At 40.3% G+C, this 72089-nt stretch overlaps 1 long non-coding RNA gene across 1 annotated transcript; it reads left to right on the top strand.

Annotated features, from left to right (window-relative positions):
- The first annotated feature begins 54231 nt into the window (after window positions 1–54231).
- On the top strand, window positions 54232–55836 carry LOC127911930 (uncharacterized). The gene is made up of 2 exons (XR_008079824.1): window positions 54232–55258; window positions 55607–55836. It is a non-coding gene; the product is annotated as an uncharacterized LOC127911930 (long non-coding RNA).
- The last annotated feature ends 16253 nt before the right edge of the window (window positions 55837–72089 follow it).

The following is a 72089-nucleotide window of genomic DNA, read 5'->3' as shown; positions in this document are numbered from 1 at the left end:
AAAATTGCCCACGCTAGAAGCATGTGTTTCAGACATAAGGAAGTGGATGGCTGCAAACTTTCTACTTTTAAACTCCGACAAAACAGAGATGCTTGTTCTAGGTCCCAAGAAACAAAGAGGTCTTCTGTTGAATCTGACAATTAGTCTTCATGGTTGTACAGTCGTCTCAAATAAAACTGTGAAGGACCTCGGCGTTACTCTGGACCCTGATCTCTCTTTTGAAGAACATATCAAGACTTTCAAGGACAGCTTTTTTCCATCTACGTAACATTGCAAAAATCAGAAACTTTCTGTCCAAAAATGATGCAGAAAAATGAATCCATGCTTTTGTCACTTCTAGATAAGGCAACTGCAATGCTCTACTTTCCGGCTACCCGGATAAAGCACTAAATAAACTTCAGTTAGTGCTAAATACGGCTGCTAGAATCCTGACTAGAACCAAAACATTTGATCATATTACTCCAGTGCTCGCCTCCCTACACTGGCTTCCTGTCAAGGCAAGGGCTGATTTCAAGATTTTACTGCTAACCTACAAAGCATTACATGGGCTTGCTCCTACCTATCTCTCTGATTTGGTCCTGCCATACATACCTACACGTACGCTACGGTCACAAGACGCAGGCCTCCTAATTGTCCCTAGAATTTCTAAGCAAACAGCTGGAGGCAGGGCTTTCTCCAATAGAGCTCCATTTTTCTGGAATGGTCTGCCTACCCATGTGAGAGACGCAAACTCGGTCTCAATCTTTAAGTCTTTACTGAAGACTCATCTTTTCAGTGGGTCATATGATTGAGTGTAGTCTGGCCCAGGAGTGTGAAGGTGAACGGAAAGGCTCTGGAGCACCGAACCGCCCTTGCTGTCTCTGCCTGGCCGGTTCCCCTCTTTCCACTGGGATTCTCTGCCTCTAACCCTATTACAGGGGCTGAGTCACTGGCTTACTAGGGCTCTTTTATACTGTCCCTAGGAGGGGTGCGTCACTTGAGTGGGTTGAGTCACTGATGTGATCTTCCTGTCTGGGTTGGCGCACCCCTTGGGTGGTGCCGTGGCGGAGATCTTTGTAGGCTATACTCGGCCTTGTCTCAGGATGGTAAGTTGGTGGTTGAAGATATCCCTCTAGTGGTGTGGGGGCTGTGCTTTGGCAAAGTGGGTGGGGTTATATCCTTCCTGTTTGGCCCTGTCCGGGGGTGTCATCGGATGGGGCCACAGTGTCTCCTGACCCCTCCTGTCTCAGCCTCCAGTATTTATGCTGCAGTAGTTTGTGTCGGGGGTCTAGGGTCAGTTTGTTATCTGGAGTACTTCTCCTGTCCTATCCGGTGTCCTGTGTGAATTTAAGTATGCTCTCTCTAATTCTCTCTTTCTCTCTCTCGGAGGACCTGAGCCCTAGGACCATGCCTCAAGACTACCTGGCATGATGATTCCTTGCTGTCCCCAGTCCACCTGGCCGAGCTGCTGCTCCAGTTTCAACTGTTCTGCCTGTGATTATTATTATTTGACCATGCTGGTCATTTGTGAACATTTGAACATCTTGGCCATGTTCTGTTATAATCTCCACCCAGCACAGCCAGAAGAGGACTGGCCACCCCACATAGCCTGGTTCCTAGGTTTTGGCCTTTCTAGGGATTTTTTTCAGAGCCACTGTGCTTCTACACCTGCATTGCTTGCTGTTTGGGGTTTTACGCTGGGTTTCTGTACAGCACTTTGAGATATCAGCTGTATGAAGGGCTATATAAATACATTTCATTTGATTTGATTATTCACTTGGTGATCGTATGGGCCATAGGATCACTCCAGTGAATAATGGGAATTATCTCTCCTGTAGCTATGACGAGCAGGTGCTCCTATGGGTTGAGAGAAACATGTGCCAGCCTCTAAGTCCAGATGCCCTGAGTGGAGGAGTGTGGAGACTGAAATGCTATCCTACCCATGAGCACCTGCTGTTGGCTGCTTGCATGCACATCGACTTCCAGATCCTTAACTGCCAGCAAGTCCTGGGTGAGTCTGACTGTCTGGGACATGATGAGCAGATGAAAACTAAGCTCACCCCTTTACCATAACTATCATGTTTGACACATTTTTAAACGGGCATTCCATCAAAAAGGCTTGTTTAGTATGTTTAGTATTGTAGAAATTGTAAGATAATAATGTTTTGTCATTGTGTTCACTTCACTTTTTCCTCTAGAGGGCAGTGGAGGAGCGTGTTCTGTCCGAGCCGACATCCTTCACAACTCTCTGGCCTACGGGGTCGACTTGGCCAACCTTTCCCTGGAGGAGCCTGCTCCCCCCCTGGAGAGTTTTTTGACTTGTTGGTCAAGCCCATGAAATCAGAAGTCAGAGGAATTGATGTGATATCTCACCATAGAGGATTGTTTAAGTAAACTACTACTAGAGGTCGACCGATTAATCGGCATGGGCGATTAATTAGGGCCGATTTCAAGTTTTCGTAACAATTGGTAATCTGCCTTTTTGGACGCCGATTATGGACGATTGCATTGCACTCCACGAGGAGACTGCATGGCAGGCTGACCACCTGTTACGCAAGTGCAGCATCAAAAGGACCTTGTGGCTGCAAGGAGCCAAGGTAAGTTGCTAGCTAGCATTAAACTTATCTTATAAAAACAGTCTTCACATAATCAAAATTAACTAAACGTGGTTGATGTTATTACTAGTTTAATTATCTTGTCCTGCGTTGCATATAGTCAAAGTGGTGCCTGTTAATTTATCATCGAATCACAGCCTACTTCGACTTCACCAAATGGGTGATGATTTAACAAAATGTCACAGCTTTCTTCCTGGGAAGGAGAGGCGGACCAAATGCAGCATGGTTATAGTTCATGGTTCTTTAATACGAAAACATGAACAAACTACAAAACAATAAACGTGAAAACCGTAACAGTCCTAACTGGTGCATAAAACGCAAAGACAGGAAACAATCACCCACAAAATACCCAAAGAATATGGCTGCCTAAATATGGCTCCCAATCAGAGACAACGATTAACATCTGCCTCTGATTGAGAACCAATCCAGGCAACCATAGACTTACCTAGACACATAAACCAACACAACCCCATAAATCTACAAAAACGCCTAGACAAGACAAAACGTATAAATCACCCATTTCACACCCTGGCCTAACCAAAATAATAAAGAAAACAAAGATAGCTAAGACCAGGGCGTGACATAAAAGCACATTTGCGAAAAAGCACAATCGTTGCACAAATGTACCTAACCATAATCATCAATGCCTTCCTTAAAATCAATACACAGAATTCTATATTTTTAAACCTGCATATTTAGTTAAAAGAAACGCATGTTAGCAGGCAATATTAACTAGGAAACTATGTCACTTCTCTTGAGTTCAGTGCAAGCGGTACTGTATTTCACTGAAAGGATAAACGTTTTGTTTTCTAAATTATAGTTTCCGGATTTGACCATATTGATGACAAAAGGCTCGTATTTCGGTATGTTTATTATAATTAAGTCTATGATTTGATATTTGATAGAGCAGTCTGACTGAGTGGTGGTAGGCAGCAGCAGGCTCGTAAGCATTCATTCAAACAGCACTTTACTGCATTTGCGAGCAGCTCTTCGCAATGCTTTTAGGACGGCGCTGTTTATGACTTCAAGCCTATGAACTCCTGAGATTAGGCTGGCAATACTATAGTGCCTATAAGAACATCCAATAGTCAACGGTATATGAAATACAAATGGTATAGAGAGAAATAGTCGACGCGTCATAATTCCTATAATAACTACAACCTAAAACTTCTAAACTGGGAATATTGAAGACTCATTCATGTTAAAAGTAATCACCAGCTTTCATATGTTCTCATGTTCTGAGCAAGGAACTTAAATGTTAGCTTTTTTACATGGCACATATTGCACTTTCACTTCTCCAACACTTTGTTTTTGCATTATTTAAACCAAATTGAACATGTTTCATTATTTATTTGAGACGAAATATATTTTATTGATGTATTATATTAAGTAAAAAAATAAGTGTTCATTGTTCATTCAGTATTGTTGTAATTGTCATTTATTACAAATATATATATATATATATATATATATATATATATATATATATATATATATATATATATATCATCCGATTAATTGGTATTAGCTTTTTTTGGTCCTCTAATAATTGGTATCGGCGTTGAAAAATGATAATTGGTCGAACTCTAACTACTACTAGATGTTCCTGACTCACTCATTTGACTGTACACCTTCAAACAAACAAACACACAAAGAACCAGCACCAATTCATAATATATATATATTTTTTGTATGTTGTTGCAAAGTGCTCGTTCCAATGCTGCATACATGATGCGAATACACCTGGCATTTATTCAATATTTCTTGGTTAAAATAGGCCTACAATGAATAACATGCATATATCTGAACTATGTATGATTGTGTAGGACAAGTCAATATCATTCTACCCTGATTCATATTTTATTTAATGGCAAACCAACACCTTTTAGGTCTGTAAACATAACCGATCTTAATGTATGCTTCCCTGATAAGTGGGTCGCGGATTTGTTGCAACTCTTTGAAAGTATGTTCCAGGGAAATAATTTGTTAAATCCACTTTGTACTTTCATATATATAATATATTTTTTAGCAATACTACGATTCCTCACATTGCAGCTTGTCATTGTTGCTTGCTATCTGGCCATCCAGAATCACCACAGAAAGCCTTCTGCCCCACTGAAGTGTGCACATCGTTTTTGTGATGTTGTCAGCTAACCTGTCTATACCTAGGCAACAGTACATCCTAATAACTTGTAGCCATCGTGTACTGATCTCTGGTAAAGAAGACAAAAGTAGTAAAACAATATGTAGCCTAATATGAATGTTTTATTTAGAATATAACATAATATGGGGGCTCCCGAGTGGCACAGAGGTCTAAGGCACTGCATCTCACTACAGATATTGTGGTTCGAATCCAGGCTGTATCACAACTGGCCATGATTGGGAGTCCCATAGGGCGGAGAACAATTGGCCCAGCGTCGTCCTTGTTTGGCCAGTGTAGGCCGTCATTGTAAATAAGAATTTGTTCTTAACTAACTTGCCTAGTTAAATATAGGTTAAATAAATAATAAAATACTAGTACCTTCAGCAAGCACATTGACCTTCGACCAGACCCCAGTAACTCATTATCAGGGCCTATATACGCAAAAGTTGCTCACCGCCCCAATAGGTCCACAGACGACGCAATCATACTGCACACTGCCCTAACCCATCTGGACAAGAGGAATACCTATGTAATGCTGTTCATCAACTACAGCTCAGCATTTAACACCATAGTACCCTCCGAACTCGTCATTAAGCTCAAAACCATGGGTCTCGACCCCATCCCGTGCAACTGGGTCCTGGACTTCCTGACGGGCAAGAAGTGCTCTTCACTGACTAGTCGCGGTTTTGTCTCACCAGGGGTGATGGTCGGATTCACGTTTATCGTCGAAGGAATGAGCATTACACCGAGGCTTGTACTCTGGAGTGGGATCGATTTGGAGGTGGAGGGTCCGTCATCGGACTGAGCTTGTTGTCATTGCAGGTAATCTCAACGCTGTGCGTTACAGGGAAGACATCCTCTCTCATGTGGTACCCTTCCTGCAGGCTCATCCTCACATGACCCTCCAGCATGACAATGCCACCAGCCATACTGCTCATTCTGAGTGATGTCCTGCAAGACAGGAATGTCAGTGTTCTGCCATGGCCAGCGAAGAGCCAGATCTCAATCCCATTGAGCATGTCTGGGACCTGTTGGATAGGAGGGTGAGGGCTAGGGCCATTCCCCCAAGAAATGTCCAGGAACTTGCAGGTGCCTTGGTGGAAGAGTGGGTTAACATCTCACAGCAAGTACTGGTAAATCTGGTGCAGTCCATAAGGAGGAGATGCACTGTAGTACTTAATGCAGCTGGTTGCCACACCAGATACTGACTGTTACTTTTGATTTTGACCCCCCCTTTGTTCAGGGACACTATTCAATTTCTGTTTGTCACATGTCTGTGGAACTTGTTCAGTTTGTCTCAGTTGTTGAATATTATGTTCATACAAATATTTACACACGTTAAGTTTCCTGAAAATAAACGCAGTTGACAGTGAGAGGACGCTTCTTCCTTTGTTGAGTTTATATAGAAATATAGGCCTAAGTAAGTGACTGTATGAAGACTTAACAGGACGCGTTCTTAGGCCTACAGCTCCATGGCGGTTATACAAGGCTGGTATACAAAGCCTACTAATGATAACGACATTACTTATTAATAATCATAATGATCATAATAATAAGAAAGAGAACAAGAAAAAGGAAGGTATAGGAGCTCGAGCTGTGTACATGTGTGACAACCAGACTATTTCCCAGATACATGCAATTTAACCATTGAATAGGTGGAAAATGTTTTGACTTCCCTACCAAACAAAAAGGCAAATGGATCAGATGGTGTCACTTACGAGAGTTCAAAGGCCACAAGGCCACAAGGCCCCAGTCCTCCCATGCCCTCATGTACATCTTCAATGCCTGTCTGATGATTGGAAAGGTACCTGGTCTCATGGAAGGGTGGCCTTATCCACAGAATACCCACAGAATATCATGTTCCAGATGATCCATCTTCATGGAGAGACATCTCCCTCTTGCCCTCTGTCAATAACATGTTCATGAAATGCTTGTTCGCCCGCATACTACCATGGCTTGTAGATACAGACATTCTCTCTCCCAAACAAAAGGCATATATAGTCAGACAGGGCATGAAATGCTTGTTCGCCCACATACTACCATGGCTTGTAGATACAGACATTCTCTCTCCCAAACAAAAGGCATATATAGTCAGACAGGGCATGAAATGCTTGTTCGCCCACATACTACCATGGCTTGTAGATACAGACATTCTCTCTCCCAAACAAAAGGCATATATAGTCAGACAGGGCATGAATGAGCATGTTTTCTACCTAAAAACTGGAATTGATGTATTCAAGCATGAGTACACAACGTTTTACACTGTTTCTGGACATTAGAGATGTCTTTGGTACTTTATCACATGCCTTGAGGAAATACAACAGCTAAGCCTTATGTGGACATTATATCTAATGCGTACAAAGGCTCTTTCCTCCAAGATATTTGTGGACAGCAGCTGACTGAGCCGATCCCACTCAGGGTTGGCATAAAAACCGTCTGCCCATGGAGTGCTGTTAACTTCATCTTCATCTGGCTGAAATGGCTATCTATGCCAGTGTGTCCCAGCCCATGTGCGGTCACTGAACCCAGTACAGGGGTGTGCTGATGATTTTCCTCCAGAGAGCAGAATGTTATCAAAGACATGCTCTCTTGCACAGATTACTTTTTGTAAATGGTCTGGAAGTGAAAGACACAAAATATGCAGTGTTCTATGAAGACATAAGCTCCCAACATTTACACTAATGAATAAACCAATCTGTGTTCACTCTCATCACAAAACATATACTTACAGTGGAGCAAAAAAGTATTTAGTCAGCCACCAATTGTGCAAGTTCAACCACTTAAAAAGATGAGAAGCCTGTCATTTTCATCATAGGTACACTTCAACTATGACAGACAAAATGAGGATTATGGAAAATCACATTGTAGGATTTTTTATGAATTTATTTGCAAATTATGGTGGAAAATAAGTATTTGGTCAATAACAAAAGTTGTCGTGTTTCTATAAAAGTGTATGCTTTGGTGTTTGTTGTTGGTTAATGTGTAGGTTGTCTGGTCCAGTACTTGCCTCTGCTGTTGCTTAAGGCTCTCTGGTCCAGTACTTGCCTCTGCTGTTGTGCCCAAAACTTTTAATTCATAACAGTGAGGATGGAAGCTGCTGGTGGCAAGGAAATATGTTATGGATTCAAAACACATCATGTTTGCTGTGGATCGCACCTTTCTGAGCAACAGCGTGTGTGTTTGTAGCTAAGAACAGCTGACACAGACTTAGTCAAGTTTCATTTTTACTGTCAAGGTATCATTTTATTTATTTTTTTAGGGGGAGTGATCAACGTTAATATTGCAGATTTTGTGTTCTATCAATGTTATTGTTTACATCATTTCCAATCCCCCATATAATTATTTAAAAATATATATTTTCCTTCTTTATTATTTTGCCCTAACCCTACCACCCCTCCCTAATTGGAGTAAACTAACAAACAACAATACTTCTACTTCTACTACTTACACTTTATACATACTGTATGCATTTTACAGACAGTATATTTCTACATTAGTTCTCTTTTTCAAAACAAATTTAATCCCACCCTTCAGTTACACTCAACCCCACCCATCTAATGCTTATCGTAAAAGCCATTCCACTACCACTGCATTGGTAGTGACTGACCAGTGGCTCAATGCTATGGATAATGGCAAGTTTGTGGGTGTACTATTTTTAGATTTCAGTGCAGCTTTTGATTTAGTGGATCATTAAATAATTTTGATAAAATTAATGCATTATGGTTTTAAGGATGTAGCATTGAATTGGGTACAGTCATATCTGTCAGGAAACAGTCCACCTATATCAATGGTTCATTTTCTTCCCCTCATGTGTTAAACTGTGGAATACCGCAGGGCAGCTGCCTTGGGCCACTTCTTTATTTAATATATACCAACGATCTTCCCTATGCCTTAGCTGAAACTCAAGCTACTATATTTGCAGATGATACTACAATTTATGCAGCAAGACATTCGGTTAAACAGGTACAGCAAGCTTTACAAGGAGATTTGGAGAATATCAGGGAGTGGGTTTGCCAAAACAAACTTGTTTTAAACATCAAGAAAACCAAAGTTATGTTGGTCTGTTCAACTAGGAAAAGGCCAAAACAGCATGGGATACAATTAAGTATGGGAGGAGTACAAATTGAAGAAGTGGCAGAAACCAAACTATTGGGAGTGCAGCTAGACATCTGCTTATCATGGTCGTCTCAAATAGCTAAACTATGTGAAAAATAACACAGCATGCATAATCAGAAGGATAGCTAAATATTTACCAGGAACAATTATTCAGCAAATAACACAAGCATTAATTGAAAGTCAGGTGAACTACTGTTCTGTGGTCTGGGGAAATGCATCATTAAGTGAAGTTAGGAGGCTGCAGAATGCACAGAACAAAGCAGCAAGGATTGTTTTAAGGTGGAGTTATGGTTCTTCTGTTGCAGTCAGGCGCAATGTTCTTGGTTGGTCATCAATCGACAGGATAATTGAAAAAACATGCTTATTTTATTTCATAATATATATTATTTAAAACGGCCAAGTTCTATTCACAACGATATTCAGTTGGTAAGAGACAGACATTCCGTAAATACTAGGAATAGATTGTCCACCATCTATGCGTTATCCAGACAGAAAAGAGAAATAGGCAAAAAGAACATTTCCATTTAGAGCAATAAAGAAATTGAATAAATTAACTGAGCAAACTAGAAACCTTTAAATATATAAATGTGAATATTATTTTAAAACAATTTAAATATAATACATAGAAATGTTTATTGGGTCATTATGTTAGTATATTATGTATGTTTGTAATAGTGTGTTATATGTGAAAATGTGTTCGTATCATAAATTGTATTTTAAGGTTTAAGGACTCTTGGAAGATTAGTCCAAATGGGGACTAAAAGAGATCCAAATCAAATCTAGGTATAATTTCTTAGGTCTTCATTTGAGATTGCATTCTGAAAAAGTGTAATTCGCAGGTGAATGCCTTTCCTTAGATTGTGTTAGGGGTCTTTGGAAGGCCACTGCTAACATACAGTGCATTCGGAAAGTTTTCAGACCCCTTGACTTTTTCCACATTTTATTTACAGCCTTATTCAAACTGTATTAAAAAAATAAATCCCTCATCAATCTACACACAATACCCATAATGACAAAGTGAAAACAGTTTAAGAAATGTTTTCAAATGTATAAAAAAATACCTTATTATAAGTGTAAGTATTCAGACCCTTTGCTATGAGTCTCGAAATAGAGCTCAGGTGCATCCTGTTTCCATTGATCATGCTTGAGATGTTTCTACTCGATGGGAGTCTACCTGAGGTAAATTCAATTGATTGGACATGATTTGGAAAGGCACACACCTGTTTATATAAGGTCCCATAGTTGACAATGCATGTCCGAGCAAAAATCAAGCCATGAGGTTCAAGGAATTGTCTGTAGAGCTCCGAGACAGGGTTGTGTCGAGGCACAGATCTGGGAATGCCTGCAGCATTGAATGTTCCCAAGAACACAGTGGCCTCCAACATTCTTAAATGGAAGAAGACTCTTCCTTGAGCTGGTCGCCCGGCAAAACTGAGCAATTGGTAAAGACGGGCCTTGGTAAGGGAGATGACCAAGTTTCCGATGGTCACTCTGACAGAGGTCCAGAGTTCCTCTGTGGAGATGGGAGAACCTTCCAGAAGGACAACAATATTTGCAGCACTCCACCAATCATGCCTTTATGGTAGAGTGGCCGGACGGAAGCCACTCAAAAGTAAAAGGTGCATGAGATAAGATTCTCTGGTCTGATGAAACCAAGATTGATCTCTTTGGCTTGAATGTCAAGAGTCACATCTGGAGGAATCATGGCACCATCCCTACAGTGAAGCATGGTGGTGGCAGCATCATGCTGTGGGAATGTCTTTCAGCTGCAGGGACTGGGAGACTAGTCAGGATCAAGGGAAAGACGAACGGAGCAAATTACAGAAAACCTGCTCAGAACGTCAGACTGGGGCGAATGTTCACCTTCCAACAGGACAGCGACCAGAGCCCGGGACTTGAACCTGACCAAACTTCTCTGGAGAGATCTGAAAATAGCTATGCAGCGATGATGCCAGATCTTGAGACGATCTGCAGAAAAGAATGGGAGAAACTCCCCAAACACAGGTGTGCCAAGCTTGTAGCGTCATACTCAATAGGACGTGAGGCTGTAATCGCTGCCAAAAGTACTGAGTAAAGGGTCTGAATACTTATTTAAATGTGATATTTCAGTTTATTTTTTTTTTAATTGTCCAAAATTCTAAAAAACATTTTTTTGCTTTGTCATTATGGGATATTGTGTGTAGATTGTTTTTTTCCTCATCAATCTAATCCATTTTAGAATAAGGCTGTAACGTAACAAAATATGAGAAAAGTTAGGTGGTCAGAATACTTTTCCGAATGCACTGTAGCTAGCTTGCTATGTGGTTGTGCCATTTTCATGTCCATGTTGTCAACTCACCTAGCTACCTGTAGGAAATGTAGCTAGCTGGCTACATGCCTAGCAAGATACGAGTTTGCGGGCAAGTTCGCCAACGTAAGTTAGCAAGGTATCTCTAACTAGGTAGGTAGCTAGGTAGCTACACTGAACAAAAATATTCACGCGTCATGTAAATTGTTGGACCTGAAATGTTGTAGCTGAAATAAAAGATTCCAGTTTTCCATACGCACAAGTTTATTTCTTTCAAATTTTGTGCACACTTTTATTTACATCCCTGTTAGTGAGCATTTCTCCTTTGCCAAGATAATCAAAAAGCTGATTAAACAGCATGATCAACAGGTGCACCTTGTGCTGGGCACACTAAAAGGACACTCAAAAATGTGAAGTTTTGTCACACAACACAATGCAACAGATGTCTCAAGTTTTGAGGGAGCATGCAATTGGCATGCTGACTGCAGGAATGTCCACCAGAGCTGTTGCCAGAATGAATGCTAATTTATCTACCATAAGCCGCCTCTACTTCGTTTTTAAGAATTTGTCAGTACGTCCAATCGGCCACACAGTGGGCAAATGCTCACCTTCAATGGCCACTGGCACAATGAAGAAGTGTGCTCTTCACAGATTAAACCCAGTTACAACTACCAGGCAGATGGCAGACCGTGTATGGTGTAGTGTTGGCGAGCGGTTTGCAGATATCAACGTTGTGAACAGAGTGCCCCATGGTGGTGGTGGGGTTATGATATGGGCAGGCATAAGCTTCGGGCAGTGAACACAGTTGCATTTTATCGATGGCAATTTGAATGCACAGAGATACTGTACCGTGACGAGATCCTGAGGCCCATTGTTGTGCCATTCATCCACCGCCATCACCTCATGCACAGGCCCATGTTCTGGAAGCTGAATATGTCCTAGTTCTTCCATGGCCTGCATACTCACCAGAAATGTCATAGGTTGAGCATGTTTGGGATGCTCTGGATCGACGTGTACGACAACGTGTTCCAGTTCCCACCAATATCAAGCAACTTCGCACAGCCATTGAAGAGGAGTGGGACAATATTCAACACGCTACAATCAACAGCTTGATCAACTCTATATGAAGGAGATGTGTCATGCTACATGAGGCAAATGGTCACACCAGGTACTGACTGGTTTTCTGATCCACACCCCTATCTCCTTTTTTTTTTTTTTTTTTTTTTTTTAAGGTATCTGTGACCAACAGATGCATACAGTGCCTTGCAAAAGTATTCGTCCCCCTTGTTGTTTTTCCTATTTTGTTGCATTACAACCTGTAATTTAAATAGATTTGGATTTGGATTTCATGTAATGGACATACACAATATATTCCATATTGTTGAAGTGAAATGAAAAACCAACTTGTTTAAATAAAATACAACTGAAAAGTGGTGCGTGCGTATGTATGTATTCACCCCCTTTGCTATGAAGCCCCTAAATAAGATCTGGAGCAACCAATTCCCTTCAGAAGTCATATAATTAGTTAGACTGCACACATGTGGACTTTATTTAAGTGTCACATAATCTGTCACATGATCTGTGTATATATACCTGTTCTGAAAGGCCCCAAAGTCTGCAACACCACGAAGCAAGGGGCGCCACCAAGCAAGCAGCACCATGAAGACCAAGCTGCTGTCCAAACAGGCCAGGGACAAAGTTGTGGAGAAGTACAGATCAGGGTTGATATCAGAAACTTTGAACATCCCATTGAGAACCATTAAATCCATAATAAAAAAAATAGAAAGAATATGGCACCACATTTAAAGGGACCGCCCACCAAAACTCACAGACCAGGCAAGGAGGGCATTAATCAGGGAACAAAGAGACCTCTGATAACTCTGAAGGAGCTGCACAGCTCCTAAGCGGAGATTGGAGTATCTGTCCATAGGACCACTTTAAGCCATACACTCCACAGAGATGGGCTTTACGGAGAGTGGCCAGAAAAAAAGCCATTGTTTAAAGAAAAAAATAAGCAAACACGTTTGGTGTTCACCAAAAGGCATGTGGGAGACTCCGCAAACATATGGAAGAAGATACTCTGGTCAGATGAGACAAAAATTGAGCTTTTTGGCCATCAAGGAAAATGCTATGTCTGGCGCAAACCAAACACCTCTCATCACCCCGCGAATACCATCCCCGCAGTGAAGCATGGTGGTGGCGGCATCATGCTGTGGGGATGTTTTTCATCGGCAGGGACTGGGAAACTGGTCAGAATTGAAGGAATGTCTTCCAGAGATTTGAGACTGGGGACAATGACCCTAAGAAGGACAATGACAATAAACATACTCCTGAGGCAACACTCGAGTGGTTTAAGGGGAAACATTTAAATGTCTTGGAATGGCCTAGTCAAAGCCTACACCTCAATCCAATTGAGAATCTGTGGTATGACTTAAAGATTGCTGTACACCAGTGGAACCCATCCAACTTGAAGGAGCTGGAGCAGTTTTGCCTTGAAGAATGGGCAAATATCCCAGTGGCTACAAATATCCCAGTGGCCCATCTGCCAAGCTTATAGAGACATGGTGGCTCTACAAAGTTATGCACGCTCAAGTTTTCTGTTTTGTTTTGTCTTATTTCTTGTTTGTTTCACAATAAAATATATTTTGCATCTTTAAAGTAGTAGGCATGTTGTGTAAATAAAATGATACGAATCCCCCAAAAAAAAAAAATGTTTTAATTCCAGGTTGCAAGGCAACAAAATGGGAAAAAAGCCTAGGGGGTGAATACTTTTGCAAGCCACTGTATCTATATCCCAGTCATGTGAAATCCATAGATTGGGGCCTAATTCATGTATTTCAATTGACTGATTTCCTGTAATGTGCTGTAACTCAGGAAAATCTTTGAAATTGTTGCATGTTGCATTTATACTTTTGTTCAGTGCAGCTAGATGTCTTTGACAGTTTTGCAGAATAGCACAAAATATCCCACGTTGTAGCTTACGTTAGCACTATTTTGATTCTAGTAAGAACTCACAGTTATGGAACTATTTAGTTTTCAATTATAATTTCCCTTGTGACTCGATGCAGCCAAATCATTGTTTTGATTTTAAACGACAACTATCCATCTTATGTATTAGTGTAGCCTGCTAACTGTGACAGGAATCTCGCTAATTGTGATGATACTCCAAGCAATGTGATTTTAATCAATAATTTTTGCTTTTCTGATGTTGCACACAGACCACTTTTTGTTGATATTCTAATCAATATTGTCTCCAGAGCACTTTCTAACCACGCTCTTCCCATAGAAACAAATAAATATCACCCACTGATGAAAGGATTACCAGAAGTACAGTTGCGGCCAAGTATGTTGGCACCCTTGCATGTTTCTTAAATTATTCTACATTTCTTTGGTCATCAACATTGCAGAACCAATTTTATTTTTGTAAACTTGGGTTTAAAATTTTTATTGAGAAAATAAAGACAAATGGCATGGACAAAATGATTGGCACCTTGGAGCTAGTACTTGGTTGCTTCTTGTAACCATCAATGAGTTTGCTGAACCTTTCTACTTTTTACTTTACCTGTTGCCCTCAGGGAGAAAATCAATGTCAGGGGTAATCTGAGACTAAATAAACACAGGGAAGCATTATGAGAATCTTATTTGTCATGATCTAAGAGTCCTTTAGGTGCTCTTTGGCAAACTCAAAGCGGGCTGTCATGCGCCTTTTACTGAGGAGTGGCTTCAGTATGCTGGTCGCACGTGACAAAAACTTGCAGAATCGAGAGAAATAATAATGTTGTCTTTTTGTTGGCACTAACTCTGCCATACGTTCGTTGGACAAAGCCTATGGGGGAAATAAATGGCATTTTTGGATAAGCACCGAAAATAAGGTCTGTGGTAAACACAGGCTTAGGAGATCTTATATGTTTTGTTCTATGAGATAATCTTCAGCAGCTAACATCACTTATTCTGAATTTTGAAGTATTTATGTAAAGATCATATTAATAGACTGATATTATCTCATAGAACAAAATGTATAAGCTCTGCTAAGCCTACTGTCAAAAGGACCAACCGCATGGACAAGCGTAAAAGTGTAAATCTCTAATTGTACTCAACGTTCTTGTTTTGTATGGACTATTTCTTTCAGACTAAAAAGCCATGGGTAACCATGGTAACAGTCTGTTCAGGCAAACTTCAGCAGCAAGCTGCTCTAATTCTTCAATATTTGACGGGTGCCCTACACCAACTGCTGTTTTCAGATGCCTTTTATACCATGGCTATAATTTAACACATTTACCGCTATCAATGTGTTCAACATCCACTGAAGTAGCTAGCAAGTATACTAGATAGCAACATTAATTGCCTTGGTAACCAGACAAACAGAAATGCTAGTTTATCTAGCCAAACCAGCAGGCCATAGCATTCTATTATGAAAATCTAATTCAATGCCAATAATGTTTTATATTTGACTTTTGCTTTCAAAAGCAGCTCAAACATAGAACATGTAAGAATGAACTATATTCATTGAATTCTACCGTGCAAATATACAGTGCATTATAGGGAAATAATGCACACTCTAGAATGCCCTTCAAGCCAATCAGAAATGAGTAATTAACAAAGTCATGGTATAAATATGGTAAATGCCATTCGATTTGCTTCGTTCCAGCCATTATTATAAGCCGTCCCCCCTCAGCAGCCTCCTGCGCTTTGGGGTTGTCTTCCTGCTGGAAGACCCACAACCTTCAATGGAGACCCAGGTTTTGGACACTGGGTTGACCATTGGACTACAAAACACCTGCTAATCTTCTGATTTTATTATGCCTTGCGCACGTTTAAGGCCCCCAGCTTCAAAGGCAGCCAAGCAACCTCACAGAATTATCAAATCTTCCCCATCTTTGATTGTAGTGAGGGTGTTCTTCTACTTGAATGCTTCATTTGGTCCTCTGTAAACCCAGCACTGATCTGTATCTTGGTCCACAGAACATTTCCCCCAGGATTAAGGCTTGTTAAGGTGGGTTTCTGAGAAGTTCAATCAGGCTTTCTAGTCTCCTTCAGCAGTGTGGTCTTCCTATGTTTACCAATGGCTAAATTAAGTGTTCATAGAAAACACCACCCTCTCTACAATCAATTATGGGTGTAGTTCGATAATACTGTGAGGTTGCTTTGCTGCCTCTACCACTGTGGGCCTTGAATGTGTGCAAGCCATCATAAAATCAGCAGATTATCAAGGTGTTTTGGAGTGCAACGTTCAACCCTGTGTCCAAAAACTGTGTATCGTTTGAAGGTTGTGGGTCTTCCAGTAGAATAACAATCCCAAACACACGTAAAAAGCACCCTGGAATGGTACAGAAATAAACTCTGGACTGTTCTGGAGTGGCCAGTGAAGAGTCCAGATCTGAATCTCATCCATAACATATGGCGAGAGCTGAAAACAGCAGTTGGTGGAGGGCACCCCGCAAACATTGAAGAGTTGCCAGTAGAAAGGTGCAATGTGCTCATTGGTGGCTACAAGAAGCATTTGTCGGCAGTTATGTTGGCCAAAGGCTGTGCAACCATGTACCAAATCCGGGGTGCCAGTCCATGCCATTTGTCTATTTTCTAAATTGAAATTGTTAACTTAAATTTACGAAAATAAATTGGTTCTACAATTTTGAAAATTCAATAAGGTGTGGAGACCAGATGTTGTTTTCAATTTCAACTTATTTCAGAAGAAATAGGGAATTATTTAAGGAAAGTGCAATGGTGCCAATATATGTATGGAAAAACTATACCTAACATAAGGAATGGGAATGGACCAGCACACAGAAATTGTTGTGGCATTTTGCTTAACATTTCAAGGGGGGTTGAGAAATGGCCATAGTCTGATCGATGTCCTGGCTCAAAGACCAGTCTCCCAGTTGTGACATTTCACTGTGAAATACAAAGAAACAGATGAATAGACAGGTCTGTGAAAAGCTGTAGTACTCTGTGCTATTCCCAATCTTATAGAGCATGCATGACACTATCTTGATATCAAAATAAAAACATTTAATCAAATAAAAACATTTCTGAAATGACTCATTTGTTACAAGCACATTTCCTCTGATCCTTGTTTCCATGTTTCCTCTCCTTAACTCCTCTTATCACTTCCCTCTGACTTTGGGTAGGAAATGAGTGAAGGCTTGGAAAAGAGGACACAAGGAGTCGAGGAAAGGCTATTGAGATTCAGCCCTGGTTAGGTTGAAACGTGTTGCACTATGCTGCTGTATGAATTGCCAAAAGGGCTGATCTTTCATTACTTTGTATTGAGTGAGTTTAGAAAACATTTTTGCATCTAAAACCAAAGGCTACTCTGTTAGGTATACACATAACGTAGGCGACATGCATTCTCCCTTTTGGCATTTTGGATTGTAGTTTCTTCATGCCTCTAGATGGCAGTCTGTCACAGTAATTTCCTTACTGAACCGACCTACACACTAAGCTCTGTCTCTCTGTTCTTGTTGCTTTAGGGCCTTTTGCCTACAAACCAAATCCCGGATTGCCCCTTTACTCTATCTTGTATTTAACTGTATTTTAATATTTCATCATTAGGCCTACTTGATGTGAAAAAACAATTAGTTTCTCTTGTTTTGGTCTTTTAACCAAGTCTTCTGGGATGCATACATTATAAAGTGGATAATAAAATGACACTTTTCACAAACCAGTCAGCTATTTCAATAACGTTTGAGAAAGAATTTAATGTCACACAGTTACAGACAGAGAGCTGTATAGCCTATTTCATCAGGGAGTAGGCTAAATCAAAAATGTTTATTTTGTTGCGTACACGGTTTAGAAGCTGTTATAGTGGGTGCAGCGAAATACTTGTTAATAGAACCGAACAGTGCAGTAAAATGTCAAACAAGTACACAAATAATCGGAAACAAGAAATCAACAATGGAAGAACGAATCCAGGTAATAACCCAAATACTTCTGAGTATCAGTGTTAGTTCTTCTGAGTATCAGTGTTAGTTCTTCTGAGCATCATTGTTAGTTCTTCTGAGCATCAGTGTTAGTTCTTCTGAGTATCATTGTTAGTTCTTCTGAGCATCATTGTTAGTTCTTCTGAGCATCAGTGTTAGTTCTTCTGAGTAGCATTGTTAGTTCTTCTGAGCATCATTGTTAGTTCTTCTGAGTATCAGTGTTAGTTCTTCTGAGTATCATTGTTAGTTCTTCTGAGCATCATTGTTAGTTCTTCTGAGCATCAGTGTTAGTTCTTCTGAGTAGCATTGTTAGTTCTTCTGAGCATCATTGTTAGTTCTTCTGAGTATCAGTGTTAGTTCTTCTGAGTATCATTGTTAGTTCTTCTGAGCATCAGTGTTAGTTCTTCTGAGTATCAGTGTTAGTTCTTCTGAGTATTATTGTTAGTTCTTCTGAGTATCAGTGTTAGTTCTTCTGAGTATCAGTGTTAGTTCTTCTGAGTATCATTGTTAGTTCTTCTGAGCATCATTGTTAGTTCTTCTGAGCATCATTGTTAGTTCTTCTGAGTATCAGTGTTAGTTCTTCTGAGCATCATTGTTAGTTCTTCTGAGTATCAGTGTTAGTTCTTCTGAGTATCATTGTTAGTTCTTCTGAGTATCATTGTTAGTTCTTCTGAGTATCATTGTTAGTTCTTCTGAGTATCAGTGTTAGTTCTTCTGAGTATCAGTGTTAGTTCTTCTGAGTATCAGTGTTAGTTCTTCTGAGTATCATTGTTAGTTCTTCTGAGTATCAGTGTTAGTTCTTCTGAGCATCATTGTTAGTTCTTCTGAGTATCATTGTTAGTTCTTCTGAGTATCATTATTAGTTCTTCTGAGTATCAGTGTTAGTTCTTCTGAGTATCAGTGTTAGTTCTTCTGAGCATCATTGTTAGTTCTTCTGAGTATCATTGTTAGTTCTTCTGAGTATCATTGTTAGTTCTTCTGAGTATCAGTGTTAGTTCTTCTGAGTATCAGTGTTAGTTCTTCTGAGCATCATTGTTAGTTCTTCTGAGTATCATTGTTAGTTCTTCTGAGTATCATTGTTAGTTCTTCTGAGCATCATTGTTAGTTCTTCTGAGTATCAGTGTTAGTTCTTCTGAGTATCATTGTTAGTTCTTCTGAGCATCATTGTTAGTTCTTCTGAGTATCAGTGTTAGTTCTTCTGAGCATCATTGTTAGTTCTTCTGAGTATCATTGGTAGTTCTTCTGAGTATCAGTGTTAGTTCTTCTGAGCATCATTGTTAGTTCTTCTGAGTATCATTGTTAGTTCTTTTGAGTATCATTGTTAGTTCTTCTGAGTATCAGTGTTAGTTCTTCTGAGTATCAGTGTTAGTTCTTCTGAGTATCAGTGTTAGTTCTTCTGAGTATCATTGTTAGTTCTTCTGAGTATCATTGTTAGTTCTTCTGAGTATCATTGTTAGTTCTTCTGAGCATCATTGTTAGTTCTTCTGAGTATCATTGTTAGTTCTTCTGAGCATCATTGTTAGTTCTTCTGAGCATCATTGTTAGTTCTTCTGAGCATCATTGTTAGTTCTTCTGAGTATCATTGTTAGTTCTTCTGAGTATCAGTGTTAGTTCTTCTGAGTATCAGTGTTAGTTCTTCTGAGCATCAGTGTTAGTTCTTCTGAGCATCATTGTTAGTTCTTCTGAGTATCAGTGTTAGTTCTTCTGAGTATCATTGTTAGTTCTTCTGAGTATCATTGTTAGTTCTTCTGAGCATCATTGTTATTTCTTCTGAGTATCAGTGTTAGTTCTTCTGAGTATCATTGTTAGTTCTTCTGAGTATCATTGTTAGTTCTTCTGAGTATCAGTGTTAGTTCTTCTGAGCATCATTGTTAGTTCTTCTGAGTATCAGTGTTAGTTCTTCTGAGCATCATTGTTAGTTCTTCTGAGTATCAGTGTTAGTTCTTCTGAGCATCATTGTTAGTTCTTCTGAGTATCAGTGTTAGTTCTTCTGAGTATCAGTGTTAGTTCTTCTGAGTATCATTGTTAGTTCTTCTGAGTATCATTGTTAGTTCTTCTGAGTATCATTGTTAGTTCTTCTGAGTATCATTGTTAGTTCTTCTGAGTATCATTGTTAGTTCTTCTGAGTATCAGTGTTAGTTCTTCTGAGTATCATTGTTAGTTCTTCTGAGTATCATTGTTAGTTCTTCTGAGTATCAGTGTTAGTTATTCTGAGCATCATTGTTAGTTCTTCTGAGTATCAGTATTAGTTCTTCTGAGTATCATTGTTAGTTCTTCTGAGTATCAGTGTTAGTTCTTCTGAGTATCATTGTTAGTTCTTCTGAGTATCATTGTTAGTTCTTCTGAGTATCATTGTTAGTTCTTCTGAGTATCAGTGTTAGTTCTTCTGAGTATCAGTGTTAGTTCTTCTGAGTATCAGTGTTAGTTCTTCTGAGTATCATTGTTAGTTCTTCTGAGTATCAGTGTTAGTTCTTCTGAGCATCATTGTTAGTTCTTCTGAGTATCATTGTTAGTTCTTCTGAGTATCATTATTAGTTCTTCTGAGTATCAGTGTTAGTTCTTCTGAGTATCAGTGTTAGTTCTTCTGAGCATCATTGTTAGTTCTTCTGAGTATCATTGTTAGTTCTTCTGAGTATCATTGTTAGTTCTTCTGAGTATCAGTGTTAGTTCTTCTGAGTATCAGTGTTAGTTCTTCTGAGCATCATTGTTAGTTCTTCTGAGTATCATTGTTAGTTCTTCTGAGTATCATTGTTAGTTCTTCTGAGTATCATTGTTAGTTCTTCTGAGTATCAGTGTTAGTTCTTCTGAGTATCATTGTTAGTTCTTCTGAGCATCATTGTTAGTTCTTCTGAGTATCAGTGTTAGTTCTTCTGAGCATCATTGTTAGTTCTTCTGAGTATCATTGTTAGTTCTTCTGAGTATCATTGTTAGTTCTTCTGAGTATCATTGTTAGTTCTTCTGAGTATCAGTGTTAGTTCTTCTGAGTATCATTGTTAGTTCTTCTGAGCATCATTGTTAGTTCTTCTGAGTATCAGTGTTAGTTCTTCTGAGCATCATTGTTAGTTCTTCTGAGTATCATTGGTAGTTCTTCTGAGTATCAGTGTTAGTTCTTCTGAGCATCATTGTTAGTTCTTCTGAGTATCATTGTTAGTTCTTCTGAGTATCATTATTAGTTCTTCTGAGTATCATTGTTAGTTCTTCTGAGTATCAGTGTTAGTTCTTCTGAGCATCATTGTTAGTTCTTCTGAGTATCATTGTTAGTTCTTCTGAGTATCATTGTTAGTTCTTCTGAGTATCAGTGTTAGTTCTTCTGAGTATCAGTGTTAGTTCTTCTGAGCATCATTGTTAGTTCTTCTGAGTATCATTGTTAGTTCTTCTGAGTATCATTGTTAGTTCTTCTGAGCATCATTGTTAGTTCTTCTGAGTATCAGTGTTAGTTCTTCTGAGTATCATTGTTAGTTCTTCTGAGCATCATTGTTAGTTCTTCTGAGTATCAGTGTTAGTTCTTCTGAGCATCATTGTTAGTTCTTCTGAGTATCATTGGTAGTTCTTCTGAGTATCAGTGTTAGTTCTTCTGAGCATCATTGTTAGTTCTTCTGAGTATCATTGTTAGTTCTTTTGAGTATCATTGTTAGTTCTTCTGAGTATCAGTGTTAGTTCTTCTGAGTATCAGTGTTAGTTCTTCTGAGTATCAGTGTTAGTTCTTCTGAGTATCATTGTTAGTTCTTCTGAGTATCATTGTTAGTTCTTCTGAGTATCATTGTTAGTTCTTCTGAGCATCATTGTTAGTTCTTCTGAGTATCATTGTTAGTTCTTCTGAGCATCATTGTTAGTTCTTCTGAGCATCATTGTTAGTTCTTCTGAGCATCATTGTTAGTTCTTCTGAGTATCATTGTTAGTTCTTCTGAGTATCAGTGTTAGTTCTTCTGAGTATCAGTGTTAGTTCTTCTGAGCATCATTGTTAGTTCTTCTGAGTATCATTGTTAGTTCTTCTGAGTATCAGTGTTAGTTCTTCTGAGTATCATTGTTAGTTCTTCTGAGTATCATTGTTAGTTCTTCTGAGCATCATTGTTAGTTCTTCTGAGTATCAGTGTTAGTTCTTCTGAGTATCATTGTTAGTTCTTCTGAGTATCATTGTTAGTTCTTCTGAGTATCAGTGTTAGTTCTTCTGAGCATCATTGTTAGTTCTTCTGAGTATCAGTGTTAGTTCTTCTGAGCATCATTGTTAGTTCTTCTGAGTATCAGTGTTAGTTCTTCTGAGCATCATTGTTAGTTCTTCTGAGTATCAGTGTTAGTTCTTCTGAGTATCAGTGTTAGTTCTTCTGAGTATCATTGTTAGTTCTTCTGAGTATCATTGTTAGTTCTTCTGAGTATCATTGTTAGTTCTTCTGAGTATCATTGTTAGTTCTTCTGAGTATCATTGTTAGTTCTTCTGAGTATCAGTGTTAGTTCTTCTGAGTATCATTGTTAGTTCTTCTGAGTATCATTGTTAGTTCTTCTGAGTATCAGTGTTAGTTATTCTGAGCATCATTGTTAGTTCTTCTGAGTATCAGTATTAGTTCTTCTGAGTATCATTGTTAGTTCTTCTGAGTATCAGTGTTAGTTCTTCTGAGTATCATTGTTAGTTCTTCTGAGTATCATTGTTAGTTCTTCTGAGTATCATTGTTAGTTCTTCTGAGTATCAGTGTTAGTTCTTCTGAGTATCAGTGTTAGTTCTTCTGAGTATCAGTGTTAGTTCTTCTGAGTATCATTGTTAGTTCTTCTGAGTATCAGTGTTAGTTCTTCTGAGCATCATTGTTAGTTCTTCTGAGTATCATTGTTAGTTCTTCTGAGTATCATTATTAGTTCTTCTGAGTATCAGTGTTAGTTCTTCTGAGTATCAGTGTTAGTTCTTCTGAGCATCATTGTTAGTTCTTCTGAGTATCATTGTTAGTTCTTCTGAGTATCATTGTTAGTTCTTCTGAGTATCAGTGTTAGTTCTTCTGAGTATCAGTGTTAGTTCTTCTGAGCATCATTGTTAGTTCTTCTGAGTATCATTGTTAGTTCTTCTGAGTATCATTGTTAGTTCTTCTGAGCATCATTGTTAGTTCTTCTGAGTATCAGTGTTAGTTCTTCTGAGTATCATTGTTAGTTCTTCTGAGCATCATTGTTAGTTCTTCTGAGTATCAGTGTTAGTTCTTCTGAGCATCATTGTTAGTTCTTCTGAGTATCATTGGTAGTTCTTCTGAGTATCAGTGTTAGTTCTTCTGAGCATCATTGTTAGTTCTTCTGAGTATCATTGTTAGTTCTTTTGAGTATCATTGTTAGTTCTTCTGAGTATCAGTGTTAGTTCTTCTGAGTATCAGTGTAAGTTCTTCTGAGTATCAGTGTTAGTTCTTCTGAGTATCATTGTTAGTTCTTCTGAGTATCATTGTTAGTTCTTCTGAGTATCATTGTTAGTTCTTCTGAGCATCATTGTTAGTTCTTCTGAGTATCATTGTTAGTTCTTCTGAGCATCATTGTTAGTTCTTCTGAGCATCATTGTTAGTTCTTCTGAGTATCAGTGTTAGTTCTTCTGAGTATCAGTGTTAGTTCTTCTGAGCATCAGTGTTAGTTCTTCTGAGCATCATTGTTAGTTCTTCTGAGTATCATTGTTAGTTCTTCTGAGTATCAGTGTTAGTTCTTCTGAGTATCATTGTTAGTTCTTCTGAGTATCATTGTTAGTTCTTCTGAGTATCAGTGTTAGTTATTCTGAGCATCATTGTTAGTTCTTCTGAGTATCAGTATTAGTTCTTCTGAGTATCATTGTTAGTTCTTCTGAGTATCAGTGTTAGTTCTTCTGAGTATCATTGTTAGTTCTTCTGAGTATCATTGTTAGTTCTTCTGAGTATCATTGTTAGTTCTTCTGAGTATCAGTGTTAGTTCTTCTGAGTATCAGTGTTAGTTCTTCTGAGTATCAGTGTTAGTTCTTCTGAGTATCATTGTTAGTTCTTCTGAGTATCAGTGTTAGTTCTTCTGAGCATCATTGTTAGTTCTTCTGAGTATCATTGTTAGTTCTTCTGAGTATCATTATTAGTTCTTCTGAGTATCAGTGTTAGTTCTTCTGAGTATCAGTGTTAGTTCTTCTGAGCATCATTGTTAGTTCTTCTGAGTATCATTGTTAGTTCTTCTGAGTATCATTGTTAGTTCTTCTGAGTATCAGTGTTAGTTCTTCTGAGTATCAGTGTTAGTTCTTCTGAGCATCATTGTTAGTTCTTCTGAGTATCATTGTTAGTTCTTCTGAGTATCATTGTTAGTTCTTCTGAGCATCATTGTTAGTTCTTCTGAGTATCAGTGTTAGTTCTTCTGAGTATCATTGTTAGTTCTTCTGAGCATCATTGTTAGTTCTTCTGAGTATCAGTGTTAGTTCTTCTGAGCATCATTGTTAGTTCTTCTGAGTATCATTGGTAGTTCTTCTGAGTATCATTATTAGTTCTTCTGAGTATCATTGTTAGTTCTTCTGAGTATCAGTGTTAGTTCTTCTGAGCATCATTGTTAGTTCTTCTGAGTATCATTGTTAGTTCTTCTGAGTATCATTGTTAGTTCTTCTGAGTATCAGTGTTAGTTCTTCTGAGTATCAGTGTTAGTTCTTCTGAGCATCATTGTTAGTTCTTCTGAGTATCATTGTTAGTTCTTCTGAGTATCATTGTTAGTTCTTCTGAGCATCATTGTTAGTTCTTCTGAGTATCAGTGTTAGTTCTTCTGAGTATCATTGTTAGTTCTTCTGAGCATCATTGTTAGTTCTTCTGAGTATCAGTGTTAGTTCTTCTGAGCATCATTGTTAGTTCTTCTGAGTATCATTGTTAGTTCTTCTGAGTATCAGTGTTAGTTCTTCTGAGCATCATTGTTAGTTCTTCTGAGTATCATTGTTAGTTCTTTTGAGTATCATTGTTAGTTCTTCTGAGTATCAGTGTTAGTTCTTCTGAGTCATGTTAGTTCTTCTGAGTCATTGTTAGTTCTTCTGAGTATCAGTGTTAGTTCTTCTGAGTATCATTGTTAGTTCTTCTGAGTATCTTGTTAGTTCTTCTGAGTATCATTGTTAGTTCTTCTGAGTATCATTGTTAGTTCTTCTGAGTATCATTGTTAGTTCTTCTGAGTATCATTGTTAGTTCTTCTGAGTATCAGTGTTAGTTCTTCTGAGCATCATTGTTAGTTCTTCTGAGTATCATTGTTAGTTCTTCTGAGTATCAGTATCATTTTAGTTCTTCTGAGCATCATTGTTAGTTCTTCTGAGTATCAGTGTTAGTTCTTCTGAGTATCATTGTTAGTTCTTCTGAGTATCATCTTCTGAGCATCATTGTTAGTTCTTCTGAGTATCAGTGTTAGTTCTTCTGAGCATCATTGTTAGTTCTTCTGAGTATCATTGGTAGTTCTTCTGAGTATCAGTGTTAGTTCTTCTGAGCATCATTGTTAGTTCTTCTGAGTATCATTGTTAGTTCTTTTGAGTATCATTGTTAGTTCTTCTGAGTATCAGTGTTAGTTCTTCTGAGTATCAGTGTTAGTTCTTCTGAGTATCAGTGTTAGTTCTTCTGAGTATCATTGTTAGTTCTTCTGAGTATCATTGTTAGTTCTTCTGAGTATCATTGTTAGTTCTTCTGAGCATCATTGTTAGTTCTTCTGAGTATCATTGTTAGTTCTTCTGAGCATCATTGTTAGTTCTTCTGAGCATCATTGTTAGTTCTTCTGAGCATCATTGTTAGTTCTTCTGAGTATCATTGTTAGTTCTTCTGAGTATCAGTGTTAGTTCTTCTGAGTATCAGTGTTAGTTCTTCTGAGCATCAGTGTTAGTTCTTCTGAGCATCATTGTTAGTTCTTCTGAGTATCAGTGTTAGTTCTTCTGAGTATCATTGTTAGTTCTTCTGAGTATCATTGTTAGTTCTTCTGAGCATCATTGTTATTTCTTCTGAGTATCAGTGTTAGTTCTTCTGAGTATCATTGTTAGTTCTTCTGAGTATCATTGTTAGTTCTTCTGAGTATCAGTGTTAGTTCTTCTGAGCATCATTGTTAGTTCTTCTGAGTATCATTGTGTTAGTTCTTCTGAGCATCATTGTTAGTTCTTCTGAGTATCATTGTTAGTTCTTCTGAGCATCATTCAGTTAGTTCTTCTGAGTATCATTGTTAGTTCTTCTGAGTATCAGTGTTAGTTCTTCTGAGTATCATTGTTAGTTCTTCTGAGTATCATTGTTAGTTCTTCTGAGTATCATTGTTAGTTCTTCTGAGTATCATTGTTAGTTCTTCTGAGTATCATTGTTAGTTCTTCTCATTGTTAGTATCAGTGTTAGTTCTTCTGAGTATCATTGTTAGTTCTTCTGAGTATCATTGTTAGTTCTTCTGAGTATCATTGTTAGTTCTTCTGAGTATTCTTCTGAGTATCATTGTTAGTTCTTCTGAGTATCATTGTTAGTTCTTCTGAGTATCAGTATTAGTTCTTCTGAGTATCATTGTTAGTTCTTCTGAGTATCAGTGTTAGTTCTTCTGAGTATCATTGTTAGTTCTTCTGAGTATCATTGTTAGTTCTTCTGAGTATCATTGTTAGTTCTTCTGAGTATCAGTGTTAGTTCTTCTGAGTATCAGTGTTAGTTCTTCTGAGTATCAGTGTTAGTTCTTCTGAGTATCATTGTTAGTTCTTCTGAGTATCAGTGTTAGTTCTTCTGAGCATCATTGTTAGTTCTTCTGAGTATCATTGTTAGTTCTTCTGAGTATCATTGTTAGTTCTTCTGAGTATCAGTGTTAGTTCTTCTGAGTATCAGTGTTAGTTCTTCTGAGCATCATTGTTAGTTCTTCTGAGTATCATTGTTAGTTCTTCTGAGTATCATTGTTAGTTCTTCTGAGTATCAGTGTTAGTTCTTCTGAGTATCAGTGTTAGTTCTTCTGAGCATCATTGTTAGTTCTTCTGAGTATCATTGTTAGTTCTTCTGAGTATCATTGTTAGTTCTTCTGAGCATCATTGTTAGTTCTTCTGAGTATCAGTGTTAGTTCTTCTGAGTATCATTGTTAGTTCTTCTGAGCATCATTGTTAGTTCTTCTGAGTATCAGTGTTAGTTCTTCTGAGCATCATTGTTAGTTCTTCTGAGTATCATTGTTAGTTCTTCTGAGTATCAGTGTTAGTTCTTCTGAGCATCATTGTTAGTTCTTCTGAGTATCATTGTTAGTTCTTTTGAGTATCATTGTTAGTTCTTCTGAGTATCAGTGTTAGTTCTTCTGAGTATCAGTGTTAGTTCTTCTGAGTATCAGTGTTAGTTCTTCTGAGTATCATTGTTAGTTCTTCTGAGTATCATTGTTAGTTCTTCTGAGTATCATTGTTAGTTCTTCTGAGCATCATTGTTAGTTCTTCTGAGTATCATTGTTAGTTCTTCTGAGCATCATTGTTAGTTCTTCTGAGCATCATTGTTAGTTCTTCTGAGCATCATTGTTAGTTCTTCTGAGTATCATTGTTAGTTCTTCTGAGTATCAGTGTTAGTTCTTCTGAGTATCAGTGTTAGTTCTTCTGAGCATCAGTGTTAGTTCTTCTGAGCATCATTGTTAGTTCTTCTGAGTATCATTGTTAGTTCTTCTGAGTATCAGTGTTAGTTCTTCTGAGTATCATTGTTAGTTCTTCTGAGTATCATTGTTAGTTCTTCTGAGTATCAGTGTTAGTTATTCTGAGCATCATTGTTAGTTCTTCTGAGTATCAGTGTTAGTTCTTCTGAGTATCATTGTTTCTTCTGAGTTCTTCTGAGTATCAGTGTTAGTTCTTCTGAGTATCATTGTTAGTTCTTCTGAGTATCATTGTTAGTTCTTCTGAGTATCATTGTTAGTTCTTCTGAGTATCAGTGTTAGTTCTTCTGAGTATCAGTGTTAGTTCTTCTGAGTATCATTGTGTTAGTTCTTCTTCTGAGTATCATTGTTAGTTCTTCTGAGTATCATTGTTAGTTCTTCTGAGCATCATTGTTAGTTCTTCTGAGTATCATTGTTAGTTCTTCTGAGTATCATTATTAGTTCTTCTGAGTATCAGTTAGTTCTTCTGAGTTCTTCTGAGTATCAGTGTTAGTTCTTCTGAGCATCATTGTTAGTTCTTCTGAGTATCATTGTTAGTTCTTCTGAGTATCATTGTTAGTTCTTCTGAGTATCAGTGTTAGTTCTTCTGAGTATCAGTGTTAGTTCTTCTGAGTTCTTCTGATATCATTGTTAGTTCTTCTGAGTATCATTGTTAGTTCTTCTGAGTATCATTGTTAGTTCTTCTGAGCATCATTGTTAGTTCTTCTGAGTATCATTGTTAGTTCTTCTGAGTATCATTGTTAGTTCTTCTGAGCATCATTGTTAGTTCTTCTGAGTATCAGTGTTAGTTCTTCTGAGTATCATCATTGTTAGTTCTTCTGAGTATCATTGTTAGTTCTTCTGAGTATCAGTGTTAGTTCTTCTGAGCATCATTGTTAGTTCTTCTGAGTATCATTGTTAGTTCTTTTGAGTATCATTGTTAGTTCTTCTGAGTATCAGTGTTAGTTCTTCTGAGTATCAGTGTTAGTTCTTCTGAGTATCAGTGTTAGTTCTTCTGAGTATCATTGTTAGTTCTTCTGAGTATCATTGTTAGTTCTTCTGAGTATCATTGTTAGTTCTTCTGAGCATCATTGTTAGTTCTTCTGAGTATCATTGTTAGTTCTTCTGAGCATCATTGTTAGTTCTTCTGAGCATCATTGTTAGTTCTTCTGAGCATCATTGTTAGTTCTTCTGAGTATCATTGTTAGTTCTTCTGAGTATCAGTGTTAGTTCTTCTGAGTATCAGTGTTAGTTCTTCTGAGCATCAGTGTTAGTTCTTCTGAGCATCATTGTTAGTTCTTCTGAGTATCAGTGTTAGTTCTTCTGAGTATCATTGTTAGTTCTTCTGAGTATCATTGTTAGTTCTTCTGAGCATCATTGTTATTTCTTCTGAGTATCAGTGTTCAGTTCTTCTGAGTATCATTGTTTAGTTCTTCTGAGTATCATTGTTAGTTCTTCTGAGTATCAGTGTTAGTTCTTCTGAGCATCATTGTTAGTTCTTCTGAGTATCAGTGTTAGTTCTTCTGAGCATCATTGTTAGTTCTTCTGAGTATCAGTGTTCTTCTGAGTTCTTCTTCTGAGTATCATTGTTAGTTCTTCTGAGCATCATTGTTAGTTCTTCTGAGTATCAGTGTTAGTTCTTCTGAGCATCATTGTTAGTTCTTCTGAGTATCAGTGTTAGTTCTTCTGAGTATCAGTGTTAGTTCTTCTGAGTATCATTGTTAGTTCTTCTGAGTATCATTGTTAGTTCTTCTGAGTATCATTGTTAGTTCTTCTGAGTATCATTGTTAGTTCTTCTGAGTATCATTGTTAGTTCTTCTGAGTATCAGTGTTAGTTCTTCTGAGTATCATTGTTAGTTCTTCTGAGTATCATTGTTAGTTCTTCTGAGTATCATTGTTAGTTCTTCTGAGCATCATTGTTAGTTCTTCTGAGTATCAGTATTAGTTCTTCTGAGTATCATTGTTAGTTCTTCTGAGTATCAGTGTTAGTTCTTCTGAGTATCATTGTTAGTTCTTCTGAGTATCATTGTTAGTTCTTCTGAGTATCATTGTTAGTTCTTCTGAGTATCAGTGTTAGTTCTTATGAGTATCAGTGTTAGTTCTTCTGAGTATCAGTGTTAGTTCTTCTGAGTATCATTGTTAGTTCTTCTGAGTATCATTGTTAGTTCTTCTGAGTATCATTGTTAGTTCTTCTGAGTATCAGTGTTAGTTCTTCTGAGTATCAGTGTTAGTTCTTCTGAGCATCATTGTTAGTTCTTCTGAGTATCATTGTTAGTTCTTCTGAGTATCATTGTTAGTTCTTCTGAGTATCAGTGTTAGTTCTTCTGAGCATCATTGTTAGTTCTTCTGAGTATCATTGTTAGTTCTTCTGAGTATCATTGTTAGTTCTTCTGAGCATCATTGTTAGTTCTTCTGAGTATCAGTGTTAGTTCTTCTGAGTATCATTGTTAGTTCTTCTGAGCATCATTGTTAGTTCTTCTGAGTATCATTGTTAGTTCTTCTGAGCATCATTGTTAGTTCTTCTGAGTATCATTGTTAGTTCTTCTGAGCATCATTGTTAGTTCTTCTGAGCATCATTGTTAGTTCTTCTGAGCATCATTGTTAGTTCTTCTGAGTATCATTGTTAGTTCTTCTGAGTATCATTGTTAGTTCTTCTGAGTATCAGTGTTAGTTCTTCTGAGTCATCAGTGTTAGTTCTTCTGAGTATCATTGTTAGTTCTTCTGAGTATCAGTGTTAGTTCTTCTGAGTATCATTGTTAGTTCTTCTGAGTATCATTGTTAGTTCTTCTGAGCATCATTGTTAGTTCTTCTGAGTATCAGTGTTAGTTCTTCTGAGTATCATTGTTAGTTCTTCTGAGTATCATTGTTAGTTCTTCTGAGTATCAGTGTTAGTTCTTCTGAGCATCATTGTTAGTTCTTCTGAGTATCAGTGTTAGTTCTTCTGAGCATCATTGTTAGTTCTTCTGAGTATCAGTGTTAGTTCTTCTGAGCATCATTGTTAGTTCTTCTGAGCATCATTGTTAGTTCTTCTGAGTATCATTGTTAGTTCTTCTGAGTATCATTGTTAGTTCTTCTGAGTATCATTGTTAGTTCTTCTGAGTATCATTGTTAGTTCTTCTGAGTATCAGTGTTAGTTCTTCTGAGTATCAGTGTTAGTTCTTCTGAGTATCATTGTTTAGTTCTTCTGAGTTCTTCTGAGTATCATTGTTAGTTCTTCTGAGTATCATTGTTAGTTCTTCTGAGTATCATTGTTAGTTCTTCTGAGTATCAGTGTTAGTTCTTCTGAGCATCATTGTTACTTCTTCTGAGTATCATTGTTAGTTCTTCTGAGTATCATTGTTAGTTCTTCTGAGCATCATTGTTAGTTATTCTGAGTATCATTGTTAGTTCTTCTGAGCATCATTGTTAGTTCTTCTGAGTATCATTGTTAGTTCTTCTGAGCATCATTGTTAGTTCTTCTGAGCATCATTGTTAGTTCTTCTGAGCATCATTGTTAGTTCTTCTGAGTATCATTGTTAGTTCTTCTGAGTATCAGTGTTAGTTCTTCTGAGTATCAGTGTTAGTTCTTCTGAGCATCAGTGTTAGTTCTTCTGAGCATCATTGTTAGTTCTTCTGAGTATCAGTGTTAGTTCTTCTGAGTATCATTGTTAGTTCTTCTGAGCATCATTGTTATTTCTTCTGAGTATCAGTGTTAGTTCTTCTGAGTATCATTGTTAGTTCTTCTGAGTATCATTGTTAGTTCTTCTGAGTATCATTGTTAGTTCTTCTGAGTATCAGTGTTAGTTCTTCTGAGCATCATTGTTAGTTCTTCTGAGTATCAGTGTTAGTTCTTCTGAGTATCAGTGTTAGTTCTTCTGAGTATCAGTGTTAGTTCTTCTGAGCATCATTGTTAGTTCTTCTGAGTATCAGTGTTAGTTCTTCTGAGTATCATTGTTAGTTCTTCTGAGTATCATTGTTAGTTCTTCTGAGCATCATTGTTAGTTCTTCTGAGTATCAGTGTTAGTTCTTCTGAGTATCATTGTTAGTTCTTCTGAGTATCATTGTTAGTTCTTCTGAGTATCAGTGTTAGTTCTTCTGAGCATCATTGTTAGTTCTTCTGAGTATCATTGTTAGTTCTTCTGAGCATCATTGTTAGTTCTTCTGAGTATCATTGTTAGTTCTTCTGAGTATCATTGTTAGTTCTTCTGAGCATCATTGTTAGTTCTTCTGAGTATCATTGTTAGTTCTTCTGAGCATCATTGTTTAGTTCTTCTGAGTATCATTGTTAGTTCTTCTGAGCATCATTGTTAGTTCTTCTGAGCATCATTGTTAGTTCTTCTGAGTATCATCTTCTGAGCATCATGTTAGTTCTTCTGAGTATCATTGTTATCATTGTTAGTTCTTCTGAGTATCAGTGTTAGTTCTTCTGTGTTAGTATCATTGTTAGTTCTTCTGAGTATCATTGTTAGTTCTTCTGAGCATCATTTAGTTCTTCTGAGTTCTTCTGAGTATCAGTGTTAGTTCTTCTGAGTATCATTGTTAGTTCTTCTGAGTATCATTGTTAGTTCTTCTGATCAGTATCAGTGTTAGTTCTTCTGAGCATCATTGTTAGTTCTTCTGAGTATCAGTGTTAGTTCTTCTGAGCATCATTGTTAGTTCTTCTGAGTATCAGTGTTAGTTCTTCATGTTAGTTCATCATTGTTAGTTCTTCTGAGTATCAGTGTTAGTTCTTCTGAGTATCATTGTTAGTTCTTCTGAGTATCAGTGTTAGTTCTTCTGAGTATCATCTTCTGATTGTTAGTTCTTCTGAGTATCATTGTTAGTTCTTCTGAGTATCATTGTTAGTTCTTCTGAGTATCAGTGTTAGTTCTTCTGAGCATCATTGTTAGTTCTTCTGAGTATCATTGTTAGTTCTTCTGAGTATCATTGTTAGTTCTTCTGAGTATCATTGTTAGTTCTTCTGAGTATCAGTGTTAGTTCTTCTGAGCATCATTGTTAGTTCTTCTGAGCATCATTGTTTGTTCTTCTGAGCATTATTGTTAGTTCTTCTGAGTATCATTGTTAGTTCTTCTGAGTATCAGTGTTAGTTCTTCTGAGTATCAGTGTTAGTTCTTCTGAGCATCAGTGTTAGTTCTTCTGAGCATCATTGTTAGTTCTTCTGAGTATCAGTCTTATTTCTTCTGAGTATCATTGTTAGTTCTTCTGAGTATCATTGTTAGTTCTTCTGAGCATCATTGTTAGTTCTTCTGAGTATCAGTGTTAGTTCTTCTGAGTATCATTGTTAGTTCTTCTGAGTATCATTGTTAGTTCTTCTGAGTATCAGTGTTAGTTCTTCTGAGCATCATTGTTAGTTCTTCTGAGTATCAGTGTTAGTTCTTCTGAGCATCATTGTTAGTTCTTCTGAGTATCAGTGTTAGTTCTTCTGAGCATCATTGTTAGTTCTTCTGAGTATCAGTGTTAGTTCTTCTGAGTATCATTGTTAGTTCTTCTGAGTATCAGTGTTAGTTCTTCTGAGTATTCTTCTGATTCATTTAGTTCTTCTGAGTATCATCAGTTTCTTCTGAGTATTCTTCTGAGTATCATGTTAGTTCTTCTGAGTATCAGTGTTAGTTCTTCTGAGTATCAGTGTTAGTTCTTCTGAGCATCATTGTTAGTTCTTCTGAGTATCATTGTTAGTTCTTCTGAGTATCATTGTTAGTTCTTCTGAGTATCATTTGTTAGTTCTTCTGAGTATCAGTGTTAGTTCTTCTGAGCATCATTGTTAGTTCTTCTGAGTATCATTGTTAGTTCTTCTGATCATTGTATCATTGTTAGTTCTTCTGAGCATCATTGTTAGTTCTTCTGAGTATCAGTGTTAGTTCTTCTCATTGTTAGTTCTCATTGTTAGTTCTTCTGAGCATCATTGTTAGTTCTTCTGAGTATCATTGTTAGTTCTTCTGAGCATCATTGTTAGTTCTTCTGAGTATCATTGTTAGTTCTTCTGAGCATCATTGTTAGTTCTTCTGAGCATCATTGTTAGTTCTTCTGAGCATCATTGTTAGTTCTTCTGAGTATCATTGTTAGTTCTTCTGAGTATCAGTGTTAGTTCTTCTGAGTATCAGTTAGTTCTTCTGAGTATCAGTTGTTAGTTCTTCTGAGCATCAGTGTTAGTTCTTCTGAGCATCATTGTTAGTTCTTCTGAGTATCAGTGTTAGTTCTTCTGAGTATCATTGTTAGTTCTTCTGAGTATCATTGTTAGTTCTTCTGAGCATCATTGTTAGTTCTTCTGAGTATCAGTGTTAGTTCTTCTGAGTATCATGGTTAGTTCTTCTGAGTATCATTGTTAGTTCTTCTGAGTATCAGTGTTAGTTCTTCTGAGCATCATTGTTAGTTCTTCTGAGTATCAGTGTTAGTTCTTCTGAGCATCATTGTTAGTTCTTCTGAGTATCAGTGTTAGTTCTTCTGAGTATCATTGTTAGTTCTTCTGAGCATCATTGTTAGTTCTTCTGAGTATCATTGTTAGTTCTTCTGAGCATCATTGTTAGTTCTTCTGAGTATCATTGTTAGTTCTTCTGAGCATCATTGTTAGTTCTTCTGAGCATCATTGTTAGTTCTTCTGAGCATCATTGTTAGTTCTTCTGAGTATCATTGTTAGTTCTTCTGAGTATCAGTGTTAGTTCTTCTGAGTATCAGTGTTAGTTCTTCTGAGCATCAGTGTTAGTTCTTCTGAGCATCATTGTTAGTTCTTCTGAGAATCAGTGTTAGTTCTTCTGAGTATCATTGTTAGTTCTTCTGAGTATCATTGTTAGTTCTTCTGAGCATCATTGTTAGTTCTTCTGAGTATCAGTGTTAGTTCTTCTGAGTATCAGTGTTAGTTCTTCTGAGTATCAGTGTTAGTTCTTCTGAGCATCAGTGTTAGTTCTTCTGAGCATCATTGTTAGTTCTTCTGAGTATCAGTGTTAGTTCTTCTGAGTATCATTGTTAGTTCTTCTGAGTATCATTGTTAGTTCTTCTGAGCATCATTGTTAGTTCTTCTGAGTATCAGTGTTAGTTCTTCTGAGTATCATGGTTAGTTCTTCTGAGTATCATTGTTAGTTCTTCTGAGTATCAGTGTTAGTTCTTCTGAGCATCATTGTTAGTTCTTCTGAGTATCAGTGTTAGTTCTTCTGAGCATCATTGTTAGTTCTTCTGAGTATCAGTGTTAGTTCTTCTGAGTATCATTGTTAGTTCTTCTGAGCATCATTGTTAGTTCTTCTGAGTATCATTGTTAGTTCTTCTGAGCATCATTGTTAGTTCTTCTGAGTATCATTGTTAGTTCTTCTGAGCATCATTGTTAGTTCTTCTGAGCATCATTGTTAGTTCTTCTGAGCATCATTGTTAGTTCTTCTGAGTATCATTGTTAGTTCTTCTGAGTATCAGTGTTAGTTCTTCTGAGCATCAGTGTTAGTTCTTCTGAGTATCATTGTTAGTTCTTCTGAGTATCAGTGTTAGTTCTTCTGAGTATCAGTGTTAGTTCTTCTGAGCATCATTGTTAGTTCTTCTGAGTATCATTGTTAGTTCTTCTGAGTATCATTGTTAGTTCTTCTGAGTATCATTGTTAGTTCTTCTGAGTATCAGTGTTAGTTCTTCTGAGCATCATTGTTAGTTCTTCTGAGTATCATTGTTAGTTCTTCTGAGTATCATTGTTAGTTCTTCTGAGCATCATTGTTAGTTCTTCTGAGTATCAGTGTTAGTTCTTCTGAGTATCATTGTTAGTTCTTCTGAGCATCATTGTTAGTTCTTCTGAGTATCATTGTTAGTTCTTCTGAGCATCATTGTTAGTTCTTCTGAGTATCATTGTTAGTTCTTCTGAGCATCATTGTTAGTTCTTCTGAGCATCATTGTTAGTTCTTCTGAGCATCATTGTTAGTTCTTCTGAGTATCATTGTTAGTTCTTCTGAGTATCAGTGTTAGTTCTTCTGAGTATCAGTGTTAGTTCTTCTGAGCATCAGTGTTAGTTCTTCTGAGCATCATTGTTAGTTCTTCTGAGTATCAGTGTTAGTTCTTCTGAGTATCATTGTTAGTTCTTCTGAGTATCATTGTTAGTTCTTCTGAGCATCATTGTTAGTTCTTCTGAGTATCAGTGTTAGTTCTTCTGAGTATCATGGTTAGTTCTTCTGAGTATCATTGTTAGTTCTTCTGAGTATCAGTGTTAGTTCTTCTGAGCATCATTGTTAGTTCTTCTGAGTATCAGTGTTAGTTCTTCTGAGCATCATTGTTAGTTCTTCTGAGTATCAGTGTTAGTTCTTCTGAGTATCATTGTTAGTTCTTCTGAGCATCATTGTTAGTTCTTCTGAGTATCATTGTTAGTTCTTCTGAGCATCATTGTTAGTTCTTCTGAGTATCATTGTTAGTTCTTCTGAGCATCATTGTTAGTTCTTCTGAGCATCATTGTTAGTTCTTCTGAGCATCATTGTTAGTTCTTCTGAGTATCATTGTTAGTTCTTCTGAGTATCAGTGTTAGTTCTTCTGAGTATCAGTGTTAGTTCTTCTGAGCATCAGTGTTAGTTCTTCTGAGCATCATTGTTAGTTCTTCTGAGAATCAGTGTTAGTTCTTCTGAGTATCATTGTTAGTTCTTCTGAGTATCATTGTTAGTTCTTCTGAGCATCATTGTTAGTTCTTCTGAGTATCAGTGTTAGTTCTTCTGAGTATCAGTGTTAGTTCTTCTGAGTATCAGTGTTAGTTCTTCTGAGTATCAGTGTTCTTCTGAGTTCTTCTGAGCATCATTGTTAGTTCTTCTGAGTATCAGTGTTAGTTCTTCTGAGTATCATTGTTAGTTCTTCTGAGTATCATTGTTAGTTCTTCTGAGCATCATTGTTAGTTCTTCTGAGTATCAGTGTTAGTTCTTCTGAGTATCATGGTTAGTTCTTCTGAGTATCAGTGTTAGTTCTTCTGAGTATCATTGTTAGTTCTTCTGAGCATCATTGTTAGTTCTTCTGAGTATCATTGTTAGTTCTTCTGAGCATCATTGTTAGTTCTTCTGAGTATCATTGTTAGTTCTTCTGAGCATCATTGTTAGTTCTTCTGAGCATCATTGTTAGTTCTTCTGAGCATCATTGTTAGTTCTTCTGAGTATCAGTGTTAGTTCTTCTGAGTATCATTGTTAGTTCTTCTGAGCATCATTGTTAGTTCTTCTGAGTATCATTGTTAGTTCTTCTGAGCATCATTGTTAGTTCTTCTGAGTATCATTGTTAGTTCTTCTGAGCATCATTGTTAGTTCTTCTGAGCATCATTGTTAGTTCTTCTGAGCATCATTGTTAGTTCTTCTGAGTATCATTGTTAGTTCTTCTGAGTATCAGTGTTAGTTCTTCTGAGTATCAGTGTTAGTTCTTCTGAGCATCAGTGTTAGTTCTTCTGAGCATCATTGTTAGTTCTTCTGAGTATCAGTGTTAGTTCTTCTGAGTATCATTGTTAGTTCTTCTGAGTATCATTGTTAGTTCTTCTGAGCATCATTGTTAGTTCTTCTGAGTATCAGTGTTAGTTCTTCTGAGTATCATGGTTAGTTCTTCTGAGTATCATTGTTAGTTCTTCTGAGTATCAGTGTTAGTTCTTCTGAGCATCATTGTTAGTTCTTCTGAGTATCAGTGTTAGTTCTTCTGAGCATCATTGTTAGTTCTTCTGAGTATCAGTGTTAGTTCTTCTGAGTATCATTGTTAGTTCTTCTGAGCATCATTGTTAGTTCTTCTGAGTATCATTGTTAGTTCTTCTGAGCATCATTGTTAGTTCTTCTGAGTATCATTGTTAGTTCTTCTGAGCATCATTGTTAGTTCTTCTGAGCATCATTGTTAGTTCTTCTGAGCATCATTGTTAGTTCTTCTGAGTATCATTGTTAGTTCTTCTGAGTATCAGTGTTAGTTCTTCTGAGTATCAGTGTTAGTTCTTCTGAGTATCAGTGTTAGTTCTTCTGAGCATCAGTGTTAGTTCTTCTGAGCATCATTGTTAGTTCTTCTGAGTATCAGTGTTAGTTCTTCTGAGTATCATTGTTAGTTCTTCTGAGTATCAGTGTTAGTTCTTCTGAGCATCAGTGTTAGTTCTTCTGAGCATCATTGTTAGTTCTTCTGAGTATCAGTGTTAGTTCTTCTGAGTATCATTGTTAGTTCTTCTGAGTATCATTGTTAGTTCTTCTGAGCATCATTGTTAGTTCTTCTGAGTATCAGTGTTAGTTCTTCTGAGTATCATGGTTAGTTCTTCTGAGTATCATTGTTAGTTCTTCTGAGTATCAGTGTTAGTTCTTCTGAGCATCATTGTTAGTTCTTCTGAGTATCAGTGTTAGTTCTTCTGAGCATCATTGTTAGTTCTTCTGAGTATCAGTGTTAGTTCTTCTGAGTATCATTGTTAGTTCTTCTGAGCATCATTGTTAGTTCTTCTGAGTATCATTGTTAGTTCTTCTGAGCATCATTGTTAGTTCTTCTGAGTATCATTGTTAGTTCTTCTGAGCATCATTGTTAGTTCTTCTGAGCATCATTGTTAGTTCTTCTGAGCATCATTGTTAGTTCTTCTGAGTATCATTTAGTTCTTCTGAGTTCAGTTTAGTTCTTCTGAGTATCAGTGTTAGTTCTTCTGAGCATCAGTGTTAGTTCTTCTGAGCATCATTGTTAGTTCTTCTGAGTATCAGTGTTAGTTCTTCTGAGTATCATTGTTAGTTCTTCTGAGTATCATTGTTAGTTCTTCTGAGCATCATTGTTAGTTCTTCTGAGTATCAGTGTTAGTTCTTCTGAGTATCATTGTTAGTTCTTCTGAGTATCATTGTTAGTTCTTCTGAGTATCAGTGTTAGTTCTTCTGAGCATCATTGTTAGTTCTTCTGAGTATCAGTGTTAGTTCTTCTGAGCATCATTGTTAGTTCTTCTGAGTATCAGTGTTAGTTCTTCTGAGCATCATTGTTAGTTCTTCTGAGTATCAGTGTTAGTTCTTCTGAGTATCATTGTTAGTTCTTCTGAGTATCATTGTTAGTTCTTCTGAGTATCATTGTTAGTTCTTCTGAGTATCATTGTTAGTTCTTCTGAGTATCATTGTTATCTTCTGAGTGTTAGTTCTTCTGAGTATCAGTGTTAGTTCTTCTGAGCATCATTGTTAGTTCTTCTGAGTATCATTGTTAGTTCTTCTGAGTATCATTGTTAGTTCTTCTGAGTATCATTGTTAGTTCTTCTGAGTATCAGTGTTAGTTCTTCTGAGCATCATTGTTAGTTCTTCTGAGTATCATTGTTAGTTCTTCTTCTGAGCATCATTGTTAGTTCTTCTGAGCATCATTGTTAGTTCTTCTGAGTATCATCATATCATGTTAGTTCTTCTGAGTATCATTGTTAGTTCTTCTGAGTATCATTGTTAGTTCTTCTGAGCATCATTGTTAGTTCTTCTGAGCATCATTGTTAGTTCTTCTGAGCATCATTGTTAGTTCTTCTGAGCATCATTGTTTAGTTCTTCTGAGCATCATTGTTAGTTCTTCTGAGTATCATTGTTAGTTCTTCTGAGTATCATTGTGTTCTTCTGAGTTCTTCTGAGTATCAGTGTTAGTTCTTCTGAGCATCAGTGTTAGTTCTTCTGAGCATCATTGTTAGTTCTTCTGAGTATCAGTGTTAGTTCTTCTGAGTATCATTGTTAGTTCTTCTGAGTATCATTGTTAGTTCTTCTGAGCATCATTGTTAGTTCTTCTGAGTATCAGTGTTAGTTCTTCTGAGTATCATTGTTAGTTCTTCTGAGTATCATTGTTAGTTCTTCTGAGTATCAGTGTTAGTTCTTCTGAGCATCATTGTTAGTTCTTCTGAGTATCAGTGTTAGTTCTTCTGAGCATCATTGTTAGTTCTTCTGAGTATCAGTGTTAGTTCTTCTGAGCATCATTGTTAGTTCTTCTGAGTATCAGTGTTAGTTCTTCTGAGTATCAGTGTTAGTTCTTCTGAGCATCAGTGTTAGTTCTTCTGAGCATCATTGTTAGTTCTTCTGAGTATCAGTGTTAGTTCTTCTGAGTATCATTGTTAGTTCTTCTGAGTATCATTGTTAGTTCTTCTGAGCATCATTGTTAGTTCTTCTGAGTATCAGTGTTAGTTCTTCTGAGTATCATTGTTAGTTCTTCTGAGTATCATTGTTAGTTCTTCTGAGTATCAGTGTTAGTTCTTCTGAGCATCATTGTTAGTTCTTCTGAGTATCAGTGTTAGTTCTTCTGAGCATCATTGTTAGTTCTTCTGAGTATCAGTGTTAGTTCTTCTGAGCATCATTGTTAGTTCTTCTGAGTATCAGTGTTAGTTCTTCTGAGTATCATTGTTAGTTCTTCTGAGTATCAGTGTTAGTTCTTCTGAGTATCATTGTTAGTTCTTCTGAGTATCATTGTTAGTTCTTCTGAGTATCAGTGTTAGTTCTTCTGAGTATCAGTGTTAGTTCTTCTGAGCATCATTGTTAGTTCTTCTGAGTATCATTGTTAGTTCTTCTGAGTATCATTGTTAGTTCTTCTGAGTATCATTGTTAGTTCTTCTGAGTATCAGTGTTAGTTCTTCTGAGCATCATTGTTAGTTCTTCTGAGTATCATTGTTAGTTCTTCTGAGTATCATTGTTAGTTCTTCTGAGCATCATTGTTAGTTCTTCTGAGTATCATTGTTAGTTCTTCTGAGTATCATTGTTAGTTCTTCTGAGTATCATTGTTAGTTCTTCTGAGTATCATTGTTAGTTCTTCTGAGCATCATTGTTAGTTCTTCTGAGTATCATTGTTAGTTCTTCTGAGCATCATTGTTAGTTCTTCTGAGCATCATTGTTAGTTCTTCTGAGCATCATTGTTAGTTCTTCTGAGTATCATTGTTAGTTCTTCTGAGTATCAGTGTTAGTTCTTCTGAGTATCAGTGTTAGTTCTTCTGAGCATCAGTGTTAGTTCTTCTGAGCATCATTGTTAGTTCTTCTGAGTATCAGTGTTAGTTCTTCTGAGTATCATTGTTAGTTCTTCTGAGTATCATTGTTAGTTCTTCTGAGCATCATTGTTAGTTCTTCTGAGTATCAGTGTTAGTTCTTCTGAGTATCATTGTTAGTTCTTCTGAGTATCATTGTTAGTTCTTCTGAGTATCAGTGTTAGTTCTTCTGAGCATCATTGTTAGTTCTTCTGAGTATCAGTGTTAGTTCTTCTGAGCATCATTGTTAGTTCTTCTGAGTATCAGTGTTAGTTCTTCTGAGCATCATTGTTAGTTCTTCTGAGTATCAGTGTTAGTTCTTCTGAGTATCAGTGTTAGTTCTTCTGAGCATCATTGTTAGTTCTTCTGAGTATCAGTGTTAGTTCTTCTGAGTATCATTGTTAGTTCTTCTGAGTATCATTGTTAGTTCTTCTGAGCATCATTGTTAGTTCTTCTGAGTATCATTGTTAGTTCTTCTGAGCATCATTGTTAGTTCTTCTGAGCATCATTGTTAGTTCTTCTGAGCATCAGTGTTAGTTCTTCTGAGTATCATTGTTAGTTCTTCTGAGTATCATTGTTAGTTCTTCTGAGCATCATTGTTAGTTCTTCTGAGCATCATTGTTAGTTCTTCTGAGCATCAGTGTTAGTTCTTCTGAGTATCATTGTTAGTTCTTCTGAGTATCATTGTTAGTTCTTCTGAGCATCAGTGTTAGTTCTTCTGAGTATCATTGTTAGTTCTTCTGAGCATCATTGTTAGTTCTTCTGAGCATCATTGTTAGTTCTTCTGAGCATCATTGTTAGTTCTTCTGAGCATCATTGTTAGTTCTTCTGAGTATCATTGAACACAGCTTAGGTCTTCTGACTCCATCTCCCTTTGAAATGTAGAAGACAGGCATCTTTAGAACTGTGAGGTGGGAGTTGTGACAGTAGGATAGAATCGTTTCCCCTCTCAGAGTTGCAGAGAGAAGCAGCTGCTTTTGTTGTCAGGATGACTGCCTGCATGGGGACCAGGTGTGCTGCTCTGTGCTCTGCTTTGTGAGGCTGTGCCTGCCTGCGTCATTGGGACAGACATGCCAGAGATTTTACTGACTGTGATCTGTTATGAAACGAGTGAGAGAGAGGGGGATCAGGCTGAAGGACAGATATGATGAAGGGAAGGAGGGAGATGTGAGAAAGGATGGAGAGAGGGAGGGAGGGGGGTGTAAGCACCGTGGTTCAAATCCTCGAGATGGAAATGTGGAAAAATCTGCAGTGGTAGAAAAAGTTCCCAACTGTCATACTTGAGTAAAAGTAAAGATACCTTAATAGAAAATGACTCAAGTAAAAGGGAAAGTCATCCAGTAAAATACTACTTGAGTTAAAGTGTAAAAGTATTTGGTTTTAAATATACTTAAGTATCAAAAGTAAATGTAATTGCTAAAATATATGTAAGTATCAAAAGTATAAGTATACATTATTTCACTTTCCTTATATTAAGTAAACCAGACAGCACCAGTTTCTTGTTTTCTTTCAAATGTAGGGATAGCCAGGGGCACACATCAAATCTCAGACAAACAAAGCATTTATGTTTACTAATTCCACCAGATCAGAGGTAGTAGGGATGAGCAGGGATGTTCTGTTGATAAATGTGTGAATTTGACCATTTTCCTTCCTGCTAAGCATTCAAAATATAACAAGTACATTTGAGTGCCAAAGAAAATATATGAAAAAAAAGACTTATATGAAAAAAAATTACATTATTTTCTTTAGCAATGTAGTGAAGTAAAAGTTGTCATTGAGCATGGTAGTTAACCCCCAACAACAACTGCTCCCCGATTCCCGATGGCGTGGACATCGATCAAGGCAGGCCCCCGCACCTATCAGCTTCAGAGGGGCTGGGTTAAATGCGGAAGACATTTGGGTTGAATGCATTCAGTTTTGCAGCTGACTAGGTATCTCCTTTCCTCTTTGTCTTCTTGTGTAATGTCTACCTTCTACTGATGAACCGTTTCCATATTCCTCCCTTAATTAAAAATGTGATGTTAAGGAGAGGTGCTCCCATTATCATAGCTGTTCCTCCGCAGGCTACAGTAGACCAGTATCCTGACTGGTGTATCCTGACTGGTAGCCTGGGTTAGGGCCTGTAAAACCACTGAGCTGGCAATCTCTATACTTGGAGACACCTGGCCAGGTATGGATATGGAGAGCCACCGGTCAAGATACTGGTCTACTGAAACCTGCGGAGGAGCAGCTATGATAGTGGGAGGCCCTACCTGCCCCCCCACACACACACACACACACACACACACACACACACACACACACACACACACACACACACACACACACACACACACACACATAGGCAAACAAAGACAACACCTAGAAGAGTTCCTCAAGTTAAGATTGATCTCCAAATGAATGCATGGTTGAGATTAGAATGCAGGCTAGAGACATTTTTAGGAAAACAATGTTTGGCTCGCTCTGAAAAGTTTTGGGTAAAGTTATGCAGACAATTATTTGTAAAGTAATTTCTTCTGTGGGCCCAACATGCTTCTCTTATGCTTTTGGATCATCTCAATTTATGCAAATCTGTGGCGATGTGATATCATATGCAGCTGGTTTCTCAAATGTCAGAGAAGGCTGCATATCCATAACAACAGGAGCAGACGCAGCAGTGAGGATCTGCTGATGTGGTTTCCATCAAAATATCTGCAGGCAGTTTTAAAGAGGGAGGGAGAGACAGAGAGGGAGGGAGGTTGGTTGAGAGGGAGTGGGTGGGGGGAAAGGGGATGGAGAAAGGGAGGTAGAGAGTGAGGTAGAGGTCTTCTCTTTTTGAAATGGACACGGGGCTTTGTCCAGGACCTTACCCAAATGCAGCTGCCCCCACGGGTCAGAGGAAAACTAGACCCAGTCAGGTCCAGACCCGGTCTGATCCGAGTGAGGGAAGCAGCAGAAACTATGTCATTAACTGAGCTGTTAATGTTCGAGCCAAGGAGCCAAGGGAGAGCGGAATGGAGGAGCTCTAGCAGCAGCAGGTGGGTTTGTGGCGCTTGTGCATGTACAGTCGCTCACTCTTACGAGATGCAGGGAGGGAGAAAAGGCAACAATCGCACTAGTTACTAACTTCCAGCTGCCAAAACTAGGTTATTTTTCTCCCAATCTGACTACACACTACCTGTTTTGCCTGCATCAAACCAAGTCCAAAAGCTAGCTAGCCTGGTAGGCTAATTGAGGCTATATAGGTTGCGCTTTCGCCCTCCTACAAAATTAGCAGCCTACCTGTTGACTCTTGGTGATTGTAGCCTATCCTTTTCATTTCAGATATACTATCCTCACTGATGCTCAGCTGGAAACTACTAGACTGTAATTATCATGTTATCACATTGGATTAGACCCTGTCATAAATGACAGACCATTAGATGACACACAATGCCCCAGTCTAGCCCTGCTTGCTGTGTCACTGTCGGAGCCATCGAGTGTGTGTGTGTGTAATACTCCAGGGGCTGTAAAGTGATCTAATCTGTCCCATCTGTACTCATTCAGTAAGTGTACTGTAGATAGTCTTTATTGATCTCTATCCATCAGCTATCCAACATTTTGTTACTGTAGATCAGTGGTCACCAACCGGTCGATCTTGATCGACTTGTCGATCTCCAAGGTATTTCTAGTCTATCGCCAAACATTTCTGTAAAAAAAACAAAATGATAAAGCCTTGTGTTCCTATTTGTTTGTATTTGTCTCGGGCTGTTGGTGGTAGGTGCAGCCAATTCAGCTGCCCTGCGCGCCAGGTAGGCAAACTGTTGCCATTTCATGTGTACAAACTCTGCTTCCCGGTGGGCCTGTAGAGGAAATCAAGTGTACTACAGGCCTACCCCTGGCCAATCAGATTGCTCGGATGACCGAGTCTGCAGTAATTTAGCAGGCCTAAAAGAAAGCTATGGCAAAATTGATACTGTGAGATTTCAAAACATTTAAAACCACAACTAGAGAGAGACTGTCAATGAATACTGGAAAGAGCTGATGTTTTTATGAGTGAGTTCATGTTTAAATTCTTACTCAGCACTGTCAACTTTGTATTCAACACTTTTATAAACCATTAAATGCGCGTTCTTCCTATTTCCACTCAGCGCTACAACAAGCACTGCAGCAGCAATGAATGTGGAACGTGTACCTATAGGCTGGCATTGTTATTATTATTAGTGGCTTGGGTCCTTTTTAATATCAAGAAATATTTAACTTTATCTGTTCATAAGAGTAACAACATGAATTTGTGCATGAGACAGAAATAATGCGGTGCGACTCGAGTTTCACCATCAGCTGGAAAACTGTGTCCCTTTTTGGTCAGTGTCAGTGGAGGAAAGGGAGAGCGGAGGGATGTTGAGACATGGACCCTCAGTCTGCTGCTCTCTCCTTCCACTGAAACTGACCATCAGATGCAGGCTTCATCAGCCTAGTAAAATAAAAAACGAATTATTTAAATGTGACTCACAAGTAATACCACAATGGATCTATTACCAGTGTTATCATATAGCCTACCTCAAATTTTGAAATATAATTTTAAAAATATCCCGAACAACAATGCATTTGCAGGTAAATTCAAGCAAAACCAGTATGCATTGATAATGTATTGGGCCTATAGTTTACTACACAAACCTCATTACTACAGAACTGTTTTTAATTGGTACATAGGCTTACATTTAAGTCATTTTAATAAAAAATCAGAGCAGTAGATCTCGGCATTTTTACTCAGAAAGTGATCTTGACTCAGAAAAGATTGGTGACCACTGCTGTAGATAGTCTTTGTTGATCTCTATCCATCAGCTATCCAACACCTTGTTACTGTAGGTGGTTGTTAGGACTCCAGCCAACCCACTGAGGCTGTGAGATGCACTGCCAGACTTAGCTTATTTTACCCATACAAGCACACAATTTGAGTCTGCTCCAAGCCTGGAACTCCAGTCACCAACCTGAGTCTCTGCTGTATTGAGACTTCAGGACTGAGTTGAGAACTGATAACTTTGTTGAATTCTGCCCACCTTCTCACCCATGTGGTTCAAACTTCTCAAAGCAGCTTTACCCATCATTCCTCCTGCTGAGAGGAATGCGTGTGTGTAGGTGTGTGTGTGGGTTGTTGATCTGTGTACAGTGGAGCTTGGCAGCACTGCTGTGATTATCTCGGTCTGGCGAAATGCCCACTCCAGACTACCAGCTCTCAGCATGCCCCTCTCATGCACCCCCACCTCGGCCCTGCTGGCAGGTGCTATTACATGTTTATCAATGAGCACAATGTTGTGTCTCTCTCCTCTTTATCTTTCTCTCTCTCTTTCTCCTTTTCTCTCACTCTATCTTTGGCTCCCTTTTTTCTCTCGCTCTCTCCCTCTGTTGTAATCTGTTATAATCCTTCTAGGACAGCTAGAGTGAGACAGCTAGACAGCTAGCCAGTGTGCCATTATCCTGGGAGTGGCTTTATTAATATACACTGCATAGTAAGGATGGGAATTGCCAGGGACTGATACAATATTATGACCATACTGAAGGACCTCACCATACCATATTATTACCATACTGAGGGACCTCACCATACCATATTATCACCATACTGAGGGACCTCACCATACCATATTATCACCATACTGAGGGACCTCACCATACCATATTATCACCATACTGAGGGACCTCCCATACCATATTATCACCCTACTGAGGGACCTCGCCATACCATATTATCACCATACTGAGGGACCTCACCATACCATATTATCACCATACTGAGGGACCTCACCATACCATATTATCACCATACTGAGGGACCTCACCATACCATATTATCACCATACTGAGGGACCTCACCATACCATATTATCACCATACTGAGGGACCTCACCATACCATATTATCACCATACTGAGGGACCTCACCATACCATATGATCACCATACTGAGGGACCTCACCATACCATATTATCACCATACTGAGGGACCTCACCATACCATATTATCACCATACTGAGGGACCTCACCATACCATATTATCACCATACTGAGGGACCTCCCATACCATATTATCACCCTACTGAGGGACCTCGCCATACCATATTATCACCATACCATATTGTCACCCTACTGTACGACCTCACAATACCATATTATAACCATACTGAGGGGCCTCACCATACCACATTATTACCATGCTGAGGGACCTCACCATACCATATTATCACGCTACTGAGGGCCCTCACCATAACATATTATTACCATTCCATATTATCACCATACTGAGGGACCTCACCATTCCATATTATCACCATACTGAGGGCCCTCACCATAACATATTATTACCATAACATATTATTACAATTCCATATCATCACCATTCCATATTATCACCATACTGAGGGCCCTCACCATAACATATTATTATTATTCCATATTATCACCATTCCATATTATCACCATACTGAGGGACCTCACCATACCATATTATCACCATACTGAGGGACCTCACCACACCATATTATCACCATACTGAGGGACCTCACCATACCATATTATCACCATACTGAGGGCCCTCACCATACCATATTATCACCATACTGAGGGACCTCACCATACCATATTATCACCATACTGAGGGACCTCACCATACCATATTATCACCATACTGAGGGACCTCACCATTCCATATTATCACCATACTGAGGGCCCTCACCATAACATATTATTACCATTCCATATTATCACCATACTGAGGGACCTCACCATAACATATTATCACCATACCATATTATCACCATACTGAGGGACCTCACCATACCATATTATCACCATACTGAGGGGCCTCACCATACCATATTATCACCATACTGAGGGACCTCACCATACCATATTATCACCATACTGAGGGACCTCACCATACCATATTATTACCATACTGAGGGACCTCACCATACCATATTATCACCATCCTGAGGGACCTCACCATACCATATTATCACCATACTGAGGGCCCTCACCATAACATATTATTACCATACTGAGGGACCTCACCATACCATATTATCACCATACTGAGGGACCTCACCATACCATATTATCACCATACTGAGGGACCTCACCATACCATATTATCACCATACTGAGGGACCTCACCATACCATATTATTACCATACTGAGGGACCTCACCATACCATATTATCACCATACTGAGGGACCTCACCATACCATATTATCACCATACTGAGGGACCTCACCATACCATATTATCACCATACTGAAGGACCTCACCATACCATATTATCACCATACTGAGGGACCTCACCATACCATATTATCACCATACTGAGGGACCTCACCATACCATACTATCACCATACTGAGGGACCTCACCATACCATATTATCACCATACTGAGGGACCTCACCATACTGAGGGACCTCACCATACCATATTATCACCATACTGAAGGACCTCACAATACCATATTATCACCATACTGAGGGACCTCACCATACCATATTATTACCATACTGAGGGACCTCACCATACCATATTATTACCATACTGAGGGACCTCACCAATCCATATTATCACCATACTGAGGGACCTCACCATACCATATTATCACCATACTGAGGGACCTCACCATACCATATTATCACCATACTGAGGGACCTCACCATACCATATTATCACCATACTGAGGGAACTCACCATACCATATTATCACCATACTGAGGGACCTCACCATACCATATTATCACCCTATTGATGGGCCTTACCATACCATATTATTGCCATACCTTACCATTACCATACTGAGGGACCTCACCATACCATATTATCACCATACCATATTATCACTCTACTGAGGTTATGGTGAGATAACATTTGACAAAAATTGAAAGTAATTTCGTGAGCCAATGCTAACTCGTGTTATTGCAATGACTGGAATTCTACCGCTACAGCTGGCATGCTTCGACCTTCAACTTCCCTCAACCTGCGATGCAGATATCAGTCATCTGACACTGGGTAAGTAGAGAAAGTGCTTAATTGCCAAAATAACGCAATATCCCTTTTACACAACCTTCCCTCTGACGCAATCAGTTCTGCCTCAGCAATCTCCAGGCATTATTTTATTTTTTAGCTGTTAACCTTGTGCTCTTTTTCCAAAGTTTCCAAACTCTTCTGTAAGTGCGGGTAGTTCATGCTTATTTGTCAAGCAGAGCCTTTAACAGCTGTGCTTGCTGTGGAATGTGTACTGAACTCCAGGCCAATGCTTTGTGCATATTGCACCCAGTTCCCACAGAAGTTGTCCGATTTACCGGGGAAACTAGCTGGGAGCCTATTGCACATTGTTCTATAAGGGGTTAGGAACTTGGCTACTGTCCCTCTTTCCCCTCCCTCTGCCCTGCATAAATTCCCTGTTTCTCCTTCCTCTGCCCTGCATTAATTCCCTGTTTCTCCTTCCTCTGCCCTGCATTAATTCCCTGTTTGTCCTTCCTCTGCCCTGCATAAATTCCCTGTTTGTCCTTCCTCTGCCCTGCATTAATTTCCTGTTTCTCCTTCCTCTGCCCTGCATTAATTCCCTGTTTGTCCTTCCTCTGCCCTGCATAAATTCCCTGTTTGTCCTTCCTCTGCCCTGCATTAATTTCCTGTTTGTCCTTCCTCTGCCCTGCATTAATTCCCTGTTTCTCCTTCCTCTGCCCTGCATTAATTCCCTGTTTCTCCTTCCTCTGCCCAGCATTAATTCCCTGTTTGTCCTTCCTCTGCCCTGCATTAATTCCCTGTTTGTCCTTCCTCTGCCCTGCATTAATTCCCTGTTTCCCCTCCCTCTGCCCTTCATTAATTCCCTGTTTCTCCTTCCTCTGCCCTGCATTAATTCCCTGTTTGTCCTTCCTCTGCCCTGCATTAATTCCCTGTTTCTCCTTCCTCTACCCTGCATTAATCCCCTGTTTCTCCTTCCTCTACCCTGCATTAATTCCCTGTTTCTCCTTCCTCTACCCTGCATTAATTCCCTGTTTCTCCTTCCTCTGCCCTGCATTAATTCCCTGTTTGTCCTTCCTCTGCCCTGCATTAATTCCCTGTTTCTCCTTCCTCTGCCCTGCATTAATTCCCTGTTTGTCCTTCCTCTGCCCTGCATTAATTCCCTGTTTGTCCTTCCTCTGCCCTGCATTAATTCCCTGTTTGTCCTTCCTCTGCCCTGCATTAATTCCCTGTTTCTCCTTCCTCTGCCCTGCATTAATTCCCTGTTTCTCCTTCCTCTGCCCTGCATTAATTCCCTGTTTGTCCTTCCTCTGCCCTGCATTAATTCCCTGTTTCTCCTTCCTCTGCCCTGCATTAATTCCCTGTTTGTCCTTCCTCTGCCCTGCATTAATTCCCTGTTTGTCCTTCCTCTGCCCTGCATTAATTCCCTGTTTCTCCTTCCTCTACCCTGCATTAATTCCCTGTTTCTCCTTCCTCTACCCTGCATTAATTCCCTGTTTCTCCTTCCTCTACCCTGCATTAATTCCCTGTTTCCCCTTCCTCTACCCTGCATTAATTCCCTGTTTCTCCTTCCTCTGCCCTGCAGAATTACCTGTTTCTCCTTCCTCTGCCCTGCATTAATTCCCTGTTTCTCCTTTGACCCTACATAAATTCCCTGTGTCTCCTTTGCCCCTACATAAATTCCCTGTTTCTCCTTTGCCCCTACATAAATTCCCTGTTTCTCCTTTGCCCCTACATACATTCCCTCTCTCCTTTGCCCCTACATAAATTCCCTGTTTCTCCTTTGTCCCTACATAAATTCCCTGTTTCTCATTTGCCCCTACATAAATTCCCTCTCTCCTTTGCCCCTACATAAATTCCCTGTTTCTCCTTTGCCCCTACATAAATTCCATGTTTCTCCTTTGCCCCTACATAAATTCCCTGTTTCTCCTTTGCCCCTACATAAATTCCTTGTTTCTCCTTTGCCCCTACATAAATTCCCTGTTTCTCCTTTGCCCCTACATAAATTCCCTGTTTCTCCTTTGCCCCTACATAAATTCCCTGTTTCTGTCTTTGCCCCTACATAAATTCCCTGTTTCTCCTTCCTCTGCCCTGCATTAATTCCCTGTTTCTCCTTTCTCTACCCTGCATTAATTCCCCCTCTCTCCTTCATCTACCCTGCATTAATTCCCCCTCTCTCCATCCTCTGCCCTATATTAATTCCCTGTTTCTCCTCCCTCTTCTTAACTTTCTTGCCGTTCTCCGTCTCTCCATAGTTATCTCCCTCTGTCCTGTTCTTTCTTTACTCTCTCCGTCCTGTCTTCTGTCTCTAGTGTTGAAGGGGACAGGGTATTTCACCTCTCTCTCTCTCTCTCTCTCTCTCTCTCTCTCTCTCTCTCTCTCTCAATTCAATTCAATTCAATTCAATTCAAGGGCTTTATTGGCATGGGAAACATGTGTTAACATTGCCAAAGCAAGTGAGGTAGACAACATACAAAGTGAATATATAAAGTGAAAAACAACAAAAATTAACAGTAAACATTACACATACAACAGTTTCAAAACAGTAAAGACATTACAAATGTCATATTATATATATATATATATATATATATACATATATATATATATACATATATATATATATATATATATATATATATATATATACACATATATACACAACGTACAAATAATTAAAGGACACAAGATAAAATAAATAAGCATAAATATGGGTTGTATTTACAATGGTGTTTGTTCTTCACTGGTTGCCCTTTTCTCGTGGCAACAGGCTCTCTCTCTCCCTCTCTCTCTCTCTCTCTCTCTCTCTCTCTCTCTCTCTCTCTCTCTCTCTCTCTCTCTCTCTCTCTCTCTCTCTCTCTCTCTCTCTCTCTCTCTCTCTCTCTCTCTCTCTCTCTCTCTCTCTCTCTCTCTCTCTGTGTCTCTCTCTCCTTCTCTCTCTCTCTCTCTCTCTCTCTGTCTCTCTCTCTCTCTGTCTCTCTCTCCTCCCTCTTTATTCTCTATCTCTCTCTCTCTCTCTCATTCTCCCTCTCTCTCTGTCTCTCTCTCCTCTCTATTTATTCTCTATCTCTCTCTCCTTCTCCCTCTCTCTCTCTCTCTCTCTCTCTGTCTCTCTCTCTGTCTGTCTCTCTCTCTCTCTCTCTCTCTCTCTCTCTTCTCCCTCTCTCTCTGTCTCTCTCTCTCTGTCTCTCTCTCCTCCCTCTTTATTCTATATCTCTCTCTCTCCTTCTCCCTCTCTCTCTCTCTCTCTCTCTCTCTCTCTCTCTCTCTCTCTCTCTCTCTCTCTCCTCCCTCTTTATTCTCTATCGCTCTCTCTCTCTCCTTCTCCCTCTCTCTCTCTCTCTGTCTCTCTCTCTGTCTCTCTCTCTGTCTCTCTCTCTGTCTATCACTGACTTTTTGGGGAAATTGGTTGATAATGTCTTTCCTCTCAAATGGAAGAGATTGGAAATGTAATAATAATAATAATTATAAATGCTTCACTCCACAAGCAGATGGTGATATTTGACAGTGTGTCTCCACACTCTCTTCCTTCTAGCATATTCTGGCCTCAGAGAATTACATCAAAGTGGGGAGAGTTTTTGTTAACACAAATTGAGATATTTTGAGGATAATCTTGAGTATTGAGTATTGAAAAGAAAGATGTTTGCGTTGATGTTTGGCATTGTATTGTAACATTCCCTGTTGTAACCTAGATCTCTCTCTCTCTCTCTCTCTCTCACTCTCTCTCTCTCTCTCTCTCTCTCTCTCTCTCTCTCTCTCTCTCTCTCTCTCTCTCTCTCTCTCTCTCTCTCTCTGTCTGTCTGTCTGTCTGTCTGTCTGTCTGTCTGTCTGTCTGTCTGTCTGTCTGTCTGTCTGTCTGTCTGTCTGTCTGTCTGTCTGTCTGTCTGTCTGTCTGTCTGCAGTACACGCTCAGAAGAGCAGGTGGCTTCTACAAACTTCAACGAGCCTGTCAACCAGGTCAGCCATTTGTTATTCACATCACCTCAAGTTCTGTTTACCTGAGCTGTCAGCCAATGACTGGTCCCTTCACAGCATCATTCCAAAGACCACCACTAAGTGGAACACTCTGCCTCTGAGTAGGGTCCATACTTATAGAGCCCACGAGGGACACCTCTCCACTAGTAGCATATGGCTGTGTCCATATGGAGAGCAACAGCCATTCCAGCCTCATATGTCTGACCTGTCTCTTCCGCTCTCTGTCATCTCTCTGGAGAGGAGGTTGACTCTGTCAGCTCTCTGGAGAGGAGGTTGACTCTGTCAGAAATCTGCTGGGGTCCAACAGGGTGTTTGTGTTGTACAGTATTAACCTCTCCAAAGGCTGTATTCTGTAACCTTACCCTTTGATAATCACCACCAAATGAGAGAGAGAGAGAGAGGACACATCACTGAGAGAGATGGACACATCACTGAGAGAGAAGGGGCACATCACTGAGAGAGATGGACACATCACTGAGAGAGAAGGGACATATCACTGAGAGAGAGAGAGGACACATCACTGAGAGAGATGGACTCATCACTGAGAGAGATGGACACATCACTGAGAGAGATGGACACATCACTGAGAGAGAAGGGGCACATCACTGAGAGAGATGGACACATCACTGAGAGAGAAGGGACATATCACTGAGAGAGAGAGAGGACACATCACTGTGCGAGATGGACACATCACTGAGAGAGAAAGGACATATCACTGAGAGAGAAAGGACACATCACTGAGAGAGAAGGGGCACATCACTGAGAGAGAAGGGAGACATCACTGAAAGAGATAGACACATCACTGAAAGAGATGGACACATCACTGAGAGAGAAGGGACATATCACTGAGAGAGAGGACACATCGCTGTGAGAGATGGACACATCACTGAGAGAGATGGACACATCACCGAGAGAGAAGGAACATATCACTGAGAGAGATGGACACATCACTGAGAGAGAAGGGACATATCACTGAGAGAGAAGGGACACATCACTGAGAGAGATGGACACATCACTGAGAGAGATGGACACATCATTGAGAGAGATGGACACATTACTGAGAGAGAAGGGACACATCACTGAGAGAGATGGACACATCACTGAGAGAGAAGGGACACATCACCGAGAGAGAAGGGACACATCACTGAGAGAGATGGACACATCATTGAGAGAGATGGACACATCATTGAGAGAGAAGGGACACATCACTGAGAGAGATGGACCCATCACTGAGAGAGAAGGGACACATCACCGAGAGAGAAGGGACACATCACTGAGAGAGATGGACACATCATTGAGAGAGATGGACACATCATTGAGAGAGAAGGGACACATCACTGAGAGAGAAGGGACACATCACTGTGAGAGAAAGGACACATCACTGAGAGAGAAGGGACACATCACTGAGAGAGATGGACACATCATTGAGAGAGAAGGGACACATCACTGAGAGAGAAAGGACACATCACTGCGAGGGAAGGGACACATCACTGAGAGAGAAGGGACACATCACTGAGAGAGAAGGGACACATCACTGTGAGAGAAGGGACACATCACTGAGAGAGATGGACACATCATTGAGAGAGATGGACACATTACTGAGAGAGAAGGGACACATCACTGAGAGAGATGGACACATCACTGAGAGTGAAGGGACACATCACTGAGAGAGAAGGGACACATCACTGAGAGAGAAGGGACACATCACTGAGAGAGATGGACACATCATTGAGAGAGATGGACACATTACTGAGAGAGAAGGGACACATCACTGAGAGAGATGGACACATCACTGAGAGTGAAGGGACACATCACTGAGAGAGAAGGGACACATCACTGAGAGAGAAGGGACACATCACTGAGAGAGATGGACACATCATTGAAAGAGAAAATGGACACATCACTGAGAGAGAAGGGACACATCACTGAGATGTCACCATTCTCTACCCTAAAGAGGCCAAAAATGACACATCGAGGAAAGCTTTTAAACAGAAACTACTAAAGGGGAGGCCAGAAACACTTTTTGCAGACCTCTACAAAAACGGTGACGTGAGTAATCTCATCTTCCTCACTGACCAGCCAAATGCATGGCACTCAGCAATCTGCTCTCACTATCAATCCATAAAGAAAGAGGGAATCTGTAATGGGTGGAAGCTGATAATCAAAGAGACAGATGACCCTAACAGCACCATGATAACAATCAACCTCTACAAGACTGCAAGGCAACATTGGTGCAAGGCAACATTAGGCTGTTAGAAACAGACTTTCAGACCATGAAGGAGAGAGCAGAGAGAGAGAAGGACACCACCAGTGACATGCCCTCCCACAAGACAAACTCCACCAGCACCACTCTCACCTCTACTCTCCCCACCCAAAAAGGCACATCCAGCACCATAGTGGAGGACAAGCCCCAGGAGGAGAGCGACCCCCTCAGTGCAGAGCAGGCTCAGGCCCTCCTTACCACCATCAATCAATCAATCAATCAATTTTATTTATATAGCCCTTCGTACATCAGCTGATATCTCAAAGTGCTGTACAGAAACCCAGCCTAAAACCCCAAACAGCAAGCAATGCAGGTGTAGAAGCACGGTGGCTAGGAAAAACTCCCTAGAAAGGCCAAAACCTAGGAAGAAACCTAGAGAGGAACCAGGCTATGTGGGGTGGCCAGTCCTCTTCTGTGCCGGGTGGAGATTATAACAGAACATGGCCAAGATGTTCAAATGTTCATAAATGACCAGCATGGTCGAATAATAACAAGGCAGAACAGTTGAAACTGGAGCAGCAGCACAGTCAGGTGGAATGGGGACAGCAAGGAGTCATCATGTCAGGTCGTCCTGGGGCACGGTCCTTGGGCTCAGGTTCTCCGAGAGAGAGAAAGAAAGAGAGAATTAGAGAGAGCATATGTGGGGTGGCCAGTCCTCTTCTGGCTGTGCCGGGTGGAGATTATAACAGAACATGGCCAAGATGTTCAAATGTTCATAAATGACCAGCATGGTCAAATAATAGTAAGGCAGAACAGTTGAAACTGGAGCAGCAGCATGGCCAGGTGGATTGGGGACAGCAAGGAGTCATCATGTCAGGTAGTCCTGGGGCATGGTCCTAGGGCTCAGGTCAGTTGAAACTGGAGCAGCAGCATGGCCAGGTGGACTGGGGACAGCAAGGAGCCATCATGTCAGGTAGTCCTGGGGCATGGTCCTAGGGCTCAGGTCCTCCGAGAGAGAGAAAGAAAGGAGAGAATTAGAGAACGCACACTTAGATTCACACAGGACACCGAATAGGACAGGAGAATTACTCCAGATATAACAAACTGACCCTAGCCCCCCGACACAAACTACTGCAGCATAAATACTGGAGGCTGAGACAGGAGGGGTCAGGAGACACTGTGGCCCCATCCGAGGACACCCCCGGACAGGGCCAAACAGGAAGGATATAACCATGGCTGCCATGAGGGATGAGTTCACCAAACTGGAGGGGGAGGTGGTCCTACCCAGGGAGAGCGTGAGCAAACAGCAACCAGACAACCACACCTTAGAGGAGCTCCTAACCAAGGTGTGGACAGAGCAGGACAGCAGCCTTGCAACACAGCTGAAAGAGGTTCAGCAAGAGGGAGACGGACTCACGAGAGAGCTGGCTGATCTAACAAAGGAGGTGAGAGAGCTCCAAAGACAGGCAGAAGAGTAATAACAATCTGACCACACTAAGAGAGGAGCTGCAGGAGAGAAAGAGAACAGAGGACAGGTTGCAGGAGCAGCTAGAACACCACTCTATGACCTGCCCTCACACAGCAGAGGAGCCCAGATCAATCAGCCAGGCTTCCCCAGCCCTGCCTGCTGCACCCCTCCTCCCCAGCCCACAGAACAGCCTCCCACTGACAGCGGCACCGGCACCGGCACAGACCAGCCACAACCCAGCTCCAACACCCACCAGCCCCCCCCCTGCCCCCTCCAGTCCAGAAGAAACACTGGCTGACATTGTCCTGTTGATGGACTCAAATGGGGAGTTTGTTCAGGAGAAGAAACACAAAACGAGAAAGGTGTGGTGCCCAACAACGCAGAGTGCAACGCAGAGGCCCATCTCGGAACTCCAAGCCACATAATCATACATACCGGAAGCAACGACCTGCGTGCTCAGCAGGACAGGATGGCGACTTCACTACGGGGTGTGATTGAGAAGGCCTCCGCAATCTTCCCCAACTCAAGAATCGTGGTGTCAACCCTTCTACAGAGGAAGGACTTCCACCCTGCCACAATCCAAAGAATAAACGCCAGCCTATCCCGGGACTGTGCCCTGTGACCCAATGTACACCTGGCCCACGATCGATCTGGACTGTCTCTATGACCATGTTCACTTGTACAGGGAGACAGTCCCCATCCTTGCCAAGACTCTCAAGGACATCGCTTTAAACCGTAGTCCGACCTCTCCATCCAGGAACATCGGAGCAATCTCCACCCCGCAAGATCACCGGGACAACACCCCGGACCAGCACCCTGGAACCCCCAGCAATGACCACAGCACCACCAACCTCAATGCCCACCACAGCCAGCGCAGCACAGACCACCCCAGCCCAGCTTCAGAGCCACCCAGACGAGGCCTCCCACCCCCTGCCCCTCACCGCAGACCCACACTTGGAGGAGCCACAGACCAGCAGGCAGAGCTACGCACAGGGTGTGAGAGGTGCAACTGGCCCAGCCCCCACCAACCAAATGAGTGACATTAAACAAATGCTGAGTCTACTATGCTCACATGTGATAGGCCGAGGGTCATGGTAAGATGAGCACAAGAACTCCACCATCCTCACACTACACACACAAGTGGCACGACACAAATTAATGACATCTTAAATGATAAACAAATCACATTTGCATAATAAGAGTTTACTTTAATTGAAAAATCATATTTTCATAGTTCTTGTTGGATTGTGAGTGTTTGTCTCATTTTGAAGGTAAAGAAAGAATATTTTTACGTTGCATGTTGGAATTTACAAGGATTGAAGTCCTCTGCTTTTGGACTAAAGAGCAGAAACCCAGACTTCCTGAAAGAAATTGATGATGTTGATATTGTAGTACTACAGGAAACATGGTGCAGAGGTGATGATTCCACTGGCTGTCCACTAGGTTATAGGGAGAGAATCATACCATGCACTAAATTAAAAGGAATCAGACAGGGCAGAGACTCAGGGAGAATGCTAATATGGTATAAATCTGAACTAATTCATTCAATCGAATTGATCAAAACAGGATAATTCTTTATCTGGTTAAAAATCAACAAGGAGGCCATCGGGGTGGCAGCGTAGCCTAGTGAGTTAGAGCGTTGGACTAGTAACCGGAAGGTTGCGAGTTCAAACCCCCGAGCTGACAAGGTACAAATCTGTCGTTCTGCCCCTGAACAGGCAGTTAACCCACTGTTCCCAGGCCGTCATTGAAAGAATATGTTCTTAACTGACTTGCCTGGTTAAATAAAGGTAAAATTAAAAATTTAAATCTTGACAGATAAAAGTGTCTTCCTCTGTGCCACATACATTCCCCCCTCAGAGTCACCCTACTGCAATGAAGAGAGTTTCTCCATTCTAGAGGGGGAAATTAGTCACTTTCAGGCCCAAGGCAACGTACTGGTCTGTGGAGACCCGAATGCTAGAACAGCAGAAGAACAAGACACTATTAACAGTCATGGGGATAAACACCGACCAGGAAGCAACAACCTTTCCCTCCCCACATACCCCCCAGAAACAACTATGACAAAGTGCAAAAACAAAAACAGAGTACAGCTCGTGAAGCTCTGTGGAACACTGAGTCTGTACATAGTCAATGGTAGGCTGAGTGGGACTATTTTGGTAGGTACACCTACAGCTCATCCCTTGACAGCAGCACTGTAGACTACTTCCTCACCGACCTAAACCCAGAGTCTCTCAGAGCCTTCACAGTCAGCCCACTAACATCTCTCTCAGACCACAGTAAAATCACAGTGTATCTGAGAAGAGCAGAACCCAACCATGAAGCATCACGGCCCAATAAATGACATGGTACGAAACAGGCCTGTAGACATCTACCAAAAAGCAATTAGTAGCCAAAAAATACAATCTCTCCTGGACAACTTTTTAGCCTTAGCATTCTCCTACAGCAATTAAGGTGTAAATTTGTCTGTTTGGAACATAAACTTTATATTTGACAAATTAGCCTCCTTGGCTAATTTAAAGAAGCATAAGAGCAAACCAGAAATAACAGATAATCAAAAATGGTTTGATAATGATTGCAAACATCTATGAAAGTCATTGAGAAATATATCTAATCAAAAACACAGAGAACCAGACAGCTAAAATATACACCTTCAATATGGGGAAACACTGAAGCAATACAAACACACCCTAAGAACAGCACATTAGAAATCAGCTGGATGGAATTGAGGAATCCACAGAATCAAACCACTTCTGGGAGAATTGGAATAAATTAAACAAACCTTATCATGAGGAATTGGCTCTCCAAAATGGGGATATGTGGAGAAATCACTTTGCAAACCTCTACAGCAATATAACAAAGAGCCCAGAACAAATATATACAAGAAAAAATACAAATCATTGAATCAGCAGTCAGAGACTATCAGAATCCTGTGGATACCCCAATTACAGAAGAAGACTATCAGAATCCTGTGGATACCCCAATTACAGAAGAAGACTATCAGAATCCTGTGGATACCCCAATTACAGAAGAAGACTATCAGAATCCTGTGGATACCCCAATTACAGAAGAAGACTATCAGAATCCTGTGGATACCCCAATTACAGAAGAAGACTATCAGAATCCTGTGGATTCCCCAATTACAGAAGAAGACTATCAGAATCCTGTGGATTCCCCAATTACAGAAGAAGACTATCAGAATCCTGTGGATACCCCAATTACAGAAGAAGACTATCAGAATCCTGTGGATACCCCAATTACAGAAGAAGAATTATTGGAAAAACGATGCACTCTCCAACCCAAAAAGGCCTGTGGTGCTGATGGTATTTTAAATTAAATGATCAAATTTACGGACCACAAATTCAAATGGGCTATACTCAAACTCTTCAACATTATCCTCACTGCAGGTATTTTCCCCGATATTTGGAACCAGGGATTGATCACACAAATCTATAAAAATGGAGACAAATTTGACCCAAATAATTACAGAGGAATTTGCGGTAACAGAAACTTGGGGAAAATTCTCTGCAGTATTATAAATAGCAGATTACATAATTTCCTTGACGAACACAACGTCCTGAGCAGAAGCCAGATTGGGTTTCTAAAAAATGATCGTACAACAGACCACATTTACACCCTCCACACTCTAATTGACAAACAAGTAAACCAAAACAAAGGAAAAATCTACTCGTATTTTGTAGATTTCAAGAAAGCATTTGATTCAATTTGGCACGAAGGTCTTTTTTATAAACTAATAGAAAGTGGTATTGGAGGGAAAACATATGATTTTATTAAATCAATGTACACTAAAATCAAATGTGCGGTTAAAATTGGCAACAAGCAAACAGACTTCTTCTCTCAGGGACGGGGAGTGAAACAATAAGTCCAACACTATTTAACATCTACATTAATGAATAGGCAAAAACATTTGAATAATCGGCAGCACCTGGTATCACCCTACACAACACTGAAATCAAGTGTCTGCTTTATGCAGATGACCTGGTTCTGCTGTCTCCCACTAAAGAGGGGTTACAGCTGCACCTAGATCATCTTCACAGGTTCTGTCAGACCTGGGCTCTGACCATTAACCACAGGTTCTGTCAGACCTGGGCTCTGACCGTTAATCTAAAAAACCCAAATATAATGATATTCCAAAAAAGGTCTGTAAATAAGGATGACAAATATAAATTATATTTGGACACAGTTCTGTTAGAACATCAACAACTACACATATCTAGGACTAAATATCAGCAACACAGGTAGCTTTTTCATGGCTGTGAATGAGCTGAGAGACAAAGCAAGAAGAGCATTCTATGCCATTAAAAGGAACATTAAAATCAAAATTCCAATTAGAATCTGGCTCAAAATGTTTCAATCAGTTATAGAACCAATTGCTCTATATGGCAGTGAAGTATGGGGTCCAATCTCTAATAATGAATTTACCAAATGGGACAAACATCCAATTGAAATACTGCATGCAGAGTTTTGCAAGACTGTATTGCAAGTGCAAAGAAAACCTCCAAATAATGCATGGAGAGCAGAATGGGGCCAATACTCCCTCCTCATTCGAATAGAAAAAAAGAACCATCAAATTTTACAACCATCTAAAAACAAGTGACCCCAAAACATTTCATCACACAGCTCTACAATGTCAAGAGATGAAACAAGAGAAGAGTCCCCTCAGCCAGCTGGTTCTGAGGCCCAGTTCACCAACCCAAACCAACCCCATAGAGCCTCAGGACAGCACTCAGAAAATCTGGCCCAACCAAATCATCACAAAACAAAAATAAAAATATATCACCTATTGGAAAGACACCACAAGTAAACTTCAATGCTATTTGGCTCTAAACAGACAGTACATGGTGGCAGACTATCTGACCACTGTGAATGAGAGAAAACCGAGGAAAACACTGACTAGGTACAGACTCAGTGAGCACAGTCTGGCTATAGAGACCGGTCGTCACAGACAAACCTGGCTGCCCAGAGAGGACAGGCTGTGCTCACTCTGCTCCAGGGGAGAGGTAAAGACAGAGCTGCATTTCCTATTACACTGTGACAAATACTCAGACCAAAGAGGATATTTCTTTCCCAAAATTATAACTCAATACAAAGAATTTGAAACTATAAAATATAAATAAAAATCAAATATTTATTGGGTGAAAAGCCAAAATGTGCAATTTTGGCAGCCAAATATGTAATGTCAGCCAAAGTAATGTCTATAATATTTCCCATCTTGTTTTGTTTTATCTTTCATACCACATCATGTGTCTTCTCAGTCATGAGAGAGAGACTGTCATTTCAGTCATATTGACGATGGTCCACTACCATTGCTTTAATGTATTGTTGTTCTCATTAATATTGTTGTTGTAGTTGTTGTTAATGGTAATCCCATGTCCACTACTACTATTATTATTGCTGTTGGTCCCACCATTTATTTATATATAAATATATATTTTCATTTTATTTATATCTTTCGATATGTATACTTTGACAATGTAAGTAATAATGAACTTGTCATGTCAATAAAGTCAATTGAATTGAATTGAGAGAGAGAGAGAGAGAGAGAGAGAGAGAGAGAGAGAGAGAGAGAGAGAGAGAGAGAGAGGGGCACATCATCAGAGAGAGAGAGAGAGGGGGCATCACGAGAGAGAGAGAGAGCGAGAGAGAGAACACACCATGAGAGAGAGAGGGGGTACACATCATCAGAGAGAGAGAGAAACAGAGGGGGAGACATCACGAGAGAGAGAGAGAGAGAGAGAGAGAGAGAGAGAGAGAGAGAGAGAGAGAGAGAGAGAGAGAGAGAGAGAGAGAGAGAGAGAGAGAGAGAGAGAGAGAGGGGACACATGAGAGAGAGAGAGAGAGAGAGAGGGACACATGAGAGAGAGAGAGAGAGGGGACACATGAGAGAGAGAGAGGGGACACATGAGAGAAAGAGAGGGGACACATGAGAGAGAGAGAGGGGACACATGAGAGAGAGAGAGAGGGGTAAATCACAAGAGAGAGGGAGGGGATACATTGTGAGATGACACATTTTGCACATGGGAAAATCTGAAGTGTGCAAGTGAGTTTTCCCCGATCATTGTGTTTGCTAACCAACACCATTCCTCTCCATACACACACGTCTACACAAATATGATTAAACCTTATTGCCATCTGTGCAGTCAGTGCACTGACAGTTCTTTCATTACAGAAGCTTATTGGCCCCAAATAAATGATTTCTATGATTGGCCCATCGTCAGTCTTCTGTTTTCCCATTGGAGGCTGTGACAGTCAACACTGCTGAAGTTAGGCCGCCACACATGCTCTAACAGCTGGCTGTGTGTCTCATCGGGAATGTGCAGAGGATCACAGTGGGCTCAGACTGCCACATCCCCCTACTGATCCTGTGTTCACTCTTTGTTTTTTTAGAGCCTTTTAGGAAATACAGATAGGTCTAGCCCCCCCTCGGTTAGAGGCCATGTTGCTAATTCTAACACTTGCATTTACATTTGAGTAATTTAGCAGATGTTCCTAACGAAGCAATTAGAGTGATGTGTCTTGCTCAAGGGCTCATCAACAGAATTCTAACCACCGTCCTTTTGGTTACTGGCCAAACGCTCTTAACCGCGAGGCTACCTGCTGCCCTTGTGCTGCTGCTAATACTAACCTGTTGTATATGTTTCCTGTTAAAAGATAGCCTCCCAGGAAGCGGTCTAATAGCCAAGGTAGCCTGTCTGGACTGTCCACACCTGTGGCCGGAGCTGATCACCATCCTGCAGGAGTCAGTGAAGGATCAGGACAGGCCACAGCAGAACAGGGCTCTGCTCACCTTCCACATCACCAAGACCCTCTCTTCCAAACGACTGTTTTAGGGCGTAAGGACGACTGCCTGCCATTAGATCTCCTTCTCTTTTTACATGGACTTCTCTCACCCCACTTAAAAAATAAGAATTATTCTGAGCCTCGTTATCTCCTTCCAAGGCAGCAGCTACAATTCCTTGGGCCCAACCACGATTACCAATTACATACAATAAAACAGTACATAACACAACACGTAATTACACACCACTCTTCCATAACATATCTACAATACAACATAAATAATAGAGCAAAATAGCAGTATTAAAGTGTATGTGTGTAGAGTGCGTGTGTTAGCATGTGTGTGTGTGCCTGCCCGCAATGTTCCATAAGGTGTGCACCCGCACATTGGCTAACCGGGCTATCTGCATTGTGTCTCACCACCCACCAACCCCTCTTTTACGCTACTGCTACTCTCTGTTCATCATATATGCATAGTCACTTCAACCATATCTACATGTACATACTACCTCAAACAGCCTGACTAACCGGTGTCTGTATGTAAGCTCGCTACTTTTATATCCTCGCTACTGTATGTAGCCTGTCTTTTTACTGTTGTTTTATTTCTTTACTTACCTATTGTTCACCAAACACCTTTTTTGCACTATTGGTTAGAGCCTGTAAGTAAGCATTTAACTGTAAGGTCTACCTACACCTGTTGTATTCGGCACAAGTGACAAGTAAACTTTGATTTGATTTGATTTGTAGTTTTATCTGTTTTTTCAATCTGATTTTACTGCTTGACTGTTACATGATGTGGAATAGAGTTCCATTTAGTCATGGCATGGCTCTACGTAGTACTTTGTGTTTCCCAGAGTCGATGTCCTAACCGACTTGCCAAAACTATAGTTTGTCACGGCCTGATCTGTTTCACCTGTCCGTGTGCTTGTCTCCACCCTTCTCCAGGTGTCGCCCATCTTCCCCATTATCCCTGTGTACTTATACCTGTGTTTTCTGTTTGTCTGTTGCCAGTTCGTCTTGTTTGTCAAGCTTACCAAGTCCTGTCAGCTACCTGCCTTTTTTTTTACCCTTGCCTGTCCTGACCTTGTACCCACCTGCCTGACTACTCTACTTGTCCTGGACCCTGATCCTGCCTGCCATCCTTTACCTTTGTCCCACCTCTAGATATTTGACCTCTGCCTACCCTGAGCCTGTCTGCCGTTCGGTACCTTTGTCCCACCTCTAGATATTTGACCTCTGCCTACCCTGAGCCTGTCTGCCGTTCGGTACCTTTGTCCCACCTCTGGATATTTGACCTCTGCCTACCCTGAGCCTGTCTGCCGTTCGGTACCTTTGCTCCATCTCTGGATTACTGAACTATGCCTGTCCCTGACCCTGAGCCTGACTGCCTGCCTTGACCTGTCATTTGCCTGCCCCTGGTGTTACAATAAACATTGTTACTTCACACAGTCTGCACTTGGGTCTTACCTTGATTCCTGATAATATAGATTCATGTAGTAACAAAAAAGTGTTAAAAAAATCAAATAATATTTTAGATTCTTCACCCTTCGCGTTGATGACAGCTTTGCACACTCTTGGTATTCTCTCAACCAGCTTCACCTGGAATGCTTTTCCAACAGTCTTGAAGGAGTTCCCACATATGCTGAGCACTTGTTTACTGCTTTTCCATCACTCCAACTAATTCCAAACCATCGCAATTGGGTTGAGGTCAGGTGATTGTGGAGGCCAGGTCATCTGATGCAGCACTATATCACTCTCCTTGGTCAAATAGCCCTTACACCGCCTGGAAGTGTGTTGGGTCATTGTCCTGTTGAAAACAAATGATAGTCCCACTAAGCGCAAACCAGATGGGATGGCGTATCTCTGCAGAATGCTGTGGTAGCCATGCTAGTTAAGTGTTTCTTGAATTCTAAATGGATATAAAATATACTTTGATTTGTTTAACACTTTTGTGGTTACTACCTGATTCCATATGTGTTATTTCATATTTTTGACATCTTCACTATTATTCTATAATGTTGAAAATAGTTTAAAAAAAATAAAACCCTTGAATGAGTAGGTGTGTCCAAACTTTTGACTGGTACTGTATATACTGAAAATATAGTTGTCCATCTCTGCCCCAAAGTATCGGCTGGCCCTTGCGTTGACTCTACAAACTCCCCTCTGACTTTTACACTAGTATGCAATGCAGTGTTTTGGCATTAGGCAACTGGAGCTCCAAATTCATAAATCATGAATCATATCCGAGTGCAATTCAGATCTGAGTGCAATTTCCCTCGTCACGTATCTCACCTCTGTGCTTCGAGGCAGGCCTTCTACCTCTGAATGATTCAAACATGTTAAGGAGTGTGTTTGAGTTGCTAGTCCTCCCTATTTAACCTGCCCTCTGGTAGGGGTGTGGATCAGCAAAATAGTCAGTATCTGGTATGACCACTGTTTGCCTCATGCAGCACGAAATATCTCCTTTGCATAGAGTTGATCAGGCTGTTGATTGTGGCCTGTGGAATGTTGTCCCACTTCTCTTCAATGACTGTGCCAAGCTGCTGGATATTGACAGGGAATTGACGGGAACTGGAACACGCTGTCGTACACGTCAATCCAGAGCATCCCAAACAAGCTCAATGGGTGACATGTTTGGTGAGTTCGCAGGCCATGAAAGAACTGGGACATTTTCAGCTTCCAGGAAGTGTGTACAGATCCTTGGGACATGGGGCCATGCATTATCATGCTAAAATATGAGGTGATGGCGGCGGATGAATGGCACAACAATGGGCCTCAGGATCTTGTCATGGTATCTCTGTGCATTCAAATTGGCATTGATAAACTGAAATTGTGTTCGTTGTCCGTAGCTTATGCCTGCCCATACCATAACCCCACTGCCACCATGGGGCACTGTTCACAACGTTGACATCAGCAAACCACTGGCCCACACAACGCTGTACACGCTGTCTGCCATCTGCCCGGTACAGTTAAAATCAGGATTCATCCGTGAAGAGAACAGTTCTCCAGCGTGCCAGAGGTCATCGACGGTGAGCATTTGCCCACTGAAGCAGTCGGGTCAAGACCCTGGTGAGGACAACGAACATGCAGATGAGCTTCCCTGAGATGGTATCTGACAGTTTGTTCGGAAATTCTTTGGTTGTGCAAACCCAGTTTCATCAGCTGTCTGGGTGGCTGGTCTCAGATGATTCCACACGTGCAGAAGCCGGATGTGGAGTTTCAGGGCAAGCATGGTTACACATGGTCTGCAGTTGTGAGGCCGATTGGAAGCACTGCCAAATTCTCTAAAACGACGTTGATGGTGGCTTATGGTAGAGAAATTAGCATTCAATTCTCTGGCAACAGCACTGTTGGACATTCCTGCAGTCAGTATGTCAGTTGCACGCTCCCTCAAAACTTGAGACATATCTGGCATTGTGTTTTGTGACAAAACTGCACATTTTAGAGTGACCATTTATTGTCCCCACCTCTGTAATGATCATGCTGTTTAATAATCTTTTTGATATGCCACACCTGTCAGGTGGATGGATTATTTGGGTAAAGGAGAAATACTTGAAAGGGAGAGCTCCTGCAGATCCAAGAATGCCCATATGCAGGAACACCCCAAATTGTGGGCCTCAACCACACACTATTGGGCCCGTGTGGCAAATGGATTATTTTCATATAGGCCTACTTTAGCTCTGATTGGTTATGACGCATCGGTCTGTTTATTAATGGACTCCTTACTATTAAATTCCAATAGGAAATGTACAGTGAGTATACAAAACATTAATAACACCTGCTCATAGGATGACCAGTTGAATGCAGGTTAAAGCTATGATCCCATATTGACTTGTTATATCCATTTCAATCAGTGTAGATGAAGGGGAGGAGACCGGTTAAAGAAAGTTTTCTAAGCCTTGAGGCAATTGAGACATGGATTGTAAATGTGTGTCTTTGAACAGGGTATGGTAGTAGGTGCCAGGCGCACCGGTTTGTGTCAAGAACTGCAATGCAGCTGGGGTTTTCCAAATTCAACAGTGTCTCGCATGTATCAAGAATGGTCCACCACCTTAAGGACATCAGCCAACTTGACACAGCTGTGGGAAGCATTGGAGTCAACAAGGGCCAGCATCCCTGTGGAACGCTTTCGACACCTTGTAGAGTCCATGCCCAACGAATTAAGGCCGATCTGAGGGCAAAGGGGGAGATGCAACTACTGTATGTGGAAGGTCTTCCTAGTATTTGGTATGCTGAGTGTGTTAAGGTTGTGCGCTACTGGTAAGAAGTCAGGTGCAGGAGAGCAGAGAGTTGTGATCAGGCGCAATATATTTGGTATAAGCAACTGCATCAAAAAAAACTCCAGCCAAAGGCAAAAGTGAATAAGCGCGAAAACACTCACAAAAGTGCAAATTTATGACAATAAACATACTACGGGTCAAAACACGATACCTGGGGAAGCAACCAGTCTGGGGAGTAACACTAAACACGTAACAAAACAATTGCACACAAAGACATGGGGGGGAACAACATTTAATTATGGAATGTAAACAAGACAAAACAAATGGAACAATGAAAAATGGAGCGGCAATGGCTAGAAGGCCGGTGACGTCGACTGCCGAATGCCGCCCGAACAAGGAGGGGAGCCGACTTCGGGGGAAGTCGTGACAGTACCCCCACCCTTGAATCATACCTTGATTACAAATTATGTCATAAAGGAAAACGTTCCTAGCGGACTGAACAGATATGACAGCTGGTTACACAAAGAAAAGGGGGCTGGGTTTGAGTGAAAGAGCGGGAAGACTGGAGAACAAAGGGAGAAGCTATGTCTCTACCGGGCATTAGCTACTCTATCGTAAATACAGAATCTTATGCATTCTAAATGACCGCCCATTTGGAAAAGGAAAATGCAATAAATATTTACTCTGAGCTGTGCCTCGGTAGGTTGGTCTTAGATGCTGGTCGTGTTGGCCAACAGATCTTCCTGTCCTCGGAAGAATGTCTCTGGTGGTAAATTGGGTGCATTGCAGTAACGTCATTGTGTGGTAGACGGGATACTCTGTCTGTCCTTTCCCAGTCCACGCTTGGCGGATGGAGTGAATCAGAGTTCAAATTTCATACCCCGTTGCCATGCTTATATACTCGTGCTATATTCTGGCTGGTATTGTCGAAATTCAACATATTCGACGTGTCGATCGTCCTCTTCACGTGGGAATTCAATGCGAATTTCGTTAGGTAGCTGAGATTGGCTTTGCTCTGGAGGTGTCACCTGTCCTTCTAACGTCAAGGCCGTCGCCTTAATGTCCCCGGAACAGAAAGTTATATTGTCGTCAAGGCTTTAAATAGGAAGGGAGAGGAGGGCGTGGTTCATGGTTTATAACCAATGTCTCTTCACGTGGGCGGGCCAGTGAGTCGGGCCTAATTCACTCATGAAAACCCAATTCTCACATTTTAGAAGCTAAAATCACATTTCATCTCCTCCCAAATAATTTAATATTCAAACAATTAAATTGCACAACAAATCCATGTCAATCTGATAACTATAATGTGTAGACTTTCCACTGTACCGTTTATGTCATCCTATCATTGATGAGAATGTCTCAGATGACAACCGAACTGACATCATATTTATTAAGCAAGAACGCATATGTTCAACTGGTCGGTTTACCAAAATATGGTTCATTTCCCCCCACCTTCTGATATTCCCAGAATCTCTGTTTAACAAAGGCTATTCAAGAGTCCCTCTGTAGAGTCAAGAGAGAGGGAAGGGAGAAAGGTATTTATGGGGGGATCATAAACCTTAACCACAGGCCAACGTCATGACAAGAGGTAGCAGGTAATTGTCCTTCACTGTGATTTGATTTAGACAATGGATAGTCAATGCACGGGTGCAGACCTCCCTCCTTCTTCTTCACGAAAAATAAACTTGAGGAGGCAGGTGAAGTGGAGGACTGAATGTACTCCTGATGCAGGGATTCAGAGACATATGTCTCCATAGCCACCGTCTCCATTTGCTACAGAGGATACACGTGACTCCTGGGAAGTGTAGCTTCTACCAGGAGATTTATCACACAATCCCCCTGTCGATGGGGTGGTAATTGAGTCGCCTGCTTTTTGGAGAAGGCGAGAGCCAAATCGGCATATTCTGGGGGGATGCGCATGGTGGAGACATGGTCTGTACTTTCCACTGTGGTAGCACCAACGGAAACCCCTACACACCTCCCCGAGCACTCTCGCGACCACCCCGTGAGAGCCCTGTTGCCATGAAATGGTGGGGTCATGACGAGCTAACCAGGGAAGGCCTAGTACCATGGGAAACGCAGGAGAGTCAATGAGAAAGAGACTGATTCTCTCCTCGTGACACCCCTGCGTTACCATGACCAGGAAGATGGTGGCTTCCCTGATTAGCCCGGACTCTAATGGTCGACTATCCAGAGCGTGTACCGGGATGGGTACTCCTCAAAGTGGTCCAACGCCATATCCCCTTCTCTCCACACAGCGTTTGCCCACTCCAGAGCACTCCCCAAGACGCACAAGACGAGGGGGGACAATCTCTCTCTTCCCGATGGAGCTGGGTGAATGATGGCCAAGTAGAGGTCCAACTGTAACACGAACCCCTGGCACTCTGCTGCCGTCCTATCATACTCCCTGGGAAGGGAGAGACCCATCCCACTGGGACTGGATACCGGAGGGACGGGTAGAGGTAACCCCGGTTGTGCTGGTCGAGGCGCTGAAGAGACTCCCTGTCTCTCCCAGCGGTCCATGGTCTGGACAACGTGATCCATTGTGGCGCCGAGATGTTGCAGCATATCCGAGTGTTCTCGGACGCGCTCCTCGACTCCTCTGACCGGGGTACCTGCTCCTGCTGACTCCATGGGTGGTGTGGAATTATGCCAAGGTTGTGCTCTACTGGTAAGAAGTCAGGTGCTGGAGAGCAGAGAGTTGTGTGAGTTGTAATTATGGAATGTAAACCAGGTGTGCAGGAAACAAGACAAAACAAATGGAACAATGAAAAATGGAGCGGCGATGGCTAGAAGGCTGGTGACATCGACTGCCGAACGCCGCCCGAACAAGTAGAGGAGCCGACTTCGGCGGAAGTTGTGACAGAGTATAAGTTTTGTGGATATGAAAAAAACATTCTCCTTGCACTGTGAGAAATTAATGCATATTTGGACTAGTCCCCTAGTTGAATCAAGGATACAATTCTTTCTCTGAAAGAAACATTTCATTAACTCCACATTCATGATTTCAAACTTGTTTTTCCTCTCACAGCGTGAGCAAATACTATTTATTAGTCTTATTCTGGAAACCTTGATAGCAGTTATTGCATTTGGGCCAATGGTTCTCAATCGGTATGGACACTTGGACAGAATAATCAAGCTCGTGGGATTTCAATTATTCTTTAGGACGAGGTGTTATTGGTCTGGAAACAACCGTATTGAATCTTTTATGAGAAAATGTAATTTGCTGAGGCCTATTTCTTGTGCACAGACGTATTCAGCAGCAGCCTAATACTCTGTCTCTTTGATGGCGCTGCAGGCAATGATGCTAGAGCAATGATATTCAAATTTGGGGTCACGACACCTAGTGGGAATTGCAGTGCGACAATATACAAATATAAAAACGTTTTTGAGAAAGATAATTTGAAAAGTAAAATGTTATTGAGTAAATCAATGTACTGTATGTATTGGTTATCTTAATTTTGATAAGAGATGAAATGAAGTTTATTTGTTGATGCGAAAATCTAATTTTACCAATTTGTAAGGTTGTGTCATTAGATGTGGCTTGCGGTCTGGTCGCCATAATTTCTCGGCCAAAAGAAAGGGGTCCCCATTGAGCTAGAGCAATGTCTTTTGTTTATGACGAGCAATAGAATACCCATATCCTGTAGGGGGTCGTTCCAGAAACAGGAAGCCTGTGTAGGAAATGAGCTCCACTTTGCTTCGATGGCGTCAGTTGGTTTTGAAGAGAATAATAGGCTATAGTGAGAGCCTTTTTTAAATGTTGTATGCAAATGGGGGAAATTGTTTGGGGTTATTGAAATTTGTTTTGCAGTCATATCCTGGCTCATTGAAATACACGCACGCACACACTCAATCGTTCTCTTTTTCTCCTAGCGCTCTCTCTTGCCTCGCTTTCCCTCCCTCTGTATCTCAGTTCACATTTTCAGTTTGAATAGTAATTTCTCTCTTCAGCTATTTTCTGGTTACTTTCCATTGTTCCAAAAAGGGCAGACAGTATTCTTTCCCTAGTTGTTAGATAGTCCCTCTCTCTGATGGTTTCATAAACCAGCAACAATCTGAAAATAGATTAACTACGCACATTCTGACGTTGCATTATAGATGGACAAATTACTAATGACACAGACCTGTATTTTCAAATAGCACACTATGGTGTCCACAGAATGAGTTCTGAACATGCTTCACAGTTGACTGCTTGATCCCAATGTCTTTGGTCTATCAATCTTAGAAGGGGGTGCTTGTACTTTATAGTTAGGGGACGTAAGTCAAATTCACATGTCAAATACTTGCAAATATGCCATGTATTTAATTGGGTCTAAAATACAGTACAGGTGCTTTACTATGTAAACCAACCAAAGAAAGGCTGCTTTATTGGTTTAAATCACACAATAAGTGGTTTTACATAATAATATGAATCATGGATTGGATTTATTCATTTAACTCTTCTTCGGGGGCTTCATGAGTGGGTTAGATGTTTATACAAGTGTATTATGCCCCTTTTCCACGTGCTCATAATCTGCCATGTCAGGTTTAGTAGTCCGTACCTGAACTATGAACTATCCCCTTCAGAAAGAAGGCTGCAAAATTCCAGTAATTTTTCCAAAATTCCCAGGTTTTTCAGAAAATACTGGATGGAGTATTCCGTATTTCCTGTATATTACCTCCTGAATCAGGAAATCTTCCACCCTATCCATTGCTGTTTGACATCCAGCTCCTCCAGGGTAGCCCAATAACATTACTGTTATAATGACTGTCAGGAACGACTGATGGATGATAGTCCTAATCCTAATTCTAGAGCCATTGCTGGCACACTACATCTCTAAACACTCCAAGATTATTAACGACTGTCTAAATCACTTGTCAAACACAAGACCCGCCCGTACCTGGCCCGTAACTGGCCCATCACACCTTTCTATCCAGCCCACACAATGATTTGGGTTGTCAATTCATTTTGGCCTGCTTCCATACTGCCCGCAACTCGCTGCACTACAAGTCTCAGC

The sequence above is a fragment of the Oncorhynchus keta genome, chromosome 25 (assembly GCF_023373465.1).
Source record: "Oncorhynchus keta strain PuntledgeMale-10-30-2019 chromosome 25, Oket_V2, whole genome shotgun sequence".
NCBI classification, from domain to species: Eukaryota; Metazoa; Chordata; class Actinopteri; order Salmoniformes; family Salmonidae; genus Oncorhynchus; species Oncorhynchus keta.
Note: the sequence above shows the minus strand (reverse complement) of the source record. Positions and strands in the feature narration are given on the sequence as shown.